This window comes from Saccopteryx bilineata, unplaced genomic scaffold, assembly GCF_036850765.1.
Source record: "Saccopteryx bilineata isolate mSacBil1 unplaced genomic scaffold, mSacBil1_pri_phased_curated manual_scaffold_129, whole genome shotgun sequence".
NCBI classification, from domain to species: domain Eukaryota; kingdom Metazoa; phylum Chordata; class Mammalia; order Chiroptera; family Emballonuridae; genus Saccopteryx; species Saccopteryx bilineata.
The window spans coordinates 1-56,467 of record NW_027095539.1 but is presented as its reverse complement, the minus strand read 5'-3'; the positions used below and the strand labels follow the sequence as shown (position 1 = coordinate 56,467).

The following is a 56,467-nucleotide window of genomic DNA, read 5'->3' as shown; positions in this document are numbered from 1 at the left end:
GGATCCCTACCCAGAGGATGAAAATCAGCAGCAGCCTCATACTGATACACACAACAGGAATGACAAAGCTGAAGGTCAAAAGATCAAAGAAAAGTCCAAACATTTGATTAAAAGAAACAGGCCAAGGAGGATTTCAAGGGCCTTTTTCAAGCCTCCAAAAAGACACATGGGAAGCTCTACTGAGCAAGAGAGAATGATACAGAAAGCACCAAGCAGAGGCCAGAAACTGAATTTAGTGGACACAGAAAAACTGTCTATGAGATTAGTAATGTCAACAAATGAAGCTATCAAGTATGGAGAGTGTCTGCAAGGCTTTGATGATGGGTCACATCTCCTCAAAAACCAGAGAATACACTCAGGGGAGAAGAACTATGTTTGCAGGGTGTGTGAGCGAGGCTTTACAAAAAAGTCAGACCTCCTCAGACACCAGAAGACACACTCAGGGAAGAAGCCCAATGTTTGCAAGGAGTGTGAACAAGTCTTTTCACTGAAGTCACATCTTATCACACAGCAGAGAACACACTCAGAGGAGAAACCGTATGTTTGCAAGGAGTGTGAGCGAGGATTTTCACAGAAGTCAACTTCTCTTCAAACACCAGAGGACACACTCAGAGCAGAATCCTTATGTTTGCAGGGAGTGTGAATGAGGCTTTATGCAAAAGTCAGATCTCTTAAAACACCAAAGAACACACTCAGGGGAGAAACCCTATGTCTGCAGGGAGTGTTTGCGAGGCTTTAACAAAAGTCACATCTTTCTACACACCAAAGAACACACTCAGGGGAAAAGCCCTATGTTTGCAGGGAATGTGAATGAGGCTTTTCACGGAAATCAAATCTCCTCTCACACCAGAGAACACACTCAGGAGAGAAGCCGTATGTTTGCTGGGAGTGTGAGCGAGGCTTTTCAAGGAAGGACAATCTCCTCACACACCAGAGGACACACTCAGGGGAGAAGCCCTATGTTTTCAGGGAGTGTGAACAAGGCTTTACACAAAAGTCAGATCTCCTAAGACACCAGAAAATACACTTAGGGGAGAAGCACTTTGTTTGCAGGAAATGTAAATCAAGGTTTTTCACAGAAGTCACAACTCCTCACACACCATAGAACACACTCAGTGTAGAAGTGCTATGATTGCAGTGAGTGTGAGTGAGACTTTTCACAGAAGTCAACTCTCCTCATACTCCAGAGGACACACTCAAGTAAGAAGCCCTTATTTTACAAAAAGTGTGAGTGAATCATTAACATTATATTGCATCTCCACAATCATAATTCTTACACAGGTCATAACCCAGCTCTGAGAGGACTTTATAGGAAGTTTACTAACCCCTTATTCTTATCAGATTTTAATTAGTATAGAAGTAACTAAACTTCTTCACTATCATGACAAAAGATGAGCTCAACAAATTGTTCCTCAAGTGATATGAAATGTCAACAGCAATATTATTTTGTTCTAATAAATCTTCATAAAACTATGATGCCCACATACCTCATTCTTCCCCTCCCCATCACTGAAAGCAGAGAGTTCCCAAAGAGCCACAGAGAACTCACACTGTCAAGCACAGAAACTCAACCCCTAAAAACATGGAAATCTGGAGTCAATTTACATAGGTTACTTCCCAGGGAGAGGGATTTGAGGCAGACTCACCAGGAAAAGGGATTTCCTTCACTCCCAGGAAGTAGAGGCTTCTCTCCTTGTAGGCTCAACACCCTCCCCCCTTGGCTTTTCTTGGCTCCTGTCCTGGTTTCCTCTGACCTCTGTAGTCTCTGGTGAAAACCAGGAAGGAATATGTGCATGTCCGTGTCTCTGGCTCAGACTGGGCAGCTTGTCTTCCTCACTCTCTTTTCATTGTTTCTTCAGAATGAGAATCTTATGGTGTACACCACATGGACTCTAGATCATTCCATAGTGGGTTTCAATCTAAGCTCTGCCTTCACCAGCTTTGTGACCTAAGGCAGGATTCTCCACTCCTCTTTGCCTGTTTTTTAATCTATAAAATGGAAATAGTGCCTGAGCAAGCAGTGGTGCAGTGCATAGAGCATTGGAATGGGATGGAGATGACCCAGGTTCAAAATGCCAAGGTTGCTGGCTTGAGCACAGTTTCACCAGCTTGTGTGCAGGGTTGCATGATTGAGCATGGAATCATAGATATGATCTTATGGTCACTGTCTTGAAGTTCAATGTTGCTGGCTTGAGCAAGGAGTCACTTGTGCTTTAGTCTCCTGCTCAAGGCACATATGAGAGAGCAATCAATGAACAACTAAGGTGCTCTAACAAAGAATTAATTCTTCTTATCTCATTTCCTTCCTGTTTGTCACTATCTGTTCCTTTCTCCATCTCTCTAAAATAATTTTTAGTTTTCTGTCTCCACTCTCTAACATGAATAAAATAAAATGACTAGGCTTGACCTGTGGTGGCATAGTGGATAAAGCATCGACCTGGATTACTGAGATTGCTGGTTCAAAACCCTGGGCTTGCCTGGTCAAGGCATATATGGAAGTTGATGCTTTTTGCTCTTCCCCCTTCTCTCTTCTCTCTCTATCTCCACTCTCTAAAATAAATGTTAATAATAAATAAAACAAAAATTGCTACATGATCAGTCTGCAGGATTAGAGATCTTCATTCCAAATGTTTGAAGTCATTTTGGCTCAGATAAACTCCTTAAAAACTTTCAGTTTTCATGTTTCTTATTTGACAAGACCAAGTACCTAACCTTGTAAAAATAAGGCTCTGCCTGATATATGATTAGAAAATGGCAAATTCAGACTACTATATTATGGCACTCACATCTGTTAGAACTGCTAAAGTTTAAATTTATGACAGTACGAATGTTCTCATGTATTCATTAATTCTTAGATGTCCCAGGCTAAGGATTCAGCCTATAACTTTGGTGTATTAGAATGACACTCTAACTAATCTTCCTGGCCAGGGCATAACCATGGATTTCATCCAACTCTCTCATTTAAAGATAGAAAATACCTTTTTCAGAACCAGTAGATTACCACAAAAAAAGAAAACCAGTAGAGAGAAAACTTAGTTAACATAAGCAGGTAAGTGGATCAACTGAGGAAGGAGGTGCAGGCCCTCTCCTCACTGAGGAGAAAAAAATAAGAAGAATGCAAGGGAAGAGAGCCTGCATGGGTAACTGAGTCAGACAGTTCTAGATTAACTACTTTCTATAGTTCTCTGAAAAGGTGCCTGGAACCACTTGCTACACAGAGCAAGGAAGATAGAACTTATCTGAAAACCCCTTTTTCTTTTCTCCAAAGCTTTTAAGAAACCATGTTTACATACCTTAATTAAAAATTCCAACAGTTATCCTCTGATTCCACCTAAATTCACCCTCTCATCCTGGAGTCATGAGAGTGACATGTACCTCTAGACAAAGGGATCACGAGCCCCTTGCATGAATACTTGTATTCTGTAAAAGGTATATTAAATGTAAGGAATCTAACTTTGTGGAGCACATGTTTGATTTCCTCTTTGGGGATCATGCTGCTCCACCAGCTAAATAAATTCTACTTCCTTCATCAGGTTTTCAGAGCGTTTTTGTCTTGCCTTGATTCCTGCAATACAACCACTGACAGATAATGCACTGTACCCATCCCTGTTTCTCTTTACTGCCACCAAGGTGTTGTTCCAAAAATGCACACGACCTAACAGCAAAGACACAGACTGAGGACACATTTAAAAGGGACCATATTGCACTATAAAGCAAGTGACAACAAACTTTAAAGATTTGAAATTATATAACCTGTTTCCACCTCTCATGACAGCTGAACTTGACATCCTTATTAACAGATAAACCAGAAAGTACTTTTATTTACAGTTATAAAATACAATTTTAAATAACCTGTAACATACATGGTAATTAGGATTCTAGAATAATTTTATCTACTGAAGGAGAATAATTTTTAAAAAACTGGTGCCCTGAACAGATGGCTCAGTGCATGGAGTGTCCCCGCTGTGTGCCAAGGTTTTGGGTTTTGTCACAGGTCTCAGCACCTAAGAGAAGTGACCAAGAAATAATTTTATCCTTCTCTCTTTCAAATTAATTTTAAAAATATAGAAATTTAATGCAAAAATCTGATACATCTGCAATATGCTTAGTGCGTTTCTCTCAACAGAAAGGTAGAAAACAAAGAAAAAACTAAAAAACGCAGATATCTCTTTGAACCATATTTCTATTTTTCACCTAGTAAAGACTACTTTTTTTTACCATCAACAATCTAATTCTGCACCTCACGGTGTTTCCTGCCCATTTCTGCCTTTTATAGAACCTCTCCTACACTGGAACCATTTTTTCTATCACTTTTCCAAAACATGACCAGCAGTGCCTTGGAAAAACTCCTCCAAAACCTGAAGCAGAGGGCTGATGGAATGATGGACATCCCAGAACACAATGGAGTACTCTAATGTGCCATCAAGCCTACAAATGTTGGAGCATTCTATCAAATATGACTAAATGGAACCTTGAGACTTCTCCCTGGAGCAGTATCCTGAGTTTTCTAGAATAGAATCTCCCATTAGTTTTGTTCTGTTTCCCCATACAACATCATTACTGAACAGACACCAGAGTCCTTAGACAAATCAGGGCCCCATGGACCATAGACAACTCAAACTGAGCAATGGACCAACCACCTAATCAAAAAGACTCGGCACCGAACACCAAACACTGCTCTACAGAACCAACCGAGACTAGGACACAACAATGCCAGAAACTGACATGGCACCTTGAACAGCAGAGTCCATACATCATGTCCTATAACTGGAGTTGCTTGTGGCCCCACACTGGAACTCAGATACGAGGCTACATGCAAGGGGTCCCCAGGTGCACAGAAGAATACAGATTCAACAACAAACCCTGGAGACAGACTCCTGATCTGTACCCAACCTTATAACCAAACTTCAGACAAGGAGCCAAACAACAAACCTCACCTGCAAAATGACAGATACAGGAGCTGAACCTGATACTCACAATGCAAACAGAGGCAGGACTCTATAAAGGACATCTCATGACTCCCTAAGTCCAAGCAGTAAGCTTCAAAATGTATTTCATTACCAGTGTAAATGTAGAATAAAGAAACATCACTAGCAGCCCTACCACATTCCACCAAGCTTCCAAAAAATAAACCAAGTAACAGATGGAGGGAACAGTAATAATGCTTACCCTTAGCCTGACACATGTCCATGATCTCATCTGCAGGACTCCCCAGGACTTTGTGCCCCAGCCATTCATGTCAGGCCAACTCATTGACACTGTGGGAGATGAAATTTAAAAATATCCTCATACTTTGAAAGTTCTAGCAGCTGGGCTAATCATCAGGTGAAATAATGAGATGGACAAGAGATATTAAACATATAATATATGCTCAAGGGAAATTCACATTCCCAAGAATATAAGACAATGAGCTTATACTGGGTGTATAGAAAACTGCAAAATACCTGACCAGATGGTGGTGCAGTGGATAGAGCATCAGACTGGGATGCAAAGGACCCAGGTTTGAGAACCCAAAGTTGTAAGCTTGAGCACAAGCTCATCTGGTTTGAGCAAAGCTCACCAGCTTGGTACAAAGGTTGCTGGCTTGAGCAAGATGTTGCTCAGTCTGCTGAAGTCCCATGATCAAGGCACATATGAGAAAGCAATCAATGAACAACCAAGGTATCACAACAAAAAACTGATGATTGATGTTTCTCATCTCTCTCTGTTTCTGCTGTCTGTTCCTATCTATTCCTCTCTCTGACTCTCCATTTTTATAAAAAACAACAAAAAAGAACACTTCAAAAACTGAATAACAGAATAATATTTTTTGAAAAAAATGTATTCATTGATCTTAGAGAAAGACAGAAGAGAGAGAGAGAGAAAACATAAAGAAGTGGAAACATCACCTCAGAGGAGTTGCCTCTAATAAGTGCCTTGACCCAGCAAGCCTCAAGTTTCAAACTGGCAACTCCAGCATTCCAATTCGATGCTCTATCCACCACACCACCACAGGTCAGGCCAGAATCTTATATTGACAAAGGTGACATGGATAACATGCAGCTAATTTGAGAACATGTGACACATCTCACAGATTACGTTTTGTTGGGAAACCCCAAAACTTATTGGACACAAGTGGGGTCAAAAAGCTGCTTCTTGCAGTCTTTCATGTCTCCCACTAATGTACTCATACTTAAGTTCTCTTTTAAAACTGGCATGTGCACAAGATGACAAAGAAGCACACTTCACACATATTTAAAGAGACCACGAAGCAACAGAAAACAATCTTCATAGTTTGAAAGAACATACAGTGTATGTCTTGCTGTCATGGCCATGAACCTAAGAAACATTAATGATAGAGACGTATGAACTCCTTATAATTTAAGGTATAAATAACATTTTCTAAATAACACATCAAATGCATCACAATTGGAAATATAAATATCTTCAATTGAATGATAATTAAAATACTACATTAAAAATAACCCTATGGGGCACTGCCCATGTAGTTCAGTGCAGATGCCATTTTCCCAAAGTACTAAAGTTAATGGTGTGAGCCCCACTGTCGTCACCTAAAGGGTGCAACCAATCAGCACATAACTAAATGGAACAACTAAGTGGAGCAATGATTGAATGCTTCTCTCTGTGTGTCTCAAATGAAAGGATAAATTTGGAAAACCAGTACAAAATAGAGTGATGAATCCACATCGTGGCCACTGTGTTTCTCTCAGCAGGAGGGCAGAATAAAATGACAAACAAAAGGCCCAGATTTCTATTAGGACCATGTTTCTATTCTTCAGCTGGGAGAAGTAACATTTCTTGACCATAAACACTCTGGATTCTGAACCTCAGTGTTTCCCACCCATTTTTTTATGTAGTGCCTCTCCTACAATGGAAGCTTTTTTACCTTTCTTCCCCTCTCAGCTGGCTGGCAGTGCCTTAAGAAAACTCCTGGCCTGACCTGTGGTGGCACAGTGGGATAAAGCGTCGACCTGGAACACTGAGGTCACCGGTTCGAAACCTTAGGCTTGCTGGTCAAGGCACATATGGGAGTTGATGCTTCCTGCTCCTCCCCCTTTTCTGTCTCTCTGTCTCTCTCTCTCACTCCTCTCTCTCTAAAAAAATCAATAAATAAAATATTTTAAAAAGAAAACTCCTCCCAAACCTGAGACAGATGGCTGAGGGGACAATGGACTTTTCAGGATACAATGGATTCCTCTAATGTACCATCAAGCCTATGAATACTGGAGCCTTTTGTGAGATTAGACTAACTAAAACCCTGAGGCTTCTCCTGAAACACAGATTCCATTTTTTTGTATATATTTTTTGTATGTTTCTGATGTGAAAACGGGGAGGCAGAGAAACAGTTTCCATATGCCACTGACCAGGATACACATAACAAGGCCAATAGGGGGCGATGCTCTGCTCATCTGGGGTGTTGCACCATTGCAACAGGATCCATCCTCAGCACTCAGGCCAATTTTGCTCCATTGGAGCCTCTTCTGTTGTAGGGGAAGAGATAGTGAGAAAGGAAAGAGGGAAGGGTGGAGAAGCAGATGGGCACTTCTCCTGTGTACCCTGGCTGGGAATCAAATGCAGGACTTTCATACATAGAGCCAATGCTCTACCACTGAGCCAAGTGGCCAGAGCCCACATATTCTGTTTTATAGAATAGAATCTCTAATTTGCTTTGCTCTCTTTCCCCATCAGTATCTCCTTTCCTGCTAATGTGAACATAACAACCATTACTGAACAGAGAGACCTTAGACAGAATCAGAACCCCAAGGACTCTAGACAACTGAAGCTGAGCACTGGACTGACTTCCAAACCAAAAAGAAACTTGGCACTGAACTCCAAAAACTGGTCCACAGAACCAACTGAGACTATGAAACACCAATGCCAGAAACTGACATGGTTCCTTAGACCCCAGAGTTTATATGTCATGACCTAGAACTGTAGCTCCTCATGGGCCCCACACTAAAACTCAGATATGAGGCTACAGGAAAGGGACCTCAGACCCTGGATGCACAACAGAATATAGATTCGGCCACAGACCCTGGAGACAGACTCCTGATGTGTAACCAAGACCCCATAACCAGACTTCAGACATGGAACCAAGTGCCTGACCCCACTTGCTGCATGACAGATGCAGGAGCTAAATCTGATACTTAAAATGCAAACACAGCCAGTACTCCACAAAGGAAATCTCAAAGCTCCCTAAGTTCAACCAGGAAGCTAAAATATATATTTCACTACCAATGTAAATGTAGAAGAGAGAAACATAACTCACAGCACTACCACATTCTACCAAACCCCCAAAAATAAACCGAGTAACTGACAGAGGAAAAGAGAAACAATGCTTACCCTTAGCTGACACATGTCCATGATCTCAGCTGCACAGGACTTTCCAGGAGTTACTGCCCCAGCCATTTATTTCACAAGACAACTCATTGACACTGTGGGTGATGAAATTTAAAAATATCCTCATACTTTGAAAGTTCTAGCAGCTGGGCTAATAATCAGGTGAAATAATGAGATGGACAAGAGATATTCAACATATAATACATGCTCAAGGGAAATTCACATTCCCAAGAATAAAAGACAATGAGGTTATAATGCATGTATAGGACATTTCAAAAAACTTACTAACAGAATTTTAGATTTTTGGGAAAAATGTTATAGATTGATTATAGAGAAATGTGAGGAGACAGGGAGAAAAGGAGGAAAGGAGAAAGCATTACCTCAGAGTAGTTGCCTCCCATGTGTGCCTTTACCTGGCAACCCTAGAGATTTGAACCAGCAACTTCAATGTTTCAAATCTATACTCTATCCACTGTGCCACCACAGGTCAGGCCAGAATCTTGGATTCTTTTTTTTTTACCTTTTTTTTAATAGACAGAGTCAGAGAGAGGGACAAACAGGGACAGACAGACAGGAATGGAGAGAGATGAGAAGCATCAATCATCAATTTTTTTCATTGTGACACCTTAGTTGTTCATTGATTGCTTTCTCATATGTGCCTCGACCGTAGGCCTTCAGCAGAGCAAGTGACCCCTTGCTCAAGTGGGCAACCTTTGGTCCAAGCTAGTGAGCTTTGCACAAACCAGATGAGCCCGCGCTCAGGTGGCGACCTCAGAGTCTCAAACCTGGGTCCTCAGAATCCCTGTTTGACACTCTATCCAGTGTGCCACCACCTGGTCAGGCCAGAATCTTGGATTCTTAAAGGTTACATGGATATGCCCTAGCCAGTTGGCTCAGAAGGAGAGTGTTGACCGGGCATGTGGAAATCCTGGATTCAATTTCCGGTCATGACACACAGGAGAAATGCCCATCTCCTTCACCACCCTTTCTTTTATCCTTCCTCTCTATCTGTCTCTTCCCTTCTTGCAGCCAAGGCTCCATTGGAGCAGAGTTGGCCCGGCTTCTGAGGACAGCTCCATGGCCTCCACTTAAGGTGCTAGAATGGCTCTGGTTGCAGCCAAGCAACACCCCAGATGAGCAGAGCATTGGCCCCCAGTGGGCATGCCAGTTGGATCCCTGGTTGGGCACATGCAGGAGTCTAACTGTCTGCCTCCCCTCTGCTTCTCAGTTCATAAAAAAAGTGACATGGATAACATGCAGCTAATTTGAGAACATGTAACAAACCTGACAGATTATTTTTGTTAAGAAACACAAAACCTATTAAACTCAAGAAATAAGGTAAGGTGTCAACAAGCTGTTCCTTGGAGTCTTCATGTTAACACAAAGGTGATTGTACTTAAGTTCTTTTCTAAAACTACCATGGGCACAGAGTGACAACAGAGTAGTACACTTCAAACATATTGAAAAGGGACCACAAAGCAACAGAAAGCAATATCCAACCAGCTTTCAGGTTTAAAAAAATATAAAATGTGTGTTTGGTCTTCAGGGCCATTAACCTAAAGTATAGGTTGAGAGAGAGACAGAGAAGAACAGGCAGGCAGAAAGGGAGAGAGATAAGAAGCATCAATTCATCATTGCAGCTCCCTTAGTTGTTCATTGATCACTTTCCCTTATGGGCCTTGTGTGGGGGCCTACATCAAAGTGAGTGACCCCTTGCTCAAGCCAGAGACATTGGGCTTCAAGCCAGTGACCATTGGGCTTAAGCCAGCAACCATGGGGTCATGTCTATAATTCCACGCTCAAGCCAGTGACCCTGCACTCAAGGTTCTAAGCTCCTGCTCAAGGTGGATGAGCCTGCACTTAAGCTGGGCACCTCAGGATTTAAAACCTGGGTCCTCTGCATTTCAGTACAATGCTCTATCCACTGCGCCACTGCCTGGTCTGGCTAAAAATATTAATAAAAGAGACACATGAGCTCCTTATGCTTTAAAGAATGAATGATATTTTCTAAAAAAAAAAAACCCAAACTTATCACAATTAGAAATATAAAATAACTTCAAATGAATGATTAAAATACATTTAAAAAGCCTATGGGGCACTGGCCATGCAGCTCACTGCATAAGGCATTGTACCAAACACCAACGTGACACGTGTGAGCCCCATTGTTGGCACCTAAAAGGAGCAACCAATGAGCACCTAACTAAATGGAACAACTAAGTGGAGCAATGAGCATGCTTCTCTCTCTCTCTCTCTCAAATCAATGAAATAATTAAAATCCTAGGAAAAATTGAGTAATAAATATGCAATGTGCCTCAAACTTTTCACTCAGGTGAAAGGTAGAAGAAATGGCAAACAAACAAACAAATTAAGAAAAAACTTGAATCTCTTTTAGGACCATGTTTGTATTTTTCAGCTGGGACAAACTTTTTTTCTTGCTGTAAACCATCTCAGGTCTGTACCTCCCAGAGTTTTTTTCCCACTTTTGGCTCCCATGGTGCCTCTCCTACAATGCAACAATTTCCTTCTTGCTTCCCCAAAACACCTGGTGGCAGTGCCTTGGGGAAACCCTTCCCAAACCTGAGCCAATGCACTGAGGGGACAATGGACTTCTGAGGACACAATGGTTTCCTCTAATGTGCCATGAGGCCTATGAATACTGGAGCCTTCTATCAGATTAGACTAAATGGAAACTTGAGGCTTCTCCCTAGAGCACTCATTCCAAGTTCCATAAAATATAGTGTCCAACTCTCTTCTCTCTCTTACCCCATCCATATCTACCATCCTGCCAACACGAACACAACAAGCATTACTGAATAAGCATAAGAATCCAGAAAAACTTTTAGCTCACAAGGATCAAGGGGGAGAATGTTACAGTAATATAATGTTATAGTAATTAAATACATAGAAATATAGAAAGTATAGAAGATATATAAAAATGTTAGAATATAGTATTAAAAGCTACTAAGATAAGTGAATAAGCTACACCCTTTGGGTGGGAGCTAATCTAGTGTATAGGGATATAATAGGCTAGACCATGCCCTTAGCTCAGGGCCCAGTTAATGTGTGTGTGAAGTTATATATAGATAAAAAGAGCTCTCTGCAAGGAACTCCCTAAACATGGCTTAATGTGACTATTCTGTAGATTACCAAAAAAAAAAGCTCTCTGAAAGGAAATCCCAAAAAGTGTCTTGGTATGATAATCCAGAGATTAACACCTGTTAGAAGGTGTATGCCAGAAAGGGTACTAAAGCCAATGGGTCCCCAGCTGCAGTTACTCAACCAGACTCCAACATTGAATGTGGAGTCTCCATGCTGGCTGCTCTAAACAAGGACAGTTGACAAGCACGCTGATGGTGCCCCAGTAAGCTGTACACAGGTATGCCATATGATCTGTGAGTAATGAACTGCCTGTGTGATTCTTACAATTAACTTGTGTTGGTCATGTCTTTTCTCGGGTGGTGATTGGTCTCAGTACCAATAAGTAGAATCCTGCATAGCCCCCTCAAGAGTAGTCTCAAAGAGGCTCCCAGCCTTGCTGTTAAGCAGGAGTGTCACACTTCATGGGGTAGTCAAATCAGGGATCCCTAATCTATGTAAAGCTTGGGATCTACTGTGACAGGGGAGCACTTTTCTAGGAAGCCAGCATCTCTAAGGAGGATGTGAACAAAAAAGGGGCCACATGCTGAACCTGACAAGCTCAGGGGAGGCTTGCATAGTAGCTTTACAAACTCATAGACCTAAAATAACCACACAGGATGGTCTGAAATTAAAACTTTCTAACTAAAAGCAAGCAGTTTGTGGTGGGTAGTCATGTATAGAGAGATATTTTTCTCTAACAAAGGTCAAAGGCTTACTTTATGTGAGCCTGTCTATTGTCTTTTGCATCTACAATAATGTACCTGATAATGGCACCAGAGAAAACTCAGGTCCAAGAGGGCTTCTTAGGTGAGAAAGAATTCAGGTGGGAGATAGGGTGCAGTGTTCAAGCAAAGCAAGCAGTTCATTAAGCAATCTTGTGCACTTTGCACAAGACACAAGTGGGCAACTCAGCTTGTTTGAGCACCACTACCTGTTGGGGTCTTAAAGATCATGTACTTTTTAACTGTATCTTCCAAGGTTGCCTTTCAATGATACTCTAACATACAGTATTTCAAGGCTGTTTGAACATTTGGTGATTTAGTTCTGGCAGACAGTGTGATTGCTGACCCCCCTTCCTTCAGTGGATGAGATAAAACCCCCTCTGTTTCCCTCCCCTTTTCCTGCCCTGATGCCTGTCTATCAGGTAGGTAGTCAAATCAGGGATCCCTAATCTGCATTTCAGTACAATGCTCTATCCACTGCGCCACTGCCTGGTCTGGCTAAAAATATTAATAAAAGAGACACATGAGCTCCTTATGCTTTAAAGAATGAATGATATTTTCTAAAAAAAAAACCCAAACTTATCACAATTAGAAATATAAAATAACTTCAAATGAATGATTAAAATACATTTAAAAAGCCTATGGGGCACTGGCCTGTGTAACAATAGCATGTCTTTGAAATATAAGGGTAATTTTTTCTGCACTCCTCAGAGCCAGCATATCAGCAGAGCAGAAGCCAACCACCCCCATTGTTGTTATTATCACAGTTCTTGTTAGCTATCTTATTCCTGCCCACATGAAAAAAAATTCAGTATATACATTTTTACTTTAAATCTCTGCCACAGATTTCCGACTCTTGCATTCTCATTCTCGGCCTCCCTAATCTATCACCAATCAATTTTATGTAATCCCCATTTTCAACTTCCATTCTGATGTACAAAATGTAAGAATCCAGAAAAGACCAGATTAACAGGCTTTATTGGAAAAAAAAAGAAACCCTTCCATGCACTTTTCTGGGGAGAAGGGTACTGGTACCAGACTATGAGGTGAATTTTATAGGGTTTGAGAGAGCCTTGAGCAAGTACTGAGTCAGAAGTTCTGGTATGTTCCCTTCTGCTGTTTTAGGGTTTTGGCTTCATGGAATGCTTCTCCTTGAGGTGGTTGGCCAGCATCCTGGAACTTTTCTGCCTCAGGGGCGATTGTCCAGTAAGTAAGGGTGAGGTCAGGAAGCCAGGCAGAACAACCAAAGTTCAGTCGGAAGTTTTGGTAAATTCATATATCTATCATTTCTCAACTCTGTGGTATGATAAAAAGGAATGAGGTGGGGGGAAGAAAAGGGTATGAGGTTCAAGAAGGAGGTTTTTCCAGAACCAGCAATCTTCTGGAGCTACTTCTTGCTCCATTCAGGGGCGTCCTTCATGGACCTCTCTCTGGGGCAGTTAGAGTAGGGGTTGTAAAAGCACTTGATTGTAGGTAATTCTGGAGATTGTAGGTATCTGCAGAACTTGATAAAGAAAAGGGGCAAGCATTAAAATTGGGCACAAAATTAGGATTGGTCCTATAATTGGTGCTAGCATCGAGAACAAGGTGTTTTTTCACCATTGTTCAAAATAGGGGTTAATTTATAGGTTTGCTGATATAGGGTTTCAGATTTTTCTGTATCATAAAGGCAGGTTTCAGGGTTGGTGTGTAGAGTTAGGTAGATTTTTCCAATTTTCTGATTGGTGAAGGTTTGCATGTGGTTCTGAAAGAAAGTAGTGAACAAACATAAAAGGCAGTGTCCAAAATTTAGAAAAATAAACAGGAGAATGAGTGGACCAATAAAAGGCAACAGTCAAGACACCCAGGTTGTGTGAAACCACTAATTCCATGACTCGTTTGTCTTTTATGAATTCACTGGGCTTCAGAGAGAGAGAGAGAGAGAGAGAGAGAGAGAGAGGAAATAAGACAAGGTAGTGACCAGTCCCCTGCCCCTAAACCTATTTTTATAGAAATTCTTAAAGCAACAAGAGGAGGAATCACCTGTATAGCTCGTTTGGTCCTTAGATTGATGGGTAGTATACTAGGAATTGGAAGAGGCTCTTGGGGTGGGATTAGGTTGATAATTGGGGTGAGATAAATTAGGGTACTGGTTTCTGTCCAATTAGTAGAAAGAAACATATAGGTGTTGGTCCCACACAAGTAGAAAGTTCCTGATTGGGTGAGGCAGGCTGAGAGGTAAATAGAGAATAGAAGGACAAGGGGTCAGTTTTGTTTCTCTGTTTCTGAGCTCCAGATGGTCAGGGTGGAGGAAAGAGCTATTCCAATAAGTGGAGAGATTAGAGGATTGTTAACTAGGGTGACTAATTAAACATTTTTCAAAAACCAGTTTTCTGACTGCTCAAATACTTTTTTCTAGGTACAAACTTTCTACAACCTGCACAAATCTTCTAAAACTTATATAAACCTTCAACTTTCATAACCTTTCTTATTCAGAAATAACAGGCTTTCATAACAATTTGCTTTTTCTTTCAAAACTATTTCCATACCTTATAACTTCTATTATCAAAACCATAGAATTCCTTTCTAGTTAGAACTCTTGATTTAAACATTTTTAACCTTCCATGACAATTAAGTTGGCTTTTTTTTTACTATAGTTTTCCTTTTCCCAAAATCTGATTAAAAGAGTCCTTAGTTTCTTCATATATTCACCATATGTAGACCAACCAGCTTCTGGTTTCTGGTTGGAGTAAGGCATGCCATTTTTCTACTTTAGCAGCAGTGTGAGTTTTCAGGATCCTGGTGTGTGGACCTGTCCACATGAAAGTCAGTCCTTGTGTGATGTAATGCTGGAAGCATCTCTTGGACAGTCTTTGAACAGCCTGCTGAGTAACCTGTGAATACTGCAAATACTTAGGGAAAGGGTGGTTTCATTTGTACACTTTGCAGCTAGAGTTTAAGTCCTAATGACTACTACTTCTAGCTGGAATTAGCAGCGGGTCCCAGCCTAAAATAGTCATTGGACAGTGAGACAAGAGGAATAAAGGAGATACTATACATTAAATAAAGCAACAAAACCAGACTGTAAATACCCACAGTAGAGATCTTTAGGATAAATAAAACTCAAATATTTAGGCAAGGCATAGTAGATGGCCCTTGTGTTTACAAAAAAATGAGATCAGTTTATCTGCTACTTGGAAGAAATACCTTAGGCTCATGAACAACATCTTTGGGCCTTCATTGGTAATTCCCAGCATGCTGGAAAATTTCAGGTCATAGGTAGCTGAAGCAGGGCTATAAGAGACTGAACCCTCCCTCCAGGGAACACGTGGGCAGCTTACCTTTTAGTGTACCTCTTTCCACACAAAGATGTGTTCCATCTTGGGGCCGGGATGCTAGGCAGGCTTCAGTTCAATGACCTTTCTTTCCACTCTTGAAGCAGGATCCTGATGGAATCCTATGAACCCCTTTAGGGCACTGGAGCCTTTAACATTATATGCCAAAAGCTGGTATTTCCTGATATCTTTTGAGACTTATTTGCCTTTTCTGTTACTCCCTTGGCCATTATAGACCTTAAAAGCCATGCTCAGATGATCTTACTGAGGGGCTTGACTAAGAGAGCATAATTGGGAATCCAGTGTCTAAAGAAGCCTATTACAAAAAAAAAGCCTATTACACTGAGGAAATAAAAGATTTGATTTGCAGTGGTAGGTGGTTGGAGACTGTGAAGGGTCTAAGTTCAATCTAAGGTGAGACCGCAGGTGGTGGGGATATTGCAGGGAGAGTCCATGGGGATGAGTAAGCCTTGATTTAAGAGGTGGGTAATTATTGATTTGAGACCTTAGAAACAGTTACACAGTAAGCAAAGACTTCACATATAAATCATAAATCAAGAAATTTAAATGAGCGTGCTTTACTTGTTTCAATTAAAATTATACTAGAGATATTTTCTGACAAAGAGAAAAACAGATTACTTTTTCACACAGCTTAATAGACAACTCTACCTTTTTAAGTTTTTCGAGATGGCAAGGAGTTCTCAGCAGAGAGGGGAGGAAGAGAGAAAGCAGAAGAATGGACAGCATGAACACCTGGGTGGAAAGAAGGAGGGTCAGAATTTGCAGGAGGAATGGGAGGAGATTAAAGTGCTGGTGTTGGCACCACGTAGTCAGAGGAGTCAAAAAGATTTAGAGTTCTGAGGAGAGGGGAAAGACGAGGTGGAGGAAGGCATAGGTGCCTTTGGGGAGGGGGAAATGGGTAAGATGCAGCCAAAGCCGGTGGAGAGAGGGGAGAGACAGCCGAAGCCCTTGGGGTGGGAGGATGTGTAAGATGCAGCTGAAGTCAGTGGGGAAGGGAGAATGGGTCAAACAAGAAAAAGAGACAGAGCCACCCATCTGTAAGAAGGGAGTAGGGGTTTAAAAACACAGTGGAGAAAGGAGGGGCCTCTGGCCAGCAGAGGAGGTGAAAGAGTGATTGGTATTTGCATGTTAATAAGAAAAAGGATCCTGCAAAGAGAGGGGGCTTTCTGGAGGGAAGAGACTCCATTGGCAGAGGTCTGCAGAGGGACCAGAGAGGAGTCCCAAAAAGGGGCTCCCCCAGGGGTCAGGCAGGTGTCGGAGAAAGTTGGGAGTCCATGGAGAAGGAAAGATTAGGAGCGCAGGTTTTAGGTGAGGTTTCTTTGCCAAAAACGGTCTGCGTGTAGAACATGCAGCACAGAGATTAAGGACAAGAGTGAAGGGAGAAGAAAGGCTGCATATAATCAATTTCTGAGGCCTTTCCAGTCCTGGTGGCAGAAATTGTCAAGATCTCATAGAATATTGTAATTGAATGTCCCATTTTCAGGCCAATAGGAGTCATTGTCTAATTTGTATTCAGGACACGCTGTGTTAGAGAAAAAAAATGAGGGTTTTTTTTGGCTTAAGGTCAGTGAGGCCCAACTTAGTGAGGTTTTTTGAGACATCCTAGAGAAGTCTGGTCAGAAGGCTTAGACTCTGAAAAGCTTATAATGGAGACAGGTGAGCAAGAGGGGGTGTTCCACCTTTTTTCACTGTCCCAATAGAAGAAAATCTCCTGTGTGAAGGAGTCTTTCCTGATAGAGGTCATCACCACCTGTCAGGGAGCTCCAAGAGAGAGAGAGAATAGAGAGGTTTTGCTAGGCGCCTAGTCTTTCTGAGCACTCTACTGAGAGTGAAAGTCAATCCCCTTAAAAGCTGAGGCATGCCTGACCTGTGGTAGCTGCAGTGGATAATGCGTCAACCTGGAAATGCTGAGGTCGCCAGTTCGAAAACCTGGGCTTGCCTGGTAAAGGCACATATGGGAGTTGATGCTTCCAGCTCCTCCCACCTTCTCTCTCTGTCTCTCTCTCCTCTCTCTCTCCCTCTCTGTTTTTCTCTCTCCCTTTCTCTCTCCTCTCTAAAACGAATAAAAAAATTAAAAATAAAAGCTGAGGCATGTCAGAGAAATCCATCTGACCAGAGAAAATTTTTGTGGAAAAGATAAGCTGACCAGGGAAGGGGAAGGAAGAAAACTCCTTACCTTCTCGTCCAGCAGGGATTTGGAACAGGGTCAGATTGTTGGCCAATCTACCTACTATTACACGTTTAAACAGAATCAGAAAGTAAGCCTGGGATGAGCTGCCACTACCCATTGCTTCTCTGATTGTAAGTTTGGATGACAAAGAGGGATCATGCAGGAAACCAGTACCCCATCTTGGGTTTCAGCACCAAATATAAGAATCCATTGGAGTCTGAAAAGACCAGAGTAACAGGCTTTATTGAAAGAAAGAGAGGAACCCTGCCATGCATTACTCTGGGGAGAAGGGCACTGGTACAGACTATGAGGTGAATTTTATAGGGTTTGGAAGAGCCTTGAGCAAGTACTCAGTCAGAAGGTCTGGTATGTTCCCTTCAGTGGTTTTACAATTTCAGCTCCCTGGAAGCCTTCTTCCTCAGGGGCGACTGTCCAGTATGTAAAGGTGAGGTCAGGCAGCCAGGTGAAACAACCAAAGGGCAGTTGGAAGTTTTGGTAAATTCATATATCTATCACAAAATACTGGGCTAAATGCCATTTTTTCAATCCGCTGAGACTTTGATTACTAGCAATTGACATGAGTTTGGCTAAAATAAACTCATAAATATTCTACAGGTCTGGACATTGCTTAAGTTGACAAGGGAGATTCCAGTGTGTGGGGGGAGGCTCCCTCTCCTCACTAAACATCTCCAGGGAGATGTCGCTTCTCCATGGAAGTAGAGCCACTCTATGGAGGGACAGCCCCTCACTTGGATGGTCACCAAATCCAAAAACGGAGACCCTCTCCAGGGAGTTACCCCCTCTCCAGGGAGGAAGCTCCTAGGAGAGGCTGCAGCTCCTTTCCAGGGACTGACTTGCCACAGGGAAGTGTCCTGCCTTCTAAGTCCAGGCCCTGCATCGTCAAAGCCTTACAATGCCCCCGCCCCTCGCTGTCTACCCTGTCCTGCGGTGTCCCACATGCCTCTTCATCGCATTGCCGTTCACCCTGCCCGGTGCAGCTCCGCGACATCCGCCCCACTTCTTGCCATCACCTGCCCCTCGCAACTTATGCCCCACACCATGCCCGCCCCATGCCCCGCCCAGTCTCACATCCTGCCCCGCCCCAATCTGCGCATTCCACAACCCACAAGGTCCCTACCACGCACCAGTCCCTAGCCTGTCCTGCCCTTCGCAGCCATGCCCAGTTCCCTGCCCCCCACGCAGCCCTTGCCCCATGTTGTGCGCCCCACCCTATGCTGTCTGCACCTCAGGCCATCAGCGAGCCTTGTTTCCCCGCCTCTCATCATTTCTGCCCCATGCCTAAAATGGAAGAGTGCAAAAAAAATTCAAAGTGAATAAATGGGAAAAGACACATCAGTGATGCAGAAGTAGGTTGACAGTTTCTGGCTTCATGCACCCAGATAGCAGCAGAGGAAAAAACTTTCTGGTGACTTTTACCTAGGTTTTATTCTCAAGATGCACACAACGTGGCAGCAGAGAAGCGCTGCTTGGAAAACATTTACCAGAGATCATACTGTATGTTCTTTCAAGCAAGTTTCAACCACCTTCAAACCATTGAAATGATATAAAGCATGTTTCTTCTTGTCATTACACTTAATCTAGAAATCAGTAATAGAAACTAACTAGAAAACCCTTACTTTTTTAAGTTAAGACATTTACTCCTAGATAAACCCCCCTCAAACTCAACAATTTAAGATACAAAATACTTTAAAATTAATAAAAATTAAAACTACATAAGAAAACCTATGGAAAAATGTAGTGATGAATACATTTTAGGGAAAAAAAAACAGAAAATACACAGCCTTTTAACCCATATTAAGAACCAGGATAGTAAATTAAATCCAGAGAAAGTAAAAGAAAGAAATGTTCACAGAGACATCTCGAGGGTGTATACCATATTTCCCCATCTATAAGACTGATCCTTTTTTGAAAAATTTGCGTTCTAAAAATTGGGTGCATCTTATAGAGTGCTTGCAGGTTTTTATTTTAATTTCCTGCTTATTCACATTTGTTATCTTTTTCTCAAAATTTGGGTCCCAAAATTAAGGTGCGTTTTATACATGGAGACACCTTATATATGGGCAAATATGGCACTTTACAACCTTACCAGTTTTTTTTTTCTGTTGGGATGATATTTTGAAAAAAAATAATTTATTCCTCTATACAATTTAAGCTGCAACAACAACAAAAAAGCCATTGTCATTTTTTACATTTTTTTAAAAAAATTTAATTATTAATGTTAGAAAAAGGAAGGGGGGGAGACCGACAGATAGTCAGAAACATCAATCCGTTTCTGTATGTGCCTTGACCCAGGATCAATCCTATGACATCACTGTATGGGTGTGATGCTCTAACATACTGAGCTCTCTCTCTTTTTTTTAATAGTTTTAGTGTTTTATTATGAATAAATTGTTTCAAAGGTCATTCTTGCATATTCAGTATAAGGCAACACTACACAGCTTTTCACAAAGGATGAAAACACTTCTAACTTCCCTGCTACTTCTCAGACACGACTGAACCACTTAATAGAAGGTGGGTTTTATTTATCTAGCCCTTTACTGATGCCCTGATGTTCATTAAAATCCTCTAGAAAATGCCCCTGGCCTGATCTGATTGGATAGGACTACCAATTATCTATTTTAATGTGCTTTCTTTATTCTAGATAACAGAGTACAATTCTATTGCATTTGGGAGGGGCCTGCACCCATATATTCAGACCAGTGCATCATTTGATGGCCGTTACAGTTAAAACACATTGGAGTTAAAGAAAATCTGAATTGTATCTGAGACAGGGATGCTCCTTGCTTCTCTATTCATTGATCTCCTCTTCATCATCTTCAAAAGCTTCCTCCCTGTCATTGGCTGTGGCCTCTTGATATTGCTGGTACTCAGACACCAAGTCATTCATGTTGCTCTCAGCCTCGGTGAACTCCATCTCGTCCATGCCTTCTCCTGTAAACCAGTGCAGGAAGGCCTTTCAGCGGAACATGGCAGAAAACTGTTCCAAGATGCGCTTGAACAGCTCCTGGATGGCTGTGCTGTTGCCAATGAAGGTGGATGCCATCTTGAGGCCCCGGGGAGGGATGTCGCACACAGCTACCTTGACGTTGTTGGGGATCCACTCCACGAAGTAGCTGCTGTTCTTATTCTGGATGGCCAGCATCTGCTCGTCCACCTCCTTCATGTACATGGGGCCCCAGAAGACAGTGGCCACAGTCAGGTATCGCCCATGTCTTGGGTCACAGGCCGCCATCATATTCTTAGCATCAAACATTTGCTGAGTCAGTTCAGGCACTGTCAGCGCCCGGTACTGCTGAATGCCTCTGGCTGTCAGGGGGGCAAAGCCAACTATGAAGAAGTGGAGGCAGGGGAAAGAGACCATGTTCACTGCAAGCTTTCAGAGGTCAGCATTGAGCTGGCCTGGGAAGCGTAGGGAGGTGGTGACCCCACTCATGGTGGCTGATACCAGGTGGTTGAGGTCACCGTAGGTGGGCATGGTCAGCTTCAGGGTTCAGAAGCAGATGTCATAAAGGGCCTCGTTGTCAATACAATAGGTCTCATCCGTGTTCTCCACCAGCTGATGGACTGACAAGGTGGCATTATAGGGCTCCACCACTGTGTCGGAGACCTTGGGGGAGGGCATGATGCTAAAGGTGTTCATGATCCTGTCAGGGTACTCCTCTCTAATTTTGCTGATGAGCAGCATGTCCATGCCTGACCCCATTCCTCCTCCAAGGGAGTGGGTCAGCTGGAAGCCCTGCAGGCAGTCACAGTGCTCGCGCTCTTTCCTCACCACATAGAGCACTGAGTCCACCGGCTCTGCTCATTTTGTGTAGTGCCCCTTGGCCCAGTTGTTTCCTGCACTGGTTTGTCCAAAGATGAAGTTGTCAGGCCATAAGAGCTTCCCAAAAGGCCCAGACCACATACTGTCCATGGTGCCAGGTTCCAAGTCCATGAGGGAGGTCCTGGGCACGTATTTCTGAGACGATGACTCATTGTAGTAGACGTTGATTCTCTCCAGCTGCAAGGCCGAGTCACCCACATAGCCTCACACCGGGTTGATACCATGTTCATCGCTGATCACTTCCCAAAACTTGGTGCCTATCTGGTTCCCGCACTGGCCCTACTGGATGTGCATGATCTCCCTCATGGCAGGCGCTGGCTCTGTGATTGCTGAGCTTGCTCTTCTGACTGTGGGGGCAACTTATACTGAGCTCTTTTGTGAGAGAATGCCATTGTCTTTTGGAAAAAATAAAAGTACTAAAAAAACCCTAAGGTAATTAAAAATATAAAATAATAATCTAGTCTGCTGTGGTGACAACACCAAAAGTCTTTTATTTGCTCCAGTCAGGGGCATAAACACTATTTATAATAGTTTAGCTCAAAGTTGCCTCTTTTTCTTGTACCGTGGTATCAGTCCAGACTGAGAGACCCCCTAAGCTGGGGGCATCCAGAAGTTATCTGAACCAGGGTCACCACTTACAAGCTAGGTTATTTTGGTCACAGAACACCTCTCAGGATATTTGTTTCATTACTTGTAAATTTTCTCAGTTTTATAGCTGAGAACATGCATTGCTAAAGGACTGAGACTTAGGCCTCAGCTTAGCCTTCCAAAAAACTGACATACTGGACCTCACCATGATCAATCAAAACTGGGTCCAAAGACATTGCATTGCCAAGTCCAGTGCTTGTGACAACTGATAATTATATTATTTTTGTATATTTTTTATTCCCTCTGTCTACCCCATGACAGTGTATTATTCATAGAGACAGAAAGTGCATCTGTCTCATTCACTATAGAAAACCAGTGTTGAGCACAGTGCCCAGCACATAACAAAATTACAATAAGTATTTATTGGATAAGGAAATAAATACTCATTTGTATATATAAGAATGAGACAGCACTCGAACACCTGATGTGCAGGCTTTATTAGAGGAGAAAGACCTGCCAGGGCACTTCTTGGAAAAAGGTCCCCCAGAACAGACTGAGGTAAAACTTTACAGGGTTTCAGATAGCCTCGAGCAAGGGGGTGCTGGTATGTTTAGCTTGCTAAAACACTCCTCTTTGGGGTTGATTGACCAGCTTCTTAGAATTCCATTGTCCCAGAGGCGATTGTCTGGTAATTAAGAGTGGGGTCAGTCAGCGAAGCGAAACAGCCAAAGGGCAGTTGTAATTCATATATCTCTCAGTATACATATACAGATATACACAAAGAACAGACGCACATTGAAACAGAGAGATATGCTCATTTGCAATTCATATCTATGCACACAGATGTACACAAATCCATTCTAACTTGGTACATATAGATAGAGAAATATAGGTACACAGAAACTATGGGATGAAAATGTCATATTAACAGTAAATATCTCTATATGGGAAATTTGAGTTTTTTTTGTTTTTCTTATAATTTTTTCTACCATTTCTGCAATAAGAATACATTTTTATAATAAAAATTGTTAAAATTTAATACAGTTGACAAATCAAAGCACATCATACTTTATAATAAATTAAAGAGATTTAAATTAAAAAAGTTAAAAAGACAGAAGTAAAAATAGTAGAATGGGAAGTCATTGAGTGCAGGAACATGAGTTATTAGCACAGTGCCTGATGTATGATGGGCACTTTCAAAGGCTTTATGAAAGCATGGCAGGAAGGAAAGAAGGAAAACAAGATGAAAAGAAGGGTAATAGAGAAATCCAGAGAAAGAAAGAAGAAGAGAGGAAGAAATAAAGAGAAAAACAAATCATAGCTAGAGAGTAAAAATGGGGGAGGAAAGAGAGATTCATTACAATTATACACATTCACATTCTTTTAGATCCCAAGTTTACAATCAAAGTTTTCCACATTTACCAAGCATTCAGAAAATATTTTTAGAGCATTAAAGAATACATGGAACTTACTAGCTTCACAAAGTTGAATTTCTTGGAATCCTGAAATTTCTGGATTTAATAAAAGTAATCGAAGGAGGACTAAAAAAAACTGTGCCTCATTGTTTACCTGCAGGGCTAACTGTAGAATGAAAGCAAATGTCATAAATTGGCACTGTCATTCACTCAAGTCAGTGCTTATGGAATGAACAGAATGTTGGAGCTAGAGGAGATTTTGGCACCACAAAGTGATCTGATTCTATTATTTTATAAATAGGAAACAAGAAGCCAAGAGATAAAAGGCGACTAATGCAACTTTTGGTTTCTGGTCCTATAAGTAAGAGGCTTGGCAGTCATCCTGCCCATCCTCACAGGAGAAAATGTTGTAAGGTACCAAAAACTACAGAATTGATATATATTAATATTTTAGGAAGCATAAAGAACATTTTATTAATTTGTGCTAGGCGTGCAGAGAGATTTTGTAAATGATTTTTGTAGTTGTGTGATTAGCATCATACCAGGATGGCCGATAGCATTGTATTGTAAATGCAGAGGGGAGGAGACTTGGACTCTCTGACCTCACCCCACATCTATAAGGAAGCAAGTGAATAGCTAGCCAGGTGTAGGAACAGAAAAATTAAAATAAACCTTATATTAATGGGCCATTTTCAGGCATTTGTCCCCATAAAAACTACCTCTCCCTTCCTGAAAGCATGTAGTTAATGTATGTATTTTTTTGTGATTTTTTTTAATTTTTTTATTTTTTATTCATTTTAGAGAGGAGAGGGAGAGACAGAGAGAGAGAGAGAGAAAGGAGAGACAGAGAGAAAGAAGGGGGGAGGAGCTGGAAGCATCAACTCCCATATGTGCCTTGACCAGGCAAGCCCGGGGTTTCAAACTGGCGACCTCAGCATTTCCAGGTTGATGCTTTATCCACTGCGCCACCACAGGTCAGGGCAATGTATGTATTTTTAGAAATAACAAGTGAACACTAGAAAATATAGGAATATCTTTTAATATGTAAAGTGACATTTTTACCATTGTGTTGCCTTGTAAGTTTTAATGGGTAAAAGCATCTTTTTATGAATCCTATAGACAGATGTTATAAACTTGCTAATGAATTGTTTCTATCTCCACCTTCATCCTTTTTCCAAAACCTATATAGGAGAAAACAAAGGTTATAAGCTTATTCCGTGATGTCAGGCTTTTTCCCCACCCATGTATAATTAAGGGTATATAAGCAGGCCCTATAATATTATAGATGCACACAATTTGCATCTGCTGCCCTGTGTAAGCTATATGTGGTTGACATATTTAATAAATTTTCTTCTTTAATAAAACTCTTCAAAATTTATCTGGACTTGGTGTCTTTATGAAAACCCGCAGAATTGTGGATTGAGTACTTTACAACAAAAAAAGCTAAATAAGGTGAAAATAAACTCCTCCTCCTGAATCCAACAACTAATTAAAGTCAGAGGGAAAAACCAATGTCTCAAAAATTGTATAGACATTTGAATATAAAAAATAAGATTGTATCAGAGCAGAAGCCTGTTGCTGCAGCCAATATCAGACTTTATTTAAGAACACTCCAGTGGTCCAAGATGGTGGCATTTGTCTACACTGAGCTTCCACCTGTTGTAAGATACCAAAAGCTACAAAATTAATATTAATATTTTAGGAAGCTTAAAAAATATTTTATTAATTTGGGCTAGGCATACAGAGAGATTTTGTAAGTAATCTTTGTACTTATGTGATTAGCATAAAACCAAGATGGCCGATGGCATTTTGTTGTAAATGGAAAGGGGAAGAAGACTTGGATAATCTGATCTTTCCACACACCTATGGGGAAATGAGTAAATAGCTAGCCAGGTGCAGAAAGATAAAATATTAAAATAAACTATCTCTTATATTAATGAGCCATTTTACAGGCATTTGTCCCCATGGAAACTACCTCTCTCCTTCTGAAATCATGTAGTTAATATTTTTATCTCTAAACAGAGGAATAACAAATGAACACTAAAAATTATAGGAATGTCTTTTAGTATGTAAATTAACTGTTGCATTCTAAATTTTAATATATAAAAATATCTTTTTGTAAACCCTATAGATGAATCTTATTAACTTGCTATTAAATTTGTAAACCCTATAGATGAATGTTATTAACTTCTTATTAACTTGTCCCATTCACCTTTCATTCTTTTCTTATACCTGTGTAGGTGATACCAAAGCTTATGCCATGATGTCAGGCTTTTTTCCAGCCCATATATACTTAAGGGTATATAACCAGCTCCTAAAATATTATAGATGCACACGATTTGGGACTGCTGCCCCATGTAAGCTATAGGCAGCCGACATATTCAAGGAATTTCCTCCTTTAATAAATCTCTTCTAAATTTATCTGAACTTGGTGTCTCTACGAAAACACATGGAATTGTGGATTGGGTACTTTATAACATTTGGTGCCCAACGTGGGGCCTATGGTATTTCACATCACTGGGTAGAGGCACTCCGAATCAGCTGGTCTTTCCATGAGGCTGCCCAATCCCACTTGAATCTCAAGGAGAGGCATGCCACCTGACATGTTTTCAGGTCTCCTGGTCTTCCTGTCTGTCTGAAAAGTCCTCTGGTAGATGCCTCTTGGATTCCAAATTCAACAATTTAGACAATTTGGCAGAGAAATCAAGGAGATAGGTAAAACAACTCTCTGACTTTACTGAATTTTCTGGCTTTCTTCTAAACTATTGTTTTCGCTTTTCTGTCTGAGATTGGTACTGGTCAAATTTGTTTGGGACCAGAATGTAGGTCTTTGGGGACTTCAATTACTTGTGACTCCAGAAGTGTGACTCTGGTGATATAAGTAGGGCCTTCAAAGCTGCTTTGGTGAGCTGAAACTCTGAAAAATTGTAGGTAAAATAAATCATTTCTTTTGCTGAGTTATAGAGCTGACATTTTGTAAGTAAAAGCAAAGCTGTTGCTTTTACTGAGTTGTAACTCCAGAAATGTGTAGGTAAAACAAATCATTTGCATTGCTGTGTTGTAATTTCAGAAGTATGTAGGTAAAGCCAGTTTTCTGGCATTAGTGAGTAGAATCTAATCTTGTTGTTGATCCTCCAGAAACCAAGAGGTCAGTAGGAGATCTGTTTTTCTTAATTAGAATTCTCTGGATGTATTTAGTTGTACTATAAAAAAATAACATAAAACGACTGAGTAAAGACCCCAAACTTCCAGAGGCAGCTAGATATGGTATGCTCTCAAAAAAAAATAAACAAACCTGAGTTAAGACACCTTTGTATATTTCAAAATCTTATTTGTTTTTGTTCTCCTTACTTTTGTATAAAAAATTCCTAGGTTTAAGTTTAAAGTCTTTGCAGGGACGCGGCCTGTGAACACCTAAGAAGCCACAATGGGGAGCCAATTTCTCGTTTATAAAAATGTGCTTGTTCTTGTGTGTATAAGTCCTTTGTTTAATGTCTAAATGTGTGTGTTTTAAAGCATAGTTTAGGTCTTTTGTGTTATAATTGAAAGCTTCTGACTAAAAAACAATCTTAAGTGGTGAACTATTATTCTCTTTGTTCTCAAATTAGCTTCAGGGCGCCCTGTTAGGTTTCCCCTATGAAAGAAATGATTCTCTTCTCTTGGCTTCTTTACCTTGTCTTGTGTAATAGTTAATATCTCTGTAGTCAAACACCTTTTATTCTGGGTGTTAGTTAATTATCTCTCTTATTTTTTTGTTTTTATCAGTGCAATAATTCCTGGATATTTCTGAAGTAGTTTTAATTTTGTAATCAGTATCCTTGGCTATTACATATAGGAGGAGGGGCCAGTTCACAGAAGAAACCATTAGGTTGTCTTTTAAAACACTTTCAAGAAGCTTATGAAGACAACTGTGAGTATGGGATTAACTGGTCTAAGAGAAGGCTTTGCACTGTCTGTGAATCACAATGGCCAACATTCAGGGTTGAATGACCAAAAGGTGGGACTTTTAATCCCCCCCAAAAAAAGAAATCTGCAAGATAATAACTAGGAATTCAGCCTGTCCTGATCAATTTTCATACATTAATTAATGGCTAAATTTAACATTATATCCTCCACAGTGGCTAAAAGCATGTTCAATACAGAAAAGGCAATACATCTTTCTAGTCAAGCCAGACATATCTAAGACAGAATAAGAATTCCATAAAACAAATGAGAACTCAGTTAAGAAGAAATCAATGTGCATATTGCAATAAGTTATACATCCGGGAAAACGTTTTTCCCGCCTCTAGGAGAAACGGCTGGCAAGCAAGTGATTTAGGTGAGAGAAGAGAGAAAAGCTGAGTGAGGATCTAGGTGTTTGGAATGATGGAGTGGGGTCGTGACGGCAGAAAGATGAACATACACAAGACCCCTCCTCACTAGCCACACTCCTGCCCTTGCCATCACAGTGCACCCAAGCCGAAGGCAAACAGCAGGCAGAAAACTGAGCACCAAGAGGAGAACCCTACCACCACCTCCAGACGCATACTTAGGCTAAGATTCAGCCTGCTGTGTGTGGAGCGACAGGAATAGGCACTAGGGAAAGAGTGAGGTAACTAAAAATATAGAATATAAACTAGTTTCAAATGTTTACCTAATGACCAAAAGAGGTTTTGCCCATTTGAAAAAATATAAAGTAGGAATATTAGAAATTAAAACTTTGCTTTAGAAAAATCTTAAAACAAATAGAATTTAGAAATTAATAAACCATAGGCGTGGACCTTGCTAGTTAATTGGCAGTCTCTTAAATTAAATTGAAACTCCACAAGGAATAATAAAAACATAAATAATAGAATTGTAGGAAATAAATTTTAAAATAAGCCCTTCATGGGTGGGGATAATGGCTTGTTGACCTGTACTGGTGTAAAAAGAAAAATTCCAACAATCTTTCATAGGCAATTGGGATGCTGAATCCTCTATAATCCTCTTGATTATGTAGAAGGCATGAAGTTTATAAGGGAGACCCCCTGCATTAGAAAAATTGTAAAAAAATTTTTCAAGGAATTGTGGGAAAATCTAGGAATCTCATATAGGCTAAAACAACTCAGTATTGAAAAAATAATTTTGTGAAAATTATATTTAGCTGCTCAAAGCAAGACAGTTTGTTTACAGGTGGCATATTTATTCAATTTCTGCTTGGGAGAGGCCTCATTATCTTGCTAAGAAACTTGACTACAAATGAAAAAAAAATAAATGGATAAATAAATAAATAAATAAATAAAAGCAACAGACTCTGCTTCCAGTTATTGGAGTTGGCTTCCCCATCAGGCATCCATCCCACCCCTCATAATTGACTTAATAGTTTAAATTACTGTAAGTCAAAAAACAGTTAATATCTCTTTGCCAACTAGATAATTTGTACAAAAAATTCCTTATGATTTAAAAAATATCATATTTTCTATGTTAATATATATATATTATTTCAAAGGCCTTTTGTTTATTCTTTTATTTACTGTTTTATAGCCTTATAACTGTGATGGCAAAACTTTTTATAAAAACTGCACACTTTTGCAGTGCTGGTCAAAGGTGGTCCCTCCCGTTCACTAGTGGGCATTCCAGTTTTCATAGTGGCCCAATCACGGTGCCATTTAGTTGCTCTGGTACCACCCACCAAGACTGCTGGAATGCCCACTAGTGGGCAGGAGAGACCAGGTTGACCAGCACTGCTAATGTGGGTAGTTTTTATAAAAAGGTTCACCATCATGGCCTTATAATATTGAAATCTTAGTTTAAATATTAAAAATTATTTATAATGTCTTTTTATATAATGTTAATTTTATTATCATTTTAAAACAATACTGTTCAATGCTATGCAATATAAAAAAAGAAATCATATCATAAAACTTCTACAAATCTATTTTATCATACTTTTGTTAAAATTATTTATTTTTTTAGAGGCAGAGAGAAAGTCAGAGAGAGGAATAGACAGGGACAGACAGACAGAAATGGAGAGACGAGAAGCATCAATAATTAGTTTTTAATTGTGTGTTGCTACTGCTTAGTTGTTCATTGATTGCTTTCTCATATGTGCCTTGACCATGGGCCTTTAGCAGACTGAGTCAACCCTTGCTAGAGCCAGAAACCTTGGGCTCAAGCTGGTGAGCTGTTGCTCAAACCAGATGAGCCCGTGCTCAAGCTGGCGACCTCAAAGACTCAAACCTGGGTCCTTCTGCATCCCAGTCCAATGCTTTAGCAATAGCAACACCACCTGGTAAGGCAAAAAAAAATTTTTAAATACTAATATACTGAGTTATTCAGCAGTGAAGAGACTCTGGAATTCTAAAGGAGATGCCAAAACCCTGGGGATTTTTTATTTAATCAGCCTAATATGCTGCTTTTGTCTTTTCCAAGAATTTATATAAACAAAAAAAGGGCTCTGAAGCCCCTAAGCAAAGTCTTCTAAGCATGGCTTTTAAGGTCTATAATGACCAAGATAGAAACAGAAAAGGCAAATAGAGCCCAAAAAAGATCAGAAAAATACTAGTTCTTGGCATATACCCTTAAAAGCTCCAGAGCCTCTTGGGGGCTTAATAAAATTCCCTCAGGGGCCTGCTTCAAGAGAGGGGGAAAAAAGTCATTTAGCTAAGGCCTGCCAGGTTTCTCAGCCCCACTGGGGGACATGTCTTTGCTGTGAAAAAAAAGGGACACAAGAAGGTAAGCTGTCCCCTTCCTCCATGGAGGAAAGGTTCAGTCTTTTACAGCCCTTTCCAGCTTCCTGTGACCTGACCTTACCCAGGTTGCTGGGACTTACCACTGAGAGCTAAAAAGTGCCTAAGGCCATTGGCCTCATTTTACGACACTGTTTACAAGCCTAATGTATTTATTACAAGTAGCAGTTAAAACTAATCTCATTTCTTGTAAACATGAAGGCCATTTACTATGCCTTTTCTGAATATTTGAGTTTTATTTATACCTTGAAGATCTTTGCTGGGGTAATGATAGTCTGATTTTTGTGCTTTATTTAATGTATAATGTCTCCTTTATTTCTCTTGTCTCAATGCCCCATGCCTATTTTAGGCTGGGACCTGCTCTACTTCCAGCTAGAAACATTGATCATTAGGACTTAGACTCTAACTCTAAAGTGTAGAATGTAACCACAACTCCAATGCCCCAATGCCTTGTAGACTTTTTCTGAATGTGTGTAACTCCTGCTCTTTAGGACATTTCTCAGACTAAAATAGAAATTAGATTACATTTGTAAATAATATAAAACAACAATATTGTCAACCTAGACTTAGTAAAATTACGTTAACATATTAAGAACATTTATGACTATAAAAATTTTATTTTAAAGCTAGTATTAACTAAAATTTTATTTTTATTTAATAATCTAATAGACTTTAGTCATTTTATTGTATTAAAACACTTGTTATAATATTTGTTAACATTAGCTATTTGAATTTTATTATTAATTGTATATTCTTCCAGTCTGCCTCAAAATTGGAACATAGTAATTCAAATGAATAGATGCCATCCAAAACCAGTGGAGTTTTAGGACCCTTATTGTCAAAGGTATATTCAAAACAAATTACAAAAAATTTTTAAAAACAATTAAGAAAGGAATTTTCTTAAGTACCCAAAGGTTCAGGGCAAATAAATTACATAAATCAAATAGTAAAAAAAACATAACTACCTTTTAAGATCTTGCAGGATTTACAGGTTACTAAGCAAATTGTTCAAAAGACAGTTGAGGAGACACTTGCAGCATTATGAGGAGATCAAGTACAGCACCGAAGCACTTATATCCATGTAGATGGGTCCACACAGTTTGATCCTGACCAATCCCACTGCTGCTAAAGTAGAAATGTGGCATGCCTTACTCCATCCACAAATCGAAGGCTGGTTGGTCTAAGTACAATGAAAGTATAAAAAAACTCACTAAGGACTCCTTTTTATTTTTTTATTTTTATTTTTTAAATAATTTTATTTTTTTAATGGGGTGACATCAATAAATCAGGATACCAATATTCAAAGATAACAAGTCCAGGGTATCTTGTCGTTCAATCATGTTGCATACCCATCAGCCAAATTCAGATTGTCTTCCATCACCCTCTATCTTGTTCTCTCTGTGCCCCTCCCCCTCCCCCTTTCCCTCTCCCATTACCCCTTTCCCCCCGTAACCACCACACCCTTATCAATGTCTCTCAGTTTCATTTTTATGTCCCAACTACGTATGGAATAATGCAGTTCCTGTTTTTTTTCTGATTTACATATTTCGCTTCGTATCATGTTATCAAGATCCCACCATTTTGCTGTAAATGTTCCGATGTCATCATTTCTTATGGCTGAGTAGTATTCCACAGTGTATATGTGCCACATCTTCTTTATCCAGTCATCTATTGATGGGCTTTTTGGTTGTTTCCATGTCCTGGCAACTGTGAACAATGCTGCAATAAACATGGGGCTGCATGTGTCTTTACGTATCAATGTTTCTGAGTTTTGGGGGTATATACCCAGTAGAGGGATTGCTGGGTCATAAGGTAGTTCTATTTTCAGTTTTTTGAGGAACTACCATACTTTCTTCCATAATGGTTGTACTACTTTACATTCCCACCAACAGTGAATGAGGGATCCTTTTTCTCCACAGCCTCTCCAACATTTGCTATTACCTGTCTTGCTAATAATAGCTAATCGAACAGGTGTGAGGTGGTATCTCATTGCAGTTTTGATTTGCATTTCTCTAATAGCTAAAGAAGATGAGCATCTTTTCATATATCTGTTGGCCATTTGTATTTATGCCTGGGAGAAGTGTCTGTACATATCTTCTTCCCATTTTTTTATGGGACTGTTTGTTTGTTTGTTGTTGAGTTTTATGAGTTCTTTGTATATTTTGGATATTAGGCCCTTATCTGAGCTGTTGTTTGAAAATAGTATTTCCCATTTAGTTGGCTTTCTGTTTATTTTGTTATCAGTTTCTCTTGCTGAGCAAAAACTTCGTAGTCTGATGTAGTCCCCTTCATTAATTTTTGCCTTCACTTCTCTTGCCATTGGAGTCAAATTCATAAAATGCTTTATAAAACCCAGGTCCATGAGTTGAGTACCTATGTCTTCTTCTATGTACTTAATTGTTTCAGGTCTTATGTTTAGATCTTTGATCCATTTTGAGTTAATTTTTGTACAGGGGGAGAGACTGTAGTCCAGTTTCATTCTTTTGCATGTGGCTTTCCAGTTTTCGCAGCACCATTTATTGAAGAGGCTTTCTTTTCTCCATTGTGTGTTCTTGGCCACTTTATCAAAAATTATTTGACTATATATATGTGGTTTTATTTCTGGACTTTCTATTCTGTTACATTGGTCTGAGTGTCAATTTTTCTGAAAATACCATGCTGTTTTGATTGTCGTGGCCCTATAATATAGTTTGAAGTCAGGTATTGTAATGCCCCCAGCTTCATTCTTTTTTTTAGGATTGCTTTGGCTATTTGGGGTTTTTTTATAGTTCCATATAAATCTGATGATTTTTTGCTCTATTTCTTTAAAAAACGTCATTGGACGTTTGATGGTAATTGCATAAAATTTGTAAATTGCTTTGGGTAATATAGCCATCTTGATTATATTTATTCTTCCTAGCCAAGAACAAGGTATATTCTTCCATCTCATTATATCTTTTTCAATTTCCCTTAAAAATGGTTTATAGTTTTCATTATGTAAGTCCTTTACATTCTTTGTTATGTTTATTTCTAAGTATTTTATTTTTTTGTTGCAATCGTGAAGGGGATTATTCTTTTGAGTTTGTTCTCAATTGTTTCATTGTTGGCATATAGAAAGGCTATTGACTTCTGTATGTTAATTTTGTATCCTGCAACCTTACTGTATTGGCTTATTGTTTCTAGTAGTCTTTTTGTGGATTCTTTGGGGTTTTCGTTGTATAGGATCATATCATCTGCAAAAAGTGATACCTTTACTTCTTCTTTTCCGATATGGATGCCTTTTATTTCTTTGTCTTGTCTGATTGCTGTGGCGAGAACCTCTAGTACCACATTAAATAAGAGTGGAGAGAGTGGACAACCCTGTCTTGTTCCTGATTTAAGGGGGAAAGCCTTCAGTTTAGTGCCATTTAATATGATGTTAGCTGATGGTTTCTCATATATGGCCTTTATCATGTTGAGATATTTTCCTTCTATACCCATTTTGTTGAGAGTCTTAAACATAAAATTGTGTTGTATTTTATCGAAAGACTTTTCTGTGTCTATTGATAAGATCATGTGGTTTTTGTTCTTTGTTTTGTTGATATGGTGTATTACGTTAACCGTTTTACGTATGTTGAACCATCCTTGAGATTCTGGAATGAATCCCACTTGATCATGATGTATAATTTTTTTAATATGTTGTATTTGATTTGCTAGTATTTTGTTTAGTATTTTAGCATCTGTATTCATTAAAGATATTGTTCTGTAGTTTTCTTTTTTTGTGCCATCCTTGCCTGGTTTTGGTATGAGGGTTATGTTGGACTCATAAAATGTGTTTGGAAGTATTGCTTCTTCTTCAATTTTTTGGAAGACGTTGAGTAGAATAGGAACCAAGTCTTCTTTGAATGTTTGATAAAATTCGCTGGTATAGCCGTCAGGGCCTGGACTTTTATTTTTGGTGAGGTTTTTAATGGTTTTTCTATTTCTTCTCTACTGATAGGTCTGTTTAGGCTTTCTGCTTCTTCTTGACTCAGTCTAGGAAGGTTGTATTGTTCTAGGAATTTATCCATTTCTTCTAGTTTGTTGAATTTAGTGGCATAAAGTTTTTCATAGTATTCTACAATAATTCTTTGTATACCTACGGTGTTCGTGGTGATTTCTCCTCTTTCATTTTGGATTTTGTTTATATAAGTTCTTTCTCTTTTTCCCTTGATAAGTCTTGCCAAGGGTTTGTCAATTTTGTTGATCTTTTCAAAGAACCAGCTCCTTGTTCTATTAATTTTTTCTATAGTTTTTCTGTTCTCTAATTCATTTATTTCTGCTCTGATTTTTATTATCTCCTTTCTTCGGCTGGTTTTGGGTTGTCTTTGTTCTTCATGTTCTAGTTCCTTAAGGTGTGAAGTTAAGTGGTTCACTTGGGCTCTCTCTTGTTTGTTCATATATGCCTGAAGTGATATGAACTTCCCTCTTATCACTGCTTTTGATGCATCCCATAGATTCTGATATGTCGTATCGTCATTTTCATTAGTCTGTATATATCTTTTGATCTCTGCACTTATTTCTTCTTTGACCCATTCATTTTTTAAAAGTATGTTGTTTAGTTTCCACATTTTTGTGGGATTTTTTTTCTCTTTTTGGCAGTTGAATTCTAGTTTCAAGGCTTTATGATCAGAAAATATGCTTGGTACAAATTCAATTTTTCTGAATTTGCTGATGTTGTTTTTGTGGCCCAACATATGGTCAATTCTTGAGAATGATCCATGTACACTGGAGAAAAATGTATACTCAGTCACTTTGGGATGAAATGTCCTGTAGATGTCTATCATATCCAGGTGCTCTAGTGTTTTGTTTAAGGCCACTATGTCTTTGTTGATTCTTTGTTTGGATGACCGATCTAGAGCCATCAGCGGTGTATTGAGGTCTCCAAGTATGATTGTATTTTTTTCAGTTTTTGTTTTAAGATCAATAAGTAGCTGTCTTATATATTTTGGTGCTCCTTGGTTTGGTGCATATATATTAAGAATTGTTATGTCTTCTTGATTCAGTGTCCCCTTAGCCATTATGAAATGGCCATTTTTGTCTCAGTACTTTTCCTGTCTTGTAGTCAGCATTATCCGATATGAGTATTGCTACACCTGCTTTTTTTTGGATGTTATTTGCTTGGAGTATTGTTTTCCAGCCTTTCACTTTGAATTTGTTTTTATCCTTGTTACTTAGATGAGTTTCCTGTAGGCAGCATACAGTTGGATTTTCTTTTTTAATCCATTCTGCTACTCTGTGCCTTTTTATTGGTGAGTTTAATCCGTTTACATTTAGTGTAATTATTGATACTTGTGAGTTCCCTATTGCCATTTTATCGATTGCGTTCTGTTAGTTTTGTGCCTTGTTTGATCCTTCTCTTTCATATTTCTATCTTTTGTTTTTATTTGGTTGTATTCCATACATCTTTCCTCTGTTGCTATCTTTTTTATCTCATGTGCTTCTGTGGTGGTTTTTTCAATAGTGGTTACCTTTGAGTAATGAAAAGGGTCCCTACCCTGTTCATTGTAGCGAACTATTTTGTGAGTACTTTTGCACTCCATCATCCTTTGCTACTGTTAATCTCCATCTTCTCCCCCTCTTTCTTTATGTTGTTGTCACAGTTTAAATTTGGTTTTATTGTGTTCTTCTTGGAGCTTTTACTTGTGGCTCTGTTTTTTTTTTTTGTTCTTTGTATCTGATTGGAGAACCTTCTTTAGTGATTCCTGGAGTGGGGGTTTTCTGATGATAAATTCCCTCATCTTTTCTTTATCTGTGAATGTTTTTATTTCTCCTTCATATTTGAAGCATAGCTTTGATGGGTATAGTATTCGTGGCTGAAGTTATCTCATTTCAAAAATAATTGCAAAAAGTGGTAAAAGCTATAATATTAGAGAAACTGTAATAATACCTTCTATAAAAAAATGATCTCAACAGTAATGCATCAGAATATACCTCAAATTTTAAAAAGTTGCCCCTAAGCAGTAACAGTACAAGCAATGAATTGATAAAATGGCAGTTAATGTTGAAAACGAACATAAGTATTCTCCAAACCTCTTTATTTTCCATGCAATTGGACGAATCTACCATTGCAGATAATGATGCTTTATTGATGGCATATGTATGCTATTTTGATAAAAACAATATATTATGATAAGAAATGCTATTCTCAATAAATATCACAGATACAAAAGGATTATCTCTTTTTAATACTGTGAGAACATACTTTACAAAAAAGAATATTCCTTTGAATAATATTGTTGCATATGCTACTCATGGAGCACCATCAATGGTAGGTCGCTATCATGAATTTGTTGCTTATTTGAAGCAGAAAGTGCCAAATGTTTTATGTATTCATTGTGTGGTACACAGACAACATCTTGTAAAAAAAATCTAAGTACAAGTCTCCATTCATCATTAAATTCATCAAATCCAAAGCAAGGAATGATAGAATGTTTCAGAAGCTTTGCCAGGACAATAATGAAGATTTTATTAAGTTACTTTTGCACACAGAAGTTCAGTGGCTGTCAAAGGGTACATCTTTGGCTAGATTTGTAGGATTATATAATAGTGTCATACAATTTTTTTGAAAGTAATAGTGAGACCAATCTGTGTCAACAGTTAAAAACAGTAAAAACTGATGCCTTTTACTTGGCAGATATTTTCAAGAGATTTAATGATGTCAATTTGCAGCTTCAAGGAGCTAATAAAACTCTTATAGGTTGCCAAAATATTGTGCTATTATTTATTGACAAACTTGAACTACTTCATCATAACCTATTGAAGAGAGAATTTTATCAGTTTCCTCAATTATCATCTATAAAGATGATGTAACTCCAGATGATATTGACAGATTGAGTAACCACCTCCACAAACTTAAATTGGATATGGAAAAACAATTTAAAGATATTTTGAAATTGAAGGTATATGAGTGGATGAAAAATCCTTTTACTGCATATTGAAGAGGCTGATACAACTTGCCAAGGAGAACTGTTAGAAACTAGATATGATGAAGAAAGTAAACATAAATTCGACAGTGGTAAATATGAAAACCCATGGCAAAATAAAAAAATGCCGGTCTTATATCCAAATATGTGGAAAATGGTATTCAGTTTATTGATACTTTTCCCTACCTCATATCTGTGTGGAATCAGGATTTAGTGCTGTTAATCATATTATGACAAAAGAAACCGCCTAAATTTCCGAAAGGGGAGACCTTTGTTTGTTCCTCACAAAAATTGAACTGGATATTCAATATTTATTATTATTATTTATTTATTTCCCAGCATCAGCCTCAAGAATCTCACTAATAATTCAATTAACTAATGTAATTTCTATGTATGCAAAGTATAAATATATAGATTTAACTATAGTAAGTTTTTAAATAAAGATTTATTTTGCCAAACAGCAAAAATCTGACATAAAGTACTTGGTAAGTAATTGTTATTATATGCTTTAACTTGCTGAAACTCTGCTTTATAAATTTTATAATGTAAAGTTACTTTTCTACTTTATAAATCACCATTACTGTGGAACCGGTGGGCAGTTAGAAAATTTTACTACTAACAGAGATACAAAAGTGGGCGGTAGGTATAAAAATGTTGACTACCCCTGCTCTAACCTACTGAGCTCTCTGGTAAGAGCAAGCCATTGTCTTTTGGGAAAAAAAGTACTAGAGAAAACCTGAGTTAATTAAAAAAATAAAATAATAATCTATCTGCTGTAGTAACAACACTAGAAGTCTTTTCTTTGCTCTTGAGAATCAGGGATGGAAACACTATTTCTAATTGTTTAGCACAAAGTGACCCCTTTCCTAACATGCACTTTTTCTTGTGCCATGGCTGCAGTCCAGACTGTGAGACCTGCTAAGCTCTGGGCATCCAGAATTTATCTGAGCCTGGGTCACCACTTACAAGCTAGGTTATTTTGGTCACAAAACACCTCCCAGGGTATTTGTTTCTTCACTTGTAAATTTTCTCAGTTTTATAGCTGAGAACATGCATTGCTGAAGGACCAAGATTTAGGTCTCAGCTCTGCCTTCAAAGAAGCTGAGATATTGGACCTTGCCATGATCAATCAAAACTGGGACCAAAGGAATTGCACTGCCAAATCCAGTGCTTGTCACAATTTATAATTATTTAATTTATGTATATTTTTCATTCCCTCTGTCTACCTCATGACAGCATAGTATTCATAAAGACAGAAAGTGAGTCTGTCTCATTCACTATGGGCAACCAATGTCAAGCACAGTGTCTGGCACATAATAGAAATACAGTAAGGGTTTATTGGAAGAGTGAATAAATACTCATTTGTATACATATACAGATATACACAAATAACAGACACACATGGACACAGAGAGATATGCTCATGTACAATGCACATCTATGCACACAGATGTACACACACCCAATCTACCTGGGTACATATAGATAGAGAAATATAATAGGTACACAGAGAATATGGGAAGAAAATGTCATAATATTAACAGTAAATATCTCATTATGGAAATTTGTTGTTTTGTTTTTCTTATCATTTTTTAGCATTTTTGCAATAAGAGTATATTTTTATAATAAAAAAGTTGGTAAAATATATTTGTCAAATCAAAGAACATCATATTTTATAATAAATTAAGGAGATTTAAATTAAAAAAGTTAAAAAGATAGAAATAAAAATTGTAGAACAGGAAGTCATTGAGTGCGATATGAGTTCCTAGCACAGTGCCTGGTATATGATGGGCACTTCCAAAGGCTTTATGAGCATGGCAGGAAGGAAAGGTGGTAAACGAGATGAAAAGAAGAGTGATACAGAATTCCAGGGAGGGAAAGAGGAAGAGAGAAAGAAATAAAGAGAAAAACAAATCATAGCTAGAGAGAAAAAATGAGGGAGGAAAGAGAGAGATTCATCGCAATTATACACATTCATATTCTTTGAGATCCTAAGTTTATGATAAAAGTTCTCCCTATTTACCAAGCATTCAGAAAATATTTTTACAGCATTAAAGAATACATGGAACTTACAGGCTCCACAATGTTGAATTTCTTGAACTCCTGAACTTCCTGGATTTGATAAACATAATTAAGGGACAACTTGAAAATAATGTGCCTCTTTTTGTCCACTTGCAGGTTTACCTGTAGAATGGTAGCAAATGTCACAAATTGGCACTGTCATTCATGCAAGTTAGTGCTTATGTAATGAACAGAATGCTGGAGCTAAAGGAGAGTTTAGGCACCATCGGAGTGATCTGATCCCTTTATTTTACAAATAGGGAACAGGAAGTCAAGAGATAAAATGTGATTAACACAAGACTTTCTGTTTCTGGTTTTACAAGTAAGAAGCTTGGAAGTTATCATGCCCATCCTCACAGGAGAAAAAAGCTAAACAAGGTGAAAATAAAATGCTCCTGGATGCAACAAGTAATTGAAGTCAGAGGGAAAACCAATGTCTCAATAATTGTATAGACATTTGACTATGAGGAATAAAAGCATATCAGAGCAGAAGCCTGTTGCTGAAGCCAATATCAGACTTTATTTAAGAACTCTCCAGTGGGTCCAAGATGGTGGCACATGTGGACGCTGAACTTGCACACTCCCAAAACCCATTCAATGTACCCCCTTACTTAGAACAATTCCTCCAGAAAGACAACTGAGAAAAAATTAAACAGCTTCTGCACAAGATAGAGAGAGAGAGAGAGAGAGAGAGAATGCATAGAGAAGGCTGAGGAACCAGGAGAGCTCTGCAGGAGGTGAAGAATCAGCTCAAGGACCAAAGAGACCAGAGAGCACCACTGTTACATCTCCCAGACATGTGGAGAGAAGACAGTAGCTCCATTCAGGCTCTATGGCCACCCACAGGGCACTACAGCACATCCCCAGCCACCTCTCCTGGAGCTAAATACAACAGAATCAGGAGGGCAGCATAGCTTGTATAAAGACAGCTTTTCTTTCCAAATATCAACCCAGCAGGCAGGTATGGCAGGGTGACACTTTGCCAACTGAGCTGCATGTGCATATGGGGCTGCCCCACCTAGAGAGAGTGCAGAGCTAGCAAAACACTCTGGTACCAAGCTACAGGACTATATGATCCAGAGAAAGTGCAGAAATAGTGGTCACTACTAGGCATTACCCCTCCTGGAAAATGGGGAGCCAGCAAATGGACTATGGTCTGCACACAGGACTGCCTGATCAGAGAAAGTGCAGATATTGGGGGCACTGCTGCTGTCACTGGTCAGGCTGCTCTACCCAAAGAAAGCACAAAGCTAGCAAAACCTTGTGGCCCAGTGTGGCAGTGAGGGGGGCAATGCTGTGCATGTGCACAGGGCTGCCACACCCTGAAAAGATGAAGAATGAACAAATTAAGGCTGTGTGTGCACCCAGGCTACCCCACCAAGACAAAGGGTGGATCTAATTGGGGTGAGACACAAGAAAGCAATCAGGAAACCCAGTGCAGACCGTGCTCTGACAACAGATAATTAAAACAGGACACGCAAAGCACACACCATGCATCCTCTTTTATACCAGGAGCCCTACCCAGATTAAATGGGCAATGAGGCTCACACACCCAGGTGGCCCATTCAGAACCCACCCAAGCCCAATGACAGGACAGGCACTGCATGCACCTCCCCCAACTACAACTGCAGACTGAAACTATTCAACACACAATGTAACAAAGATAATTTTTTCAAGACTGGGCGAGATGACTATTTCATTCTACTCAAAGGAACAAAACCAGAAAGTCAAACAAAATGAGGAGACAGAAGAATATATTCCCCCAATGAAGGAAGAAAAAAAAACTCAGGAGAAATGTCCTAATTAAATGGAGATGGGTAATTGGACAGATAAAGAATTCAAAGCAAACAGTCATAACGATGTTCGATAAACTTGAGAGTAGAATAGAGAAACTCAAGAGAGTGCTTGAACAACATGAATATTTAATAAGCTCATCAGGCTTGAGCACGGACTAACCAGCTTGAGCACGGACTCACCAGCTTGAGCATGGGATCATAGACATGACCCAATGGCCTCCGGTTGAGCCCAAAGGTCGCGGCTTAAAGCCCAAGTGGCTGGCTTGAGCAAGGAGGTCACTGACTTGGATGGAGTCCTGGCCTGGCCGGTCCTTGCTTCTCTGAAGGTGGCCCCACCTGTTCCCTCTCGGGACACCCCAGCGCAAGGACACGCACATGTGAATGTGTGCCCGTGGGCCAAGCAGTCAGCCTCATCACAGTCTCTCACTCAGGAATGTCAGGGCTGGGCCTGCGTGGTGGCAGGAGCACAGACACAGATGGGATTTTGTGTGGGATGGCGGGGTGCTGAGGGGGAGGTGGGCAGTGGGCTGGGGGAAGCCTGGATATCAGGAGCCACTGCACCACCTTACCCGCAGGTGTTGTAAAGTACCAAAATCTACAGAATCAATATTAATATTTTAATAGAGTTAAAGAACATTTTATTAATTTGGGTTAATGTGTGCAGAGAAATTTTGTGAATAATCTCTGTACTGTCTGATTGGCATAAAACCAGGATGGCCATTAGCATTGTATTGTAAATGCAAAGGGAAGGAAAACATGGATTCCCTGACATTCCACCACACCTGTGGGGAAAGGGGTGAATGGCTAGCCAGGTGCAGGAAGAGAAAAGCCAAAATAAACCTTTTCTTATAGTAATGAGCCATTTATGGGCATTTGACCCAGGAAAACTACCTCTCCCATGTGAATGCATGTAGTTAAGATGTGTGACTCTGGACAAAGAGATGGCAGATAAACATTAGAAAATATAGTAATGTCTTTTAATATGTAAAGAGACATCTTTCTATCATTGTGTTAACTTATAAATTTAAAATTTTTAATTTTTATTTTATTTATTCATTTTTAGAGAGGAGAGAGAGACAGAGAGAGAAGGGGGGAGGAGCTGCAAGCATCAACTTCCATATGTGCCTTGACCAGGCAAGCCCAGGGCTTCGAACCAATGACCTCAGCATTTCAGGTCGACACTTTATCCACTGCGCCACCACAGTGCAGGCCAACTTATAAATTTTGTTTTCTCCAAAATGATGTATGGCTTACAAATTGAACATGATCCTATCATGTTAAAGGACATATGACTATAACCAATAGTGGTACAGGGCACCTAATTGCAATTTTTGCTTCTGTACTTCCTCCTTGCAAAACTATAAAAACTAGGTAAAACAAAGGGCCAGTGCTCTGCCTCAGATTTCTTTCAAAGTTGCTGCTGCTTGGCTAAGCTAGACTATAAAGCTTTGGTGTGGAATCGACGGATTTTGTTCATGTCTTCAATGTTTTGAGTCTCTCTGGATTAGGCTTAACAGACCAAGCAGGGTGAGAGACGGTTTCTGCCGGCTGCTGCACAAAGTCACGTGGCCGTGTCTCCCCCTAAGACCCAGAAGCCTTCAGGGATATTCGCGCCTACTTCTCCTGGGAGGGGTGGCCACCTTGGGTGACTGGGAAAAAGCAAGCTGCCCCAATGGCGTGAGGAACCAGTACGCGCTGCTGCACACAGGTGACGGGGCACGGAAACCAGGAAGTGGAAACTGCGGGAGGCAGGCCCACCTGAGTGGGGGCTGCTCCTTCAAGCAATTCGCCTTGGGGACCAGGATTTTGTTTCTCCCCAGGCCTCAGAGCCACTCTAATCGCTTTTATGATTCACCGCTTGTAGGCCACCAAAACCCTGGCGGTGGACACTGAGGACTCACATGAAGAAAGGACTAGCAGGCAACAAGGTGAGGGGCCACAGGCATGGCGCTGCCCTTTTGAAACTGACAATGGTCAGGTCCCAGTGTCTCAACAGCTAACAAGGGACAGAGCTTGCATTTAGCAAACAAGTGCTATGCAAACAGTGCATTGTGCAGTAAGGGGTGATTTGCTACACTGCTTCCATGTGTAAATAATTACACATATTTATAGATGTGTTAATGAGCAGGAATGGTATAGAAGTATAAAATTAGCACATAAGAAATAACTCATTCAGAGCACTTGTCATCACAAGAGGAGGAGGAAGGTCTGGCCAGTGAGCAGTGCTCCAGGACAGGGTTGCCTTGGTAGTGCCAGCCACATTGCACATGGGAAAGGAGTAAACGTGGTGATTAAGGCAGCTGGGGCTGTGAGCCAGGGACCATTGTATCAGGCCCAGTGTCAGCCATCTCTTCAATGTGTCTGGAAAACACTCTAGTTAAAAATTGGGTAAGAGAAAATCATTTGTAGATTTCAGTTCCTGTGAGTCCTCTAGAATGGCTAATTAGTATGGCCTAGGTATGTGGGGTGAACTTTGGATAGGCCTGGATTTAAGCTCTACTAAATTCAGAGTGAATTTAACACTGGAGATTTGGGCAAATCTTACAAATTCTCTGAGCTCTTGAACACTAATGTGTAAGGTAAAGATACGTGCATATATTCTTTGAAAGTGTTGAATTCAATTTATTTATTTGCATATGTATTTGTTTATATTTTAGGTAAAATGAGGGAAGATAGTGAGGCTGACTCTCATATGCACTCTTACAAGGATCTACCTGGTAACCCCAATTTCTGAATACTGAGCTGGTTTTTAGCAACTCAGATTGATATGCTCCAGCTAACCAAACTTTCTCAGTGCCCAGGGCCAATGCTAGAACCAATTGAGCTGCTGGCTGAAGAAAAGAAAGAAGGAGAGAACCGGGAGAAGGAGGGGTGGAGAAGGAGATGGTTGCTTCTCTTATGTACCCTGACAGGAATCACACCCAGGACATACAATGGGCAAACACTTTATCCACTGAGCCACAGTCTAGGGCTTAAATTAAAAAAAAAAACTGACACTTTCATGTTGTCCAATAAACACACCCCTGATACTAGTTACCATACCCTGTTGGTGTTGTATACTAGACCTTTTCTCAATACCTTACATATAGTGTGCCCTAAATATATATTTTATTAATAACTAAAAGTTGGAAAATTAAACCTCATAATGGAAAGATCTAGAAACAAATTTTGAATTGACCATCTGTAGTCAGCGTAGAGGCTTACTATTATAGAGGTTTTCTGAGCCAATAGTTGACAAAAGAAAATACAAGAGTATAAAGAAGGATGAATGATAATTTGTTGGGAGGACATTATGTGTTTTTTGACAAAGTAGGGACTAACACTCCAGACTCCACCAAACTCACTCCTCTCCAACTTAGAACTCAGGAGAAAGAAGACTAAAGTAAAGATTCATAGCCTATGAGAAAGAAAAGGCCAAGTGTACCAAGAGGTCAGCAAGCCCCAGGACGATGACTACCTCTGTAAGTGACCCTCACAAAGCATGTTATCTGTTCATACAATAATTTTATCTACCCATTTAGTCATTATAAAATTCTGTTCCCCTATGGATCTACACTACAGAATTGAGGCTCAATGATGTGAGTGCCTTCACTCTCTCTGAAGCTTTATATGTCCAGGAACATTCACTAAATCTTCCCTAATCCCTGTTGCTCTCAACCCCAGATTGTGAAAACTGTCAGAACTTCTTCATTGACAGTTGTGCTATGCATGGGCATCCTACATTTGTAAAAGACAGTGCAGTGGATAAGGGCCATCCGAACCATGCAGCGCTCACTCTGCCCCCTGGGTTGAGAATCAGACCATCGGGCATTGCTGAAGCTGGTCTTGGAGTGTGGAATGAGGCATCTGCTCTGCCAATGAGTCTGCACTTTATCCCTGATAAGGGCCAGATCACAGAAGTTGAAGAGGCAGGCAACAATGGATATTCCTGGCTGGTGAGAAGTATTTACCTCTTCCCCTGTCTTGTGACTTCCCACGTCCCTCCCATAGCTTGGTGGGACCTGTCTTTCCACATGCCAGGACTTGGATGGAGACAATATGGTTAGCTCTGGGTACTGACTGGACTTTGCAGACCATGGAACTGCTGTTGAGGATCACAGGTTAAGTGGGAGCAATGTGGTACAGACAAAAAGGAATGCCTCCTTCCAGCCCTAAGTGGACAGGTCAACTCAGATGCAATTAGTAAAGAAAGTATCATGTGGTCACGAGTGGCAATGCATGCAAGCTGAAAGAGCTTTGTTGACAGAGAAATTACCTCCACCTCCAAAAAAAACCTTTATATTTTCTTCCTGAAATGCAGATCACCAAAGGGAGAAACTGCCATGAGTATGTGGATGGGAAGGATGAATCCTGGGCCAAATGGATGAGGTAAGGCCAAGAAGTTTTGGGGAGTCACGGAGAACACTCATCCCTCTCAGGCCCATACATCTTTCCTTCTCATCATGCCGCCCTCAGTGGTCTCCCTCAATCCTCTGTTCCTCTTTTTTTTCCTCTTGTTCTTTCAAAGCAAGAGGTATTTAGATGAAAAATGAGAGATAAAAACATAGCATATGTCCTCAAAATATAAATCTCTATGCTAGACAAAATTTAGGCACTGGAAAAAAATTTTGAGAGCCTGGATTAAACTTTAATTGATCTAATGAATATTATTTAAGCAAGTTTTTATTGTATTTCCGTTTAGAGGAAGGTATTATTAAAACAGATTATATAACCCATCTTCTTTTGGAGGACGAATTGCAGAGTAAAACAATTGACTTTAAAAATGCTTAACTATAATTTTTTCTATTTTTTGAGAAGTGCAGAGTGCCAGGATACCTAAAGCAAGGATAGCCTAAACCTGTAATGGCAGTAAATTATCCCAGCCTCACTTCTAAATAGAACTGAGTTCTGAAGCCTGCAGAGCAATGATCATTTCCCACTTTACTAGGGGCTCTTTTATCAGAGGCTACAGAATGTAAATAAGCTATTATTGTTCTGAATGATTTTGCAATGATAAAGAGACCTCCAAGTCCCAATATGTTGGCTCAGCGGTAGAGCATCGGCCCAATCATGGAAGTCCAGGGTTTGATTCCCAGCCAGGGCACACAGAAGTGCTCATCTGCTTCTCTACACTTTTTTCACTCCTTCATCATTATCTCTCTCTTCCCCTCCCATAGCCAAGGCTATATTGGAGCAATGTTGGCCTGAGCACTGAGGATGGCTCCATGGCTTCTGCCTCAGTTGCTAGAATGGCTTCAGTTGCACCGGTGCAATGCTGATATGGGCTGAGTATCGCCCCCTGGTGGGCATTTCAGGTGGATCCTATTTGGGTGCATGCAGGAGTTTGTCTACCTCCCCATTTCTCACTTTAGTGGGACAGGGAGACCTCTAGTTTTTTTTTGAACCTGGGTGAGGCATCAAATGTTACCTAAGTAAAATGTGAGGAGAATGGAGAAAGGCCTCTCAAAAAAATATGAACTTGCATTGAGTATTGAATGATGTGAACTAATCTAGACACAGAGTTCAACATCAAGTAGCAAGTTCTGTGATATAAACAGGACCTGAGTTAGTTCAGAGAAGGTAGGAGATAACGTCAGAGTAATGGCGGGGTAGGAAGCAATACCGATAAATCTCCTCCAAAACTCAACAAGATCTTCAACCAGAAACAGAAAAACCTGTACTTGAAGCCTCCAGATGCTTTGCAATACACTCAAAGGTATGGTCGAGTGAAAAATTGGCTAAATATATAACCAAACCCCAAAGGAAATAGGGAGTAAAAAATGCTCCGCCTTCCTCGCTAACCTAAACAGGGCGGCTTTCTCTGGTAACTGTGAATATAGAAACTAAAGCGGGCAAAGGGGGTGAATAGATCCAGGCCGCAGCACAAACGGCCGAACCAGGCTGTGGCATGGAGATCCAAGCTGAGGAAAAACTGATCCTGTGGCAACCCGGGCAATACAAGCTAACACTCGCGCCAAACCCAAACAAAGAAAGACAAGCAGGGCAGCCATTTTACCCGATCTCCTGGTTGGTGCGCAGTTAGTGGGCGAGAGATTTCTTCCTAAGCCCCGGAAGTGGGTGCCCGTGTTACCCCACAGAGAGGCAGAGTCAGAGGCCTTTCTGTGGGCCAAAAGCAGAATCTCTGGGCAGCCTCAGTGCCCTGAGATAGCTGCACATGGGAGGGAGCGAGAACTAATTCCAATGGTGGAAATTTTCCGTGCTGGTGGAGGTTTCACTCAGAGTAAAACGCGGCCGGCCTCATATCCTGGTCTGCGCGCGCAGATAGTGAATGAGAGATTCCTCCGAGTGCATCGGCAGTGCGCGCCCATGTTATAGCACAGAGGGGCAGACTCAAGGTCCTTTGTGGGGGCCAAAGCAGAATCTCGGGCCACCCCAGCGCCTTGCAAAAGCCGCGCACGGGGACGGAGCGAGACTCAATTCCAACGCTGCAACTTTTCCATGCGGTTGGGGGTTTCACTCAGAGCGTGAGACTGCTGGCCGGATATCCTGGTCTGCGCACACAGATAGTGAATGAGAGTTTCCTCCAAGCACCCCGGAAGTGGGCGCCTGCCTGTGTTACCGGACAGAGTGGCAGAGCCAGAGGTCTTTGAGTGGGCGGAAAGCCCGCCTGATTATGCTAGCAGCTCTGACTGACTGAGCCTTACCCAGAGCCCTGTGCTGAGTGGAAATAGAGTGGGGAGTTGCCAGCTCTTTGAGCCTCTTACTATCCAGGCAGAGGCAGCAGCAACCCCATAGCTGGATTATCAGGCTACTAATTGAGGAAGGAAAGACTAGGAGAAAGGCTCCAGGAACACGAACTCTCTCACTTTTAGAGCCTATAAATGCTAATGAGCCTCGACTGCCAACGAAACTAAAGCACAATACATGACATTGCCATAGAGACTTATCAACTGCAAACCTCTACCTGAGCATGCCAAAGAGGCAGAACCGGGGGTACAGAGTCACCGACCAGGAAGAGGGAGAGAAAAGAAAAAGCAAGAAGATAACCTCTCAAAATCAAGAATAATCTGCAGACTTTATAACCTATCCCATTTTATTATATTTGTTCGTTTGTTTCTCTTATCTTCATTCTTGATACTTTTTTCCTCCTCCAATTCGGCCGATTAACTCTCTGCCGGTCTTACTCTCTCCTCTCATTGAACTACACTACCCATAAGTGTTACATCTCCCATTATCTTTTCTCTCCTCTTCCTTTCTCTCTATGAAGGTTGCACTCCAAAACCCTTAACTATCTCTCTCTCTCCTCTTTTTTTCTTTTTTCTTCTTTTAGTGGTTCCCTCTTTTTCTCTCACTCTCTCTTTCTTTTCTCCCTCTATATTAGTTTCTTCCTTTATTCTTTACATGTCCTCTCATTCCAACCTCAATAACAAACAAATTATCTTATCTGGGACTCAAACTTATGTTTGTGGCATTTTGGGGGGTTTTTACTTCACCTTTTTAACTCACTAGCAGTGCTCCCATCCCTGGCTCTCCATTTTATCTAGTTCTTGTTCCACTAAATACAATAGTAATTTTTTAATTTGCCCCCCCCATTTTTCTGTTTCCCTCTTATTCCTCTCATCATAACTCTTAGACAACCTAAAAGAAAATTACTTTATTCTTGACCCAAAATTTTTTCTTATTTGCTTTTTGTGGGTCCATACCCTGTTTTTTCTTTTCTTTTCCTTTTATTTTGCCCCTTTATTACTTTTCCCCAATTCAGAATCTCCAACACAGGCATTGTTTGTTATAATTCACAGTTCACCACAAGATTTTCTCAAGAAAGAGGGGAGAGGAGAGGAGAGCAAAAAAGGAGGGGGGGATAATTTCCTTTTTTTAAAATTTTTATTTTATTGTATTTTTCTTTAATTCATTATTAATTTTTTTAAAAAAAAACTCTTTTTTTATTTTTTATTTTTTTATTTTTTAACTTTTTATTCTTTATTAAATCTCATTAATACTATCAACAAAACCACCCTCAGATGCCATTAAGGAAGAGAAAATCAAATATCATGGATACAAAAGAAAGAGAGGTAACACAGCTAGATGAGGAAAAATCTATGAAGAAAAAATTTAATATATTGGAAACCTTGGAGCTAAATGACAGAGAATTCAAGATAGAAATCCTAAAAATCCTCCAAGATATACAAGAAAACACAGAAAGGCAATTTAGGGAGCTCAGAAAACAACTCAATGAACACAAAGAATATATGTCCAAGGAAATTGAAACTATAAAAACAAATCAAACAGAGATGAAAAACTCAATTCACGAGCTAAAAAACAAAATAACAAGCTTAGCTAATAGAACAGGTCAGATAGAAGAGAGGATTAGTGAAATAGAAGACAAGCAACTTGAGGCACAACAGAGAGAAGAAGAAAGAGACTCAAAAATTAAAAAAAATGAGATAGCCCTACAAAAATTATCTGACTCCATCAAAAAGAATAACATAAGAATAATAGGTATATCAGAGGGAGAAGAGAGAGAAAATGGAATGGAGAACATATTCAAACAAATAATAGATGAGAACTTCCCAAGCCTGTGGAAAGAACTAAAGCCTCAAGTTCAAGAAGCAAATAGAACTCCGAGTTTTCTTAACCCCAACAAACCTACTCCAAGGCATATCATAATGAAATTGACACAAACCAACAGCAAAGAAAAAATTCTCAAGGCAGCCAGGGAAAAGAAGAATACAACATATAAAGGAAGGCCCATTAGATTATCATCAGATTTCTCAGCAGAAACTCTACAAGCTAGAAGAGAGTGGACCCCAATATTTAAAGTCCTGAAAGAGAGGAACTTTCAGCCATGAAGACTATACCCATCAAAGCTATCCTTCAAATATGAAGGAGAAATAAAAACATTCACAGATACAGAAAAGATGAGGGAATTTATCATCAGAAAACCCCCACTCCAGGAATCACTAAAGAAGGTTCTCCAATCAGATACAAAGAAAAAAAAAAACAGAGCCACAAGTAAATGCTCCAAGAAGAACACAATAAAACCAAATTTAAACTGTGACAACAACAAAAAGAAAGAGGGGGAGAAGATGGAGATTAACAGTAGCAAAGGACGATGGAGTGCAAAAGTACTCACAAAATAGTTCACTACAATGAACAGGGTAGGGACCCTTTTCATTACTCAAAGTTAAACACCATTGAAAAAACCACCACAGAAGCACATGAGATAAAAAAGATAGCAACAGAGGAAAGACGTATGGAATACAACCAAATAAAAACAAAAGATAGAAAAACGAAAGAGAAGGATCAAACAAGACACAAAACTAACAGAAAGCAAGATATAAAATGGCAATAGAGAACTCACAAGTATCAATAATTACACTAAATGTAAACGGATTAAACTCACCAATAAAAAGGCACAGAGTAGCAGAATGGATTAAAAAAGAAAATCCAACTGTATGCTGCCTACAGGAAACTCATCTAAGTAACAAGGATAAAAACACATTCAAAGTGAAAGGCTGGAAAACAATACTCCAAGCAAATAACATCCAAAAAAAAGCAGGTGTAGCAATACTCATATCGGATAATGCTGACTACAAGACAGGAAAAGTACTCAGAGACAAAAATGGCCATTTCATAATGGCTAAGGAGACACTGAATCAAGAAGACATAACAATTCTCAATATATATGCACCAAACCAAGGAACACCAAAATATATAAGACAGCTACTTATTGATCTTAAAACAAAAACTGACAAAAATACAATCATACTTGGAGCCCTCAATACACCGCTAAGGGCTCTAGATCAGTCATCCAAACAGAGAATCAACAAAGACATAGTGGCCTTAACCAAAACACTAGAGCACCTGGATATGATAGACATCTACAGGACATTTCATCCCAATGTGACTGAGTATACATTTTTCTCCAGTGTACATGGATCATTCTCAAGAATTGACCATATGTTGGGCCACAAAAACAACATCAGCAAATTCAGAAAAATTAAAGTTGTACCAAGCATATTTTCTGATCATAAAGCCTTGAAACCAGAATTCAACTGCAAAAAAGAGGAAAAAAATCCCAGAAAAATGTGGAAACTAAAGAACATACTTTTAAAAAATGAAAAGAAGAAATAAATACAGAGATCAAAAGATATATACAGACTAATGAAAATGACAATACGACATATCAGAATCTATGGAATGCAGCAAAAGCAGTGATAAGAGGGAAGTTCATATCACTTCAGGCATATATGAACAAACAAGAGAGAGCCCAAGTGAACCACTTAACTTCACACCTTAAGGAACTAGAACATGAAGAACAAAGACAACCCAAAACCAGCCGAAGAAAGGAGATAATAAAAATCAGAGCAGAAATAAATGAATTAGAGAACAGAAAAACTATAGAAAAAATTAATAGAACAAGGAGCTGGTTTTTTGAAAAGATCAACAAAATTGAAAAACCCTTGGCGAGACTTACCAAGGAAAAAAGAGAAAGAACTCATATAAACAAAATCCAAAATGAAAGAGAAGAAATCACCACAGACACCGTAGATATACAAAGAATTATTGTAGAATACTATGTAAAACTTTATGCCACTAAATTCAACAACCTAGAAGAAATGGATAAATTCCTAGAACAATACAACCTTCCTAGACTGAGTCAAGAAGAAGCAGAAAGCCTAAACAAACATATCAGTAGAGAAGAAATAGAAAAAACCATTAAAAACCTCCCCCAAAAATAAAAGTCCAGGCCCTGACGGCTATACCAGCGAATTTTATCAAACATTCAAAGAAGACTTGGTTCCTATTCTACTCAAAGTCTTCCAAAAAAATGAAGAAGAAGCAATACTTCCAAACACATTTTATGAGTCCAACATAACCCTCATACCAAAACCAGGCAAGGATGGCACAAAAAAAGAAAACTACAGACCAATATCTCTAATGAATACAGATGCTAAAATACTAAACAGAATACTAGCAAATCGAATACAACAACATATTAAAAAAATAATACATCATGATCAAGTGAGATTCATCCCAGAATCTCAAGGATGGTTCAACATACGTAAAACGGTTAACGTAATACACCCTATCAACAAAACAAAGAACAAAAACCACATGATCTTATCAATAGACGCAGAAAAGGCTTTCGATAAAATACAACACAATTTTATGTTTAAGACTCTCAATAAAATGGGTATAGAAGAAAAATATCTCAACATGATAAAGGCCATATATGAGAAACCATCAGCTAACATCATATTAAATGACACTAAACTGAAGGCTTTCCCCCTTAAATCAGGAATAAGACAGGGTTGTCCACTCTCTCCACTCTTATTTAATGTGGTACTAGAGGTTCTAGCCAGAGCAATCAGACAAGACAAAGAAATAAAAGGCATCCATATCAGAAAAAAAGAAGTAAAGGTATCACTTTTTGCAGATGATATGATCCTATACATCGAAAACCCCAAAGAATCCACAAAAAGACTACTAGAAACAATAAGTCAATACAGTAATGTCGCAGGATACAAAATTAACATACAGAAGTCAATAGCCTTTCTATATGCCAACAATGAAACAATTGAGAATGAACTCAAAAAAATAATCCCCTTCACGATTGCAACAAAAAAAAAATACTTAGGAATAAACATAACAAAGAATGTAAAAGACTTATATAATGAAAACTATAAACCATTGTTAAGGGAAATCAAAAAAGATATAATAAGATGGAAGAATATACCTTGTTCTTGGCTAGGAAGAATAAATATAATCAAGATGGCTATATTACCCAAAGCAATATACAAATTTAATGCAATTCCCATCAAACTTCCCATGACGTTTATTAAAGAAATTGAGCAAAAATTCATCAGATTTATATGGAACTATAAAGAACCCCGAATAGCCAAAGCAATCCTAAAGAAAAAGAATGAGCCTGACCTGTGGTGGCGCGGTAGATAAAGCATCAACCTGGAAATGCTGAGGTCGCCGGTTCAAAACCTGGGCTTGCCTGGTCAAGGCACATATGGGAGTTGATGCTTCCAGCTCCTCCCTCCCATCTCTTTTTCTGTCTCTCCTCTCTCTCTCTCTCTCTCTCTCTCTCTCTCTCTCCTCTCTAAAATGAATAAATAAAAAAATAAAAAAAAAATAATAAATAAAAAAATGAAGCTTGGGGCATTACAATACCTGACTTCAAACTATATTATAGGACCAGGACAATCAAAACAGCATGGTATTGGCAATAAAATAGACACTCAGACCAATGGAACAGAATAGAAAGTCCAGAAATAAAACCACATATATATAGTCAAATAATTTTTGATAAAGGGGCCAACAACACACAATGGAGAAAAGAAAGCCTCTTCAATAAATGGTGCTGGGAAACCTGGAAAGCCACATGCAAAAGAATGAAACTGGACTACAGTCTCTCCCCTATACAAAAATTAACTCAAAATGGATCAAAGATCTAAACATAAGACCTGAAACAATTAAGTACATAGAAGAAGACATAGGTACTCAACTCATGGACCTGGGTTTTAAAGAGCATTTTATGAATTTGACTCCACAGGCAAGAGAAGTGAAGGCAAAAATTAATGAATGGGACTACATCAGACTAAGAAGTTTTTGCTCAGCAAGAGAAACTGATAACAAAATAAACAGAAAGCCAACTAAATGGGAAATACTATTTTCAAACAACAGCTCAGATAAGGGCCTAATATCCAAAATATACAAAGAACTCATAAAACTCAACAACAAACAAACAAACAATCCAATAAAAAAATGGGAAGAGGATATGAATAGACACTTCTCCCAGGAAGAAATACAAATGGCCAACAGATATATGAAAAGATGCTCATCTTTAGCTATTAGAGAAATGCAAATCAAAACTGCAATGAGATACCACCTCACACCTGTTCGATTAGCTATTATTAGCAAGACAGGTAATAGCAAATGTTGAAGAGGCTGTGGAGAAAAAGGAACCCTCATCCACTGTTGGTGGGAATGTAAAGTAGTACAACCATTATGGAAGAAAGTATGGTGGTTCCTCAAAAAACTGAAAATAGAACTACCTTATGACCCATCAATCCCTCTACTGGGTATATACCTCAATAACTCAGAAACATTGATACATAAAGACACATGCAGCCCCATGTTTATTGCAGCAATGTTTACAGTGGCCAGGACATGGAAACAACCAAAAATCCCATCAATAGATGACTGGATAAAGAAGATGTGGCACATATACACTATGGAATACTACTCAGCCATAAGAAATGATGACATCGGAACATTTACAGCAAAATGGTGGGATCTTGATAACATGATACGAAGTGAAATAAGTAAATCAGAAAAAAACCAGGAACTGCATTATTCCATACGTAGGTGGGAAATAAATTTGAAACTAAGAGACATTGATAAAAGTGTGGTGGTTACAGGGGGGAGGGGGGAATGGGAGAGGGAAAGGGTGTGGGGAGGGGCACAAAGAAAAGAAGATAGAAGGTGACAGAGGACAATCTGACTTTGGGTGGTGAGTATGCAGCATAATTGAATGACAAGATAACCTGGACTTGTTATCTTTGAATATATGTATCCTGATTTATTGATGTCACCCCATTAAAAAAATAAAATTATTAAAATAAAAAAATAAAGAAAAAAAGAGAAGCTAGAGGTCACTGGGTTTTATGGCCAATCAGGGTGGAGGTTACATCTGGAATTGGCTTTGGAAAATGGTATTAGGTAGGATGAGCACTGTAAGCAGGACCTGGAAATAGGAAGTCATATGACATTATGACAGGCTCAAACATTGAACAGAAGTTTCTCCGGGAGCACTGTGAGAGTGGGTGACATCAGAGCCCAAGTGTCAGGTGCAGAGCTGGACATGGATCTGAGAAGTAGTAGAAACTCATCACCTGTGTGTTTCTTTTCTTTCACCTGCCTCAATCCCAGGTATGTGAACTGTGCCTGGGATGATGAAGAGCAGAACCTTGTGGCCTTTCAGTATCGCAGGCAGATTTTCTACCGAACCTGCCAGGTCATCAAGCCAGACTGTGAGCTGCTAGTCTGGTATGGTGACGAGTATGGCCAGAAGCTGGGCATCAACTATAGAAGCAAGCAGAGAGAGTTCTCAGCAGCTAGAGGTGGGCACAACCATTCTTCAAAATGGAAAGAAAAAAAAGAACTCACCTTAGAACTGTTCATGGTACATTCTAAAGTCAGTAAGATTTTGAATCAGATGATTCAGAAATTAAGGATTCATTTCTTATGTCTTTGATTCTTAGGAGAAATTTTTATATTTTTTACTTTTTTTGATTTTTTCTTTATTTTTTAAAATTTAATTAATTGTGAGTTTTTTTTGTTTTGTTTTTTGTTTGTTTTTTATTTTTCTGAAGCTGGAAACAAGGAGAGACAGTCAGACAGACTCCCACATGCGCCCGACCGGGATCCACCTGGCACGCCCACCAGGGGCGACGCTCTGCCCACCAGGGGGCGATGCTCTGCCCCTCCAGGGCATCGCTCTGTCGCGACCAGAGCCACTCCAGCGTCCAGGGCAGAGGCCAAGGAGCCATCCCCAGCGCCAGGGCCATCTTTGCTCCAATAAAGCCTCGGCTGCGGGAGGGAAAGAGAGAGACAGAGAGGAAGTAGAGGGGGAGGGGTGGAGAAGCAGATGGGCGCCTCTCCTGTGTGCCCTGGCTGGGAATCGAAACCTGGGACTTCTGCACGCCAGGCCGATGCTCTACCACTGAGCAAACCGGCCAGGGCCAATTGTGAGTTTTTTTTAAGGATTATAAAAGTTATATTTATTCACGATGCTACATTTATTGCATTCCCTTAGAAAAATGGAGAACTGTTTATGTACCAATTTGCACATATAAAACTTTATACAAATTATGTGTATCACATAAAGGCCTCTGGTACAGCTAAAATCCTGACACTATAATTGGGGTAATCCTACTGCAAGGTGTCCAGTTTATCAAGTCTGTCCATAAAAAATTAAACACTGGAATTACAGTCAGTCTCACAGCTTACATGTAGAAATTATTTAAAAATATAATAAAATAAAACTTTCAATTCTCTAAAACTCAAAAAAGGTAAACAGGAAGTGGATACATTTTGCTACTCATTTCAATTTAACATGACAAATTCACACTTCATTATGTCTGGGGAAAAAATGATCACTGTAGTGTTGACATTATCTTTATAAGCTGCGGCTGCTTTAGAAGGTATTTTGTCAAAATTTTTGCCAAACAATTAAAAAAAATAATATTCTTCTTATAAAATGGTACGACATCTTAAGGAACCAGAAGATACTAAATGTCTTTGGCTATACAACTAAAAGGCAATTTTGTGTTTACATAGATTCTAGGGTCACCCTGAATGCATCTCCCCTCCTCCCATTCCCCTCAACATCTTCCTTGCCCCCTTCCTAAAGTGCCCTCCCCTTTCTGTTCAGGTTTATCCCATCCCATCATCCCCTTTCCCTCTGTACTCTT

At 39.6% G+C, this 56,467-nt stretch overlaps 3 pseudogenes; 2 read left to right on the top strand and 1 right to left on the bottom strand.

Annotated features, from left to right (window-relative positions):
• Window positions 1-193: 193 nt before the first annotated feature.
• LOC136318395 (histone-lysine N-methyltransferase PRDM9-like) lies at window positions 194-1,105 on the top strand (annotated as a pseudogene).
• An 18,990-nt stretch (window positions 1,106-20,095) lies between these two features.
• On the bottom strand, window positions 20,096-21,895 carry LOC136318396 (tubulin beta-5 chain pseudogene; annotated as a pseudogene).
• Window positions 21,896-40,394: 18,499 nt separating this feature from the next.
• LOC136318397 (histone-lysine N-methyltransferase PRDM7-like) lies at window positions 40,395-55,192 on the top strand (annotated as a pseudogene).
• The last annotated feature ends 1,275 nt before the right edge of the window (window positions 55,193-56,467 follow it).